Source organism: Orbicella faveolata, unplaced genomic scaffold, assembly GCF_042242905.1.
Source record: "Orbicella faveolata isolate gen_17 unplaced genomic scaffold, um_ofav_v1 contig_12, whole genome shotgun sequence".
Classification (NCBI taxonomy): domain Eukaryota; kingdom Metazoa; phylum Cnidaria; class Anthozoa; order Scleractinia; family Merulinidae; genus Orbicella; species Orbicella faveolata.
The window spans coordinates 5,531-77,619 of record NW_028301539.1 but is presented as its reverse complement, the minus strand read 5'-3'; the positions used below and the strand labels follow the sequence as shown (position 1 = coordinate 77,619).

The following is a 72,089-nucleotide window of genomic DNA, read 5'->3' as shown; positions in this document are numbered from 1 at the left end:
CTTCCTCCGTGTGATTTCCAAAATGTTGACTGTAGTTGTGCAGATAAAAAAAAATATAAACGGTACGCAAATATCGCAAGTAACACTTGATGAGAGGGAACTGTGCTTCAAACTATAAAACAGGTGCCTGGTTAAAAATCAAAATTTTGCTTGCTGTTGTAGCAATTGACACAGTTAAACATCATCAATAACACAATATAACATTGAACCTTTTTCACGAGTGATTACAACTGGTTTACTTCTACACTTCTGGTTTTGAGAGCTTTAACACTTACGGTAATTAAGGTAACGATAAAATTTTCCACTGACTTGGTTCTCTATCAGGGCGGGCGCCTTTGACCTACACTAACTTCTTCGTTTCTGTAGTTTTCCAAATGACTTCTGTTAGTATTAGGTGAGACTCCACAAGCGTGATTTGTTGGATATTTTGGACTGATTCTCCTGTTGTTCCCGGTAGCTTTCATTCTTATTTTCATCGATCGAAGAGAATACATGGAAAACAGCGCATCTTCATAGAAAGCTGCCTAATACAGAAAAGGCAAAGATTACAAAGAAAAGTTTATAAAGGAAAATAGGAGCGATAAAAGAAGCGTCAGAAATAGCAATACAGAACAGAAAACTGTCACTCACCTTCATTTGCTGCAACCAACGATGCCAGAAAGAGAGAGAGAGCACAAGATCAGACTGCGCATCTTAATTCAGCCATTCGCGCATAACCACAATTCCTTGCGCCTTTGATCTTACCGCTACCACAATTCCTTTAGGCTCGATTTGCGCCGCTCTCTCGTGTCTGGTATACATCGAGCCTACAATTCCGTTAATTTGCACTGCAGTGCGAATTGAAAATCAACGATAAATTGGCCCGCTCTCAGCCAATCACAATGAAGTAATTTTCTCATTCATATGATAAGTAATAATCTAAGTGATAACAAGTTATTATAATAACTACTTATTAACCTCGAACGTTCGGTCTTTGTTACAAACCCTCTTCATGAAACTGTTCGAGAACTTTGCCTGTGTTATTTACTTCTCCTTTTACGTGGAATGATCTGTTCTGTTTTATAAGAAGAGCAATTAGGGATTTACACCTTAAAAGTTAAACTGATGTGTCCCCAGTCCATTTCAGTTCAAGCCCTTGAATTGGAACACACTTAAAGAATACCCTTTTTTCTTGATAGGCACGTGATGGTCAGTTGACGAACCTGCAGTTGTTAGGAATGGCTAGGGGTGTGGCTTCTGGAATGGCCTATCTGTCAGGGATGAACTTTATTCATCGGGTATGTTGTTACGGATGGCACGACAAGACGCCATTTGCAATGCAACTCAACTCGTTTAATGCGTACTTCATGTAAGCTACATAGAACTAGAACGCACATGTTTACTCCAAATATGGTAAGACAAACCATATACGTAACATCTCCCTTTCTTTAAAAAAAGAAAAAACTAATAAACAAATATCTGGCAAAAACTAGCCTAAAACAAACTTACACAAATCCACTTTGTTTCTGAAAGTGTTCTATGTCAAACTAAATCAGTTTATCCGAGCTTGCTAAAACAAACTTAAAGTGTTCAAAGTCTAGCCTTTGCTTAACGCTTCATGTCAAAATCTTTAAATCTTGAAGGGGGACGAACAGTCCGGGTTCTTGTCTTCTGAGGTGCTAACAATGGAACATTAGTCTCTTCAGCAACAGTTTCATTCAAGGAATCTTTGTCAGGCCTAGTAGGTATAGCAGGTAACTCAGGTACTCTAGGTATCTCCTTGTGATTTACTCCTGACTCATGTGAGCTAACCTTGGTGCTTTGCTTTTCTGGTGTCGAGGATTCTGCTGCAGGCCTCAGAAACTGCCTGTTTCTTCGGAGGGTCTCACTGCCTGCTTGGACTACATATGACCTGTCTGACAGTTTCTCGACACAAGTGGCTGGTTTCCACGTTTGGTTCTTTCGCAGGGGTGCACTTCTGACTTCTTGTCCAATCTCTAATTCAGGTAACTGCTTCACATGACGGTCATGGTAGAACTTCGCCTTTTGCCTTTTCCGCTCTAATTTCTCTGTAGAATGTGGGCTTACTTTGGGACGGAGAAGGCTTGACGCTGTTGGTAAGAGAGTTCGTGTTCGGCGCGACATAAGCCTCTGGGCGGGGCTGTCACCTATACCTTCAGTAGGTGTGTTCCTGTAGTCTAGTAGCGATAGCCATGGATCTTTCCCATCTCGGTCCGCTTTCTTAAATAGCAGTTTAACTGTCTTCACTGAAGACTCTGCTTTCCCATTTGACTTTGGGTAGTGTGGTGATGATGTCACATGGTTAAATTCCCAGCTGAGTGAGAACTCGTGAAATTCTTGACTGCTATACTGTGGTCCGTTGTCTGAGACAACAGTGTCCGGGATTCCATGTCTACTGAATTGTTCTTTGAGTACTTGTATAACTGCACGTGAGGTGGTATCTTCAAGTTCACTAACTTCTACAAAATCTGAGTAATAGTCAACGACTGTGAGGTAATTCTTTCCACTAACAGTGAACAAATCTGTAGCCACTTTACTCCAAGGTCTGTCTGGAAGTTGATGAGACTGCATTGGCTGACTAGCATTCCTAGCCTGAAACTCGGCACAGACAGCACATCTCTCAACCAGGGCTTTGACTTCTGAATTCATTCCAGGCCAGAACACGATGTCTTTGGCCTTTCTTAGACATGATGCGACTCCTTGATGGCTTGAATGAATTCTTGAGAGCATCTCTGGCCTCATGGCTTTGGGGACAATCACTCTCTGACTCTTAAATAGAATACCATTGTGGAGTGAAATCTCTTCTCTGTAGTTCCAGTAGTCACGAACTTGTACTGGGCATTGCTCTCTTCTCTCAGGCCATCCTGTTAGAATAGTGGTCTTCAGGCTCTCTAAGACGAGGTCTTGTGCTGTGCACTTCTGCAGCTGAGTTAACCTTTCTGGAGCCACTTTGATGGAATCAAAGGGAGTAAGTGTTTCAAGTTCAAGAGCGAAAACTTGAAAGTTGTCTGTCATCTCCTTCTTGACAGCAAGCGAGGCTCGAGACAAGTGATCGGCAACATACATCTGTGCACCTGGCTTGTACTTAACCTCTAGGTTAAAGCGCTGTAGCCTCAACATCATTCTTTGTAGTCGACATGGAGCAGAGAGGATTGACTTCTGGAAAATGGACTGTAAGGGTTTGTGATCTGACTCAACTGTTATCTTTTTACGACCGGCGAGGTATTGACTGAACCTTTCGCAGGAGAAGACAATCGCTAAACACTCTTTCTCGATTTGAGCGTATTGCCTCTCAGTCTGTGATAGGGACCGTGAAGCAAAAGCAACTGGCTGGCCTTTTTGTAATAAAGCTGCTCCTAACCCGTATTCACTCGCATCACATTGCACTGTGACTTCTTCTTGAAGGTCATAATACTTGAGCACAGGGTGTTTGACCACAAGCTCTCGCACTTCCTGGAATGCTGTCTCATGATGCTGGGACCAGATGAACTTTGCATCCTTTGCTGTCATCTCTCTCAGTGGCTGGGCGACCTCTGATAACCTAGGGAGAAACTTTGCCAAGTAATTAACGAATCCTAAGAGACTCAGGAGTTCCTTCTTGGATGTAGGCCTCGGCATTTCCTGAACTGCCTTCACTTTCTCAGGATCTGGCTGTAACCCATCTTTGGTGATCAAGTGTCCCATGAATCTGACTTCAGACTTCTTGAGGTTCAACTTGCTGCTGTTTAGACGCAGATTGGCTTTTCGAGCTTGCTCTAGCAGACGAATCAAGTTCTCATCATGATTTCGATTTGCTTCTTCATCATTCTCTCCATAGCCCATGACCAATATGTCATCTCTTATCACTTCTACACCGGGAAGACTATCAAGCTTCTCATGCAATTTGCATTCGAACTCTTCTGGAGCCAGGTTGATACCAAAGGGTAGCCTCAAATACTTGTAACGCCCAAAGGGAGTCCAGAATGTTGTCTTGAGACTGCTGCTCTCATCTAATCCAACCTGGTAAAACCCATCTTTAGCATCTCAGGTACTAAACACTTTGGCATTGCTAAGCTTGGGCAACAACTCATCTAGAGTAGGCATTTGGTACTTTGGACGGATGACTGCCTTGTTAAGATCTTTAGGATCCAAACAAATCCTAATCTTATTTGGTGTTGCGACAACCACCATACTGCTAATCCAGTCGGTCGGTGCTGTGACTTTCTCCACGATTCCTTTCCTTTCCAGATCATCAAGTTTGGCCTTGACCTTATCACGCAGGGGAACTGGCACTCGGCGCGGAGAATGCTGCACTGGTTTTACGCTGGGGTCTGTGATAATGGTTGTATCACCAATATGGCCTAACCCTTCAAAAACATCTTTGTACTGAACAAGAATCTGATCTCTGGTCAGGTTACTACTGCTTTTCAGGACATGAATGGACTCTTCAGGATCTATATCCACTTTGAGAAGTCCCAACTGCTCACAAGTCTCAGCCGATAAGAGGGGTTTGTTAGAACTCTCAACAACTTGGAATCTCAGGTCCAGACGCTTGCCCCTTCTCTCTGCTGTGAGTGTGGTCTCACCTACAGGCTTCATCAAGCTACCATCAAATAGCTTTAGCTGGGCATTGGACTTAGACAAGGGGGGATCACCATTCTGCAACAGCTGAACTAAATTTCTGTGACTGATCACATTACAAGTTGCACCAGTGTCCAACTGACATACTAATTGCTCTTTGTACTGCTCTTCTATCACAAAGGTAATACTGGATGTCAACTGTTTACCACTACCATTAATTGCAGTAATTTCTTCTATCTTCAATAATGATTCCTCAGACTCGTAACCTTCTGCCACTTCAGCGACATGAACCTTCTCTTTGCCTGCCTGACACACTTTGGCGAAGTGGTTCATTCTTTTACAATTGCGACATTGTTGACCATAAGCTGGACATTCTGTCTGCTTGGCATGCTTCTTTTGTTGGCCACAATATTTACATTTCCATTTTTTGTCAGGTTTCTTTGGATTTGGTGGTTTCTTCGGATGAGAAGGCATCTTGCCTTGCATCGGTTTACGCTTCACATGAACTAAGTTCAGTTCCTCATTGTTTTGTTTCTCATCCTTTTGAATCGACTTTAGCTGCTTATTCGTTATTTCACTTGATTTACACATGTCAAGAGCTTTATCCAAAGACAAATCTTTCTCTCTGAGCAATCTAGCTTTTGTACCCTTATCTTGTATTCCAATAACTAGCCTGTCACGTATCATTTCTTCTGCAAGTGCTCCAAACTGACACGATGCTGCGAGTTTTCTTAATCTATTGACATAGCATTCAACAGTTTCTTCGGGTACTTGAATGCAAGAGTTAAAGACATACCTCTCATAGACGACATTTCTCTTTGGTAGGAAATCGTTTTCCAGCGCCTTCAATGCTGAAGTTATCGTCAGTACTTCGGTGCCAAAATTCAGATTCAGGAAAATTTGCAGACACTCCTTTCCCATAACAGAACGGAAGGTTGCTAATCGGATCGATTGACTCTTCTGATCCAAACCCGTTGCTACCTCATAATCTTGCCATTGTTGCTTAAAAAATTCCCAGTTGCTCGTGATATCTCCACGACAAACCATAGCGCTTGGTACTGGAAATTTTGAAAGAAAACTGAGGACTTGAGGCGGCGGAGTAGGCTGTGGAGCTTGCGGTGGAGCTGGTGGTGGAGGATCTTGTTCGGTGTCTGACATCGTTTCGCTGGGTTTCAACGCACGTGGTCGATGTTGAAATTCGCTGTACGTACCGTAAATCAAGGAATTGTCGCTTCGTTTCGCTTCAGTAACTGCTTTGACTGAATACCAACCAGAAGACGTAATCTTGAGCGCTGCAGCTCGCCATAAGATCAACAAAACACTTCTGACACCATGTTACGGATGGCACGACAAGACGCCATTTGCAATGCAACTCAACTCGTTTAATGCGTACTTCATGTAAGCTACATAGAACTAGAACGCACATGTTTACTCCAAATATGGTAAGACAAACCATATACGTAACATATGTAATACAACCGCTAAATATAACAAGCCGCAGAACAATGAAACACTAACTTTTCAGGCAGTATTTAATGCTTTTCATCACGTACTATATACCGTATTTGTTTATATATGTGTGCAGCTCTATTGCTAACACTGCGCTGAGTGAATAAGGTTCCGTAGCTAATAATGATACCGCCTTTAATAGAGGAGGATCCACGGAGTACGAGACCGTTGGACTCAAAACTGTTCTTTCTTTTCATTAAGGATCTTGCTGCTCGTAATGTTCTCGTTGGTGAAAACATGTCGTGCAAAGTGTCTGACTTTGGTCTTTCAAGGGAGCTGGCCGATGACAATCCGGACTCAGAGTACCAGACACAGGTACATCTTGCAGTTTTCCACTCTAAAATCAGTTCACGTTTTAATTTGTTGCGTGGGTTTGTAACACTTTAAGACCATCCCACGCGTCTGGGATAAATAATGCGTCTGGGTTTTGTGACCTTCAAAAGTGTTTAGTTTTAAGTCTGGCATTTGAAGTCGACATTTGAAGTCGTCTTATCTTCCATCTCCATCTAGTTTTATATTATGCTTTCCTTGACAAATATGATCTTTATCTAAAAGCAAATATTGGTATGCGTTTGGATGACTTGAATAATTGGATGGAAACTACTAATCCTTTTTTTTTTCTTTCACTGCCTTAAAGGCTGGTACAATCCCTGTTCGTTGAACCACTAATCCTTTTTTCTCTGCCTTGAAGTGCCCTAAATCCCTGTTCGTTGAACCTATAATCTTTTTTTTCCTCTGCCTTGAAGTGCCCTAAAAATTCCTGTTCGTTGAACCACTAATCTTTTTTTTCTCTGCCTTAAAGAGCCCTAAAATCATGTTCTTTAAACCACTAATCTTTTTTTCTCTGCCGTGAAGTGCCCTAAAATCCGTGTTCGTTCAACCACTAATCCTTTTTTTTTCTCTACCTTGAAGTGCCCTAAAATCCCCGTTCGTTGAACCACTAATCTTTTTTTCTCTCTGCCTTGAAGGGCCCTAAAATACCCGTTCGTTGAACCACTAATATTTTTTCTCTCTGCCTTGAAGGGCCCTAAGATCCCTGTTTGTTGAACCGCTAATCATTTTTTTTCCTGCCTTAAAGGGTGGTAAAATCCCCGTTCGTTGAACCACTAATATTTTTTCTCTCTGCCTTGAAGGGCCCTAAGATCCCTGTTCGTTGAACCGCTAATCATTTTTTTTTTCTGCCTTATAGGGTGGTAAAATCCCCGTTCGTTGGACCGCGCCGGAAGCGTTGCAACACAGGAAGTTTAGTTGGGCAAGTGACGTGTGGAGTTTTGGTATTCTGGTTTGGGAAATCATGTCATTTAGTGACCGACCTTACTGGGACTGGAACAACTATGACGTAAGTGATCACTGTGTAATATCGCTGTGTTAACATCATGAAACAAGATTGCATAAGTCGTCAAGTGAGCCAGCATTAGTCACTGTGGTCACTCTCCTCGCGTGTTCAAAAATTATTACTGAACCTCAAATAATCATAATCAAATCGGAATATTTCACTTGATAATGATGTTAGGCGAACGTCGAAACGGCGTCACAAAATGTTAACTTTTTTACACTTTGAACCAGAGGTTTTATAGTTAGATCGTATTGCAAACCTCTTCTTTTACGTGAATAATAGAACGAATGTTTCAACAGGACAAACCCATCAGTACTAACACAGTACTGTTATCAAAGGGGTCCTTGTAAAAACGTAAAAGAAAAAATATAGACATCCAAAAAAATCTGTCAAAAGTATCAATAAAAGTTACATATAAAAATCACATTTAAATACTTCCCATAAAAACTACAACTGAAAAAGTTCGTTGACCTTTTGTCTAAATAGAACTCAAGAATTCATATTTCTAACTATAAACTGAAGTTCCTGGTGTTGAAGTTTTGGTTTGTCCTTGTAAAATAAGTTTTAGGAAGTAGGAAGTCAAAAACACAGGCAAAATTTTCTTTCTAATAGCTGTCAACGAATGGTATACAAATGTTCACACTCTCCAGTCCTGAAGCTACCGCATGCTACGAATTAGTTGCTTTTGTGAATTTGAGTAGCTCGGTGTAGTTAAATTACAATAAGATACTTGCAAGATGGGACATACACTGGGGGCTACAAGGAATGATGTTGATGATGATGATGATGATGGTGGTGATGATGATGACGATGATGAGGATGATGATGATGAAGATGGGACATTAGCTGTACATACACCCCTTTCTCAGTCTAAGATCTTTGACGGGATTGGGAAGAATCGATATTGGTCTGTAATTATCATTCTCAGCTGAGGAGCCAGATAAACTTACGTATGCTGATGACGGTGCGGCCATCTCTTCTAATAAGTCCTACTCCTCAGGAATGGAAACACTAAAACACACAAAAATACCGAACACGATCATATTTAGCAGAAAGAGATGCCATAAAATTAGATACTAGAGCGAAATGTTATTAGTGAAATGTTAAAAGAATAACGTGTTCATTTCATTTAATGAACTGTTGTCTCACCTGGTTTCCAATCGTTCTTATTTTCGCAGGTGATTAACAGGGTGGAGACTGGTTACCGGCTGCCACCTCCAAAGGTATGGTTTTTGGGTATATTCTGTTGGTCATTACATATTAACTTAATAGTATAGGTAATGGTAATCGTATGAGTGCGATTGCAATCAAGGATTTTACTATTCCTTTTTTTTAACAACGACATTTTTGTTTTGACAATAACTACATTTCTTTTACAAAACTTACTACTTTACAATAACTACACTTGTACAATACTTACAACTTTACGATAACAACATCAATTTTACAATACTCAACAAGTAAAAGTCAATTACTTATAATACAACTAGTTTACTTTTATTTTTATTTCACTATTCATGATATTTGAGAATTCTCTCAAAATTGAACAAGACTTTATAGAATTTTCAAATAGCACGATAAGTTTAATCATTAATTGCCCGAGCGTTCATACGATTACTCATTTCGTGTATGACTGACTGTGTGCGTTAATTTGCGCCGCAGTGCAAATTAAAAATTAACGATAAATTGGTCTGCTGTCAGTCAATCACTTTAAAATATATTTCTCAGACCTTAATTGAAAGAAAAATCAATCTCGTTTCGAGAGGCCGCGATCCTCTTGGTCAGCACCAAGAACCAAGACCTCTGAGTCAGCATTAGTCACTGTGGTCACTCTCTCTAAGCATGTTCAAAAATTATTATTGAACTTTAACACGTGTGCACAATCAGACCAGAACCGGCTAGAACTGAGTGTCTTAAACATCCTAGCAAGATTTGTTGATGGCATTATAACTTTAGCATGTGACAGACTTTGATGCCTTATAGCGAGCAGTGTGACCTTGTAATAAAATGTTTGAAAATATTTGTCCTTTGACATTATTTCTTCCTCGAAGCTACAGACTTAAAAGTGTCCGCTTCTCGGCTGCGGACAAAAGTTGTAGCATATGTGTTCGCGCCAAATTGAGGATGTCAAGATTTTCCAGTACAAAATAAGACATTGTCGTCATATTATTGTCACAATTTCTCTCTAAAACAAGTAAAAGTTAAACTTGACAATTTTGTCTCCGAGAAACTTAGTTCCTGTGATCTGTTACTTTTCGTTGTCTTTCGTTGTGTCTTTTTATTTTGGTCTGTTTTTCGGCATTCCTTTCTTTCACCATTGCTGACATAATTTAAGATTGCTTTATATACGTATGAGTCTTTTCCGTTCTGTTTATTTATCCAAGGGATGTCCAAAAGTCGTTCATACTTTGATGCTGGACTGTTGGGGTGAAGACAAAAACAAAAGGCCCAAGTTCTCTGAAATCGTATATCGCCTGGACGGACTAATTCGCTCTCCAGAATGCCTGAAAGACAAGTCTTTGTCTCTTCACTCCACGTAAGTTTTAAAACGCTACATTGCACACACGTGAGGCTGCTAAGTACGTAAGCAGCGTAAAAAGTTACTCATGGAGGAGCATCTTAAGAGCTCTGTAGCCTCCTAGTTAGCTTATCGCCAAAAGGAACTTTCTTCTAAGACGAAAATAGTTGATAAAAGTACGAGCGGACAAACTTTTATGTGACGAATTATGGACTATGCATGTCCGCGTTATTGTCAGTCATTGTTAGTAATTGTCAAGTGTGTTGTATTAGTTATTTGTAATGTATAGTGAATATATTCGTACCCTGCTAGCAGAGGTTTCTTTCTAGCAAGTCTTTTAGCATTTACGAAGTCGTTCGCGTCACTTGTATTTCGCGTAGTCGCGTCTCTTGCATTTCGCGTAGTCAGGGTACCCTGGCTAAGCGAAATGCAAGAGACGCGAACGACTTCGTAAATGCTAAAATACTTGCCAGAAAGAAATCTCTGCTAGCAGGGTAATATATGCGCAGCCGGCAATCAGTATTCTGGCGTCGTAGAACTTGGATAGTCGCTCGCAATATGCTCTGTTATTAAATAATCGCTAACCAAGAAATCTCTCGTTGCACTTTAGTTAATGACATATCGTCCAAATCATTTTCAAGTTTCGAGTATTATTTTTCAGGTCTTTGGAGGGAGATATCCCAGAGTTCCATTCGGTGGATGAATGGCTGAAATACATCAACATGGCAAAGTATTCGGAAACATTCAAGGCTGCAAACATCAATACCCTCAACCAGGTTGCTAAAATGGAAGAGAACGATTTGAAAGCAATGGGAATCAAATTAATCGGCCATCGAAATAAAATGAGTAAAAGTATAAAAGCCATGAAATCACAATTTCACAACAGGGGTCTTGATGACGATGAAGCCGCGATATGATTTATTCATTCATCAGGGGAGAATTTTCTTTATGATGACTTCACAAAGTTAATCAAGTTAGCCTATACTGTTCTGAATTTTCCTTTTATATCATGAGAATTGTTATTGACTTTCTATCAAGTATTTTATCCAGAACAATTTCTCCGTTTGCAGTAATTATATCAACCAGTACTCAGACCATATTTTTTTAATAAAAAAGTAGCAAAATAACAGTAATCTCGTTAAAGAAACTCTGGATTAATGTTTAATTTCCAATGTTCTGAAGACCATTCTTTAGACTGCTTACAGCCTGTCTCTTATTGTCTAACGACTTTTTCTCCTCGTACGCAAAAAGGGCTTTAATTTATAAACGATCGACGAGAAATTTTCCCAATCTCTTCTCATCTTAAGTGAGCTTAACAGCGGCTAAATGTCGTCCTTAAGTACGTTAAAATCAAGGTGCGCGCAGCCCGCTCTCGGCGACTTTTTCAGTCAGTTTAAGTGAGTTTAACAGTGGCTATATTTCGGCCAAGCTGAGCGTTCAATTATTTTTTCCCTGTCGATTTCACTGAAAACCAAGATCCTCTCGAGTTAGTTTAGAGTTCCTGGGACTCGGCAATGTCGTCCAAGTTCTTGGAAATCGACCCTAAGTAGGACGAAATCAAGGTGCGCGTAAACCGGTCTCGGCTACTTTTTCAGTGTCAAAATTAAGTGGGGCTTTATTTCGGTCAGGAAGATCGAAACCGGGCGTGCAATTATTTCTCCCCTGTCGATTTCACTGAAAACCAGGCTACCACGAGTTAGTTTAGAGTCCCTGGAACTGGGAAATATCGCCCGTTCTTGGAAATCAAGCCTAAGATTGTCAAAATCAAGGTGCAGTAATGTTGTGTTAATAGTAACATCTGTTTACTATCACTTGCATATTATATTGTAGTTGTTATTGCAGTGTTCATCTGGGTTATATGCACATGTACAATAGTACAACTTGCCTAACCTGTAATACACAATGAATATAATAGTGACACATTTTAAAAGGGTATAAATGATTATATGCAGAAAAAATATTGTATTTCTTTAATTTGCTTTCCTTTCTATTCTCTCCCCCCTGCTGCCCCAATAAAAATAAGCTACCTACCTAACTAAGGTGTCCAAGTGATATTTCTTGCTTTTCTGGAAAGGGTTAAGAAAGAAAATGCTAGCTATAATGTCGTGCTCTCTCTAAAGAAACACTGGAGTTAAAATAATTCTTTTAACCTAGAAAAAAGGTATTGTCATGTACAGCATCTGTAAATTTTGGTAGAGTTACATGTAATTTTGAATCTCTATGAAGACTAGGAATTTAGGGACATTAATAGCACAGTAAATTCAAACCATTCTTTGTTTCTGCAAATAAATTTTCTGACTGTTTTGCTGTGTGATTTAAATAGTTGCTTGATACATTTAGACACATGTATTTCTTTGGTATGTAAAGTTTCCAAATTCAGCTAAATTATATATTAATAATGATCTCATATGATAAATACAGGGAAATATTCAAACAGCTTTCATGAAAATGTAAATAGGTTTATGATCACTGTAGTAAGACTCCAGGGTACCTGCTAATTGTACACATTGTAATACATTGGTATATACATGATCTATCTGTGTACTGTAGTCAGTAGTAAACTGGTTAATCAACTGAGTGTATCCTTTGTCTGTTATAAGATATTTTTCAGAGCCATTTGTTCTGAATTTGCCTGCATTAGATCAGTATTGAAATCCCCAAGCAGTACATTCGGAGTTTTAGATTCTGTGAATACTAAGTCATGAAGATGAGTAAGAGGATCAATCAACTGTGAAATTGTAACTAGTTTTCGATCGATAGATACCAATGACATTAATATTTGGAATTGGTTGGCTCAACACCATTACAGTGATTTCCAAATTATTAATTAAAAGTTATATCTGTGTGGAATTTCAACTAATTCCTGATGGCCTTGGTTTGCAGTGAAATGGACACAGCAAAACTTTTTGAACGCTTATCTTCGAGCTTCTGGCCTAAAATATAGCCCAACTTCACTTTAAGACTGAAAGAATAGCTGAGACCACCTTGCGCGCATCGTGATTTTGACCAACTTCGGCTCGATTTCCCGGAATTTGGGGGATATTTTCCAGTCCCGGAGACTCTAAACTAACTCCTGATCGTCTTGGTTTGCATTGAAATAGACACAGCTGAAAGAGTAGCCGGAACCGTCTTGCGCGAATCGTGATTTTGACCAACTTCGGGTCGATTTCCCGGAGCTTGGCGGATATATTCGAGTCCCGCGAGCTCTAAATTAACTCCTTCTGGCCTTGGTTTTCGCAGAAATGGACAGAGCAGAACTTTTTTAACACTCACCTTCTAGCTTGTGGGCTTAAATAGAAGCCCACTTCACTTTAACCCTGAAATAGTAGCCGAGACCGCCTTACGCGCATCGTGATTTTGACCAAGTTCAGCTCGATTTCCCGGAACTTGGGGGATATTTTCCAGTCCGGGGGACTCTAAACTAACTCCTGATGGCCTTGGTTTGCAGTGAAATGCACAGAGCATAACTTTTTTAACGATCACTTTGCAGCTTCTGGGCCGAAATATAGCCCCACTTCACTTTAAGACTGAAAGAGTAGCGGAGACCGCCTTACAGGCATCATGATTTTGACCAACTTCAGCTCGATTTCCCGGAACTTGGCGGATATTTTCCAGTCCGGGGGACTTTAAACTAACTCCTGATGGCCTTTGTTTGCAGTTAAATGCACAAAGCGTAACTTTTCAAACGGTCACTTTCGAGCTTCTGGGCCGAAATATAGCCCCACTTCACTTTAAGACTGAAACAATAGCCCAGATCGCGTTTCGCGCATCGTGATTTTGACCAACTTCGGATCGATATCCCGGAACTTGGGGGATATTTTCCAGTCCCGGGGACTCTAAACTAACTCCGGATCGCCTTGCTTTGCATTGAAACTGACAGAGCAAAACGTTGTGAAGACTCACCTTCAAGCTTCTGAGCCGAAATATAGCCCCACTTCTTTTTAAGAGTAACAGTAGCCGAGTCTGTCGTACGCAAATCGTGATTTTGACTAACTTCGGCTCGATTTCCCGGAACCTGGGGGATATATTCCAGTCCCGGGAACACTAAACTAATTCCTGATGGCATTGGTTTCAGTTGAAATGGACACAGCAAATTTTTTTGAACCTTTACTTTGGAGCTTCTGGGCCGAAATAGAGCCCCACTTTATTTTAACACTAAAAGAGTAGCCGAAACGGCCTTACGCGCTTATTTATTTTGCCAAACTTTGTCTCGATTTTTCGGCACTTACGGGATATTTTCCAGTCCCTGGGACTCTAAACTAACTCTTGATGGCTTTGGTTCGAAGTGAAATTGACACAGGAAAACTTTTTGAACGCTCACTTTCGAGCTTCTGGGGCGAAATATAGCCCCACTTCACTTTAAGACTGAAAGATTAGCCAAGACCGCCTTACGCCCTGGTGATTTTGACAAACTTCGGCTCAATCTCCCGGAATTTGGAGGATATTTTCCACTCCCTGGGTCTCTAAACTAACTCCCGATGGCCTTGGTTTGCAGTGAAATTGACACAGCAAAACTTTTTAAATACTCAGTTTCGAGCTTCTGGGCCGAAATATTGCCCCACTTCACTTTAAGACTGAAAGAGTAGCCGAGACCGCCGTACACGCGTCGTGATTTTGACCAGCTTTGGCTAAACTTCCCGGAACTTGGGGGATATTTTCCATTCCCGGGGACTCTAAACTGGCCCCCGACGTCCTTGGTCTGCAGTAAAATGGACACAGCAAAACTTTTTGAACGCTCACTTTCGAGCTTCTGGGCCGAAATATAGCTCCACTTTACTTTAAGATTGAAAGAGTAGCCGAGACCGGCTTACGCGCATCGTAATTTTGACCAACTTCGGCTCGATTTCCCGGAACTTGGGGGATATTTTACAGTCCCGCGGACTCTAACGAACCTCCTGATGGCCTTGCTTTGGAGTGAAATGGACACAGCAAAACTTTCTGAACGCTCACTTTCAAGCTTCTGGGCGGAAATATTGCCCCAGTTCACTTTACGCTTATCGTGATTGTGACCAACTTTGGCTCGATTTCCCGGGAAATGGGGGATATTTTCCGGTACCGGGGACTCTAAAGTAACTCCTGATTGCCTTGGTTTGCATTGAAATGGAGAGAGCAAAACTTTTTGAACGCTCCCCTTCGAGCTTCTGAGCCGAAATATAGCCCCACTTCACTTTGAGACTGAAAGAGTAGCCGAGACCGTCTTACGCGCATCGTGGTTTTGACCAACTTCGGCTAGATTTCCCGAAACTTCGGGGATATATTCCAGTCCTAAGGACTCTAAAGTAATTCCTGATAGCCTTGGTTTGCAGTGAAATGGACACAGGCAATTTTTTTGAACGCATACTTTCGAAATTCTGGGGAGAAATATAGCCCCACTTCACTTTAAAACTGAAAGAGTAGCTGAGATTGCCTTACGCGCATCGTGATTTTGGGTTACTTCGGCTCGATTTCCCGGAACTTGGGAAATAATTCCCAGTCCCGGGCACTCTAAACTAATTCCTGATGGCCTTGGTTTTCAGTGAAATGGACACAGCCAAACTTTTTGGTTTTCAGTTAAATTGAGAGAGCAAAACTTTTTGAACGCTCACTTTCGAGCTTCTGGACCGAAATATAGCCCTACTTCACTTTAAGACAGAAAGAGTAGCCGAGACCGCCTTACGCGCATCGTGATTTTGACCAACTTCGTCTCGATTTCGCGGAACTTGGGGAATATTTTCCAGTTCCGGGCACTCTAAACTAACTCCTGATGGCTTTGATTTGCATTGAAATGGACACAGGATAACTTTTTGAACGCTCACTTTCGAGCTTCTGGGCCGAAGCATAGCCCTACTTCACTTTAAGACTGAAAGAGTAGCTGAGATTGCCTTACGCGCATCGTGATTTTGGGTTACTTCGGCTCGATTTCCCGGAACTTGGGAAATAATTCCCAGTCCCGGGCACTCTAAACTAATTCCTGATGGCCTTGGTTTTCAGTGAAATGGACACAGCCAAACTTTTTGAACGTTGACTTTCGAGCTTCTGGGCCGAAATATAGCCCCACTTCACTTTAAGACTGAAAGAGTAGCCGAGACCGCCTTACGCGCATGGTAAATTTGTCCAACTTCGGCTTGATTTCTCGGGGTTTGGGGGATACTTTCCAGTCCCGGAAGCTCTAAACTAACTCCTGATTGCCTTGGTTTTCAGTGAAATGGACACAGGTAAAAGGAGCGCACGCTAGGTTTCCAGGTTGTAGGCCGAAATCTAGCCCCACTTTATTTTAAGACTGAAAGGGTAGACGAAACCGCCTTAAGCGCATCGAAAGTTTTAGCCACTATGGCTCGATCTGCCAAAACTTGGGGGATATTTTCCAGTCCCGGGGACTCTCAGCTAACTCCTGATAACCTTAGTTTTCAGTAAAATGGTCCCAGGTAACAGGAGCGCACGCTCCCTGTCGAGCTTCTAGGTCGAAATAAAGCCCCACTTCATTTTAAGACTGAAAGAGTAAACGAAACTGCCGTACGCTTATCGTAATTTTAAGAAACTATGGCTCAATTTGACGAAACTTGGAAAATAGTTTCCAGTCTCGAGGACTCTAAACTATCTCCTGATGGACTTAGTTCTTAGTGAAAAGGACACAGGTAAAAGGAGCGCACGCTCGGTGTCAAGCTTGTAGAACCGAAATATGGCCCCACTTCATTTTCAGAGTGAAAGAGTAGCCGAGACCGCCTTACTCGCATCTTGATTTAGAGCATCTTTGGCTCGATTTGCCGGAATTCGGGGAATATTTTCCAGTCTCGAGGACTCTATGCTAACTCATGATGAACTTAGTTTTCAGTGATATGTACACAGGCAAAAGGAGCGCACGCTGGGTGTCGAGCTTCTCGGCCGAAATATAGCCCCACTTCATTTTAAGACTGAAAGAGTAGCCGAGACCGCCTTACGCGCATCGTGATTTTGAGCAACTTTGGCTCGATCTGCCAGAATTTGGGAAATATTTTCCAGTCCCAAGGACTCTAAACTAACACCTGATCGCCTAAGATGTCAGTGAAATGGACACAGCTAAAATTAGCGCACGCCCGGTCTCGAGCTTCTAGGCCGAGATATAGCCCCCCTTAATTTTAAGACTGAAAGAGTAGCTGAGACCGCCTTACGCGCATCGTGATTTTGGGCCACGTTTGCTCGATTTCCCGGAAGTTGGCGAATAATTTAAAGTCCCGGGGACGCTAAACTAACTCCCGATGACCTTGGTTTCCAATTTAATGAACACAGCAAAACATTCTGAACGCTCACCTTCGAGCTTCAGGGCCGAAATATAGCCCTACTTAAATTTAAGACTGAAAGAATAGCCGAGAGCCCGTTACGCGCATGGTGATTTTGATCAACTTCGGTGCGATTTCCTGGAACTTGGAGAATATTTTCCACTCCCGGGGACTCTAAACTAACTCCTGACGGCCTTGGTTTCCAGTGAAAGGGACAGAGCAAAACTTTTTGAACGCGCACTTTCGAGCTTCTTGGCCGAACTATAGCCCAACTTCACTTTAAGACTGAAAGACTAACCGAGAGCGCCTTACGCGCATCGTGACTTTGACCAACTTCGGCTCGATCTGGCGGAACTTGGGAAATATTTTCTAGTCCCAAGGACTCTAAACTAACTCCTGATGGCCTTGCTTTAAAGTGAAATGAACACAGCAAAACTTTTCGCATGCGCACTTTCGAGCCTCTGGGCCGAAATATAGCGCAACTTCACTTTAAGACTGAAAGAGTAGCCGGGACCGCCTTGCGCGTATCGTGATTTTGACCAACTTGGGCTCGATTTCCCGGAACTGGGGGGATATTTTCTACTTCCGCGTACTCTAAACTAACGCCTGATGGCCTTGGTGTTAAGTGAAATGGACACAGCAAAACTTTTTGAACGCTGACTTTCGAGCTTGTGGGCCGAAATACAGCCACACTTCACTTTAAGACTGAAACAGTAGCCGAGACCGCGTTACGCGCATCGTGATTTTGATCAACTTCTGCTCGATTTCCCGGAACTTGGGGAATATTTTCCAGTCCCGGGGACTCTAAACTAACTCCTGATGGCCATGGTTTGCAGTGAAATTTACACAGCACAAGTTTTTGAACGGACACTTTCGAGGTTCTGGAGCGAAATAGAGCCCCACTTCGCTTGAAGACTGAAAGAGTAGCCGAGACCGACTTACGCGCATCCTGATTTTGAGCAACTTCGGCTCGATTTGCCGGAACTTAGGCGATATATTCCAGTTCTGAGGACTGTAAACTAATTCCTGATGGCCTTGGTTTGCAGTAAAATGGACACAGCAAAACTTTTTGAACGCTCAATTTCGAGCTTCTGGGTCAAAATATAGCCCCACTTTACTTTAACACTAAAAGGGTAGCCGAGACCGCCTTACGCGCATCGTGATTTTGACAAACTTCGGGTTGATTTCCCGGAACTTGAGGGATATTTTCCAGTCCCGGGGACTCTAAACTAACTCCTGCTTGTCTTGGTTTGGAGTGAAATGGAAACAGCAAAACTTTTTGAACGGTGACTTTCCAGCTTCTGGGCCCAAAAGTTTAGCCCCACTTAATTTTAAGATTGAAAGAGTAGCCGAGGCCGCCTTACGCGCATCGTAATTTTGATTAACTTAAGCTCGATTTTCGGAAACTTGGGGGATATTTTCCAGTCCCGGGGACTCTAAACTAACTCCTGCTTGTCTTGGTTTGGAGTGAAATTGAAACAGCAAAACGTTTTGAACGCTTACTTTCCAGCTTCTGGGCCCAAAAGTTTAGCCCCACTTCACTTTAAGGCTGAAAGAGTAGCCGAGACTGCCTTATGCGAATCGTGATTTTGACAAACTACGCCTCGATTTCCCGGAACTTGGGGGGATATTTTCCAGACCCGGGAACTTTAAACTAACTCCTGATTGCCTTGGTTTGCAGTAAAATGGAAACGGCAAAACGTTTTCAACGCTCACTTTAAAGCTTCTGGGCCAACACATAGCCCCACTTCACTTTAAGACTTAAAGAGTAGCCGAGACCGTCTTAAGCGCATCGTGATTTTGACCAAGTTCGGCTCCATTTCCCGGAACTTGGGGGATATTTTACAGTCCCGGGGACTCGAACGTATTTCCTCTTGGCCTTGGTTTGCAGTGAAATGGACACAGGAAAACGTTTTGAACGCTCACTTTCGAGCCTTTGGGCCGAAATATAGCCCATTTCATTTTAAGGCTGAAAGATTAGACGAGACCGCCTTACGCGCATCGTGATTTTGGGCCTCTATGGCTCGATTTCCCGGAACTTGGGGGATAGTTTCCAGCTTTGAGAGCTCTAAACTAACTGCTGATTGCTTTAGTTTTCAGTGAAATCGACACAGATTAAATTAGCGCACGCTCGGTGCCGAGCTTCTAGGTCGAAATATAGCGCCACTTCATTTTAAGACTGAAAAAATAGACTAAAGGGCCTTACGCGCATCGTGATTTTGAGCAACTTTGGCTCAATTTGCCGGAACTTCTGGGATATTTTTCAGTCCCAGGGACTGTAAACTAACTCCCGATCGCCTTGGTTTGCATTGAAATGGACAGAGCAAAACATTTTAAACGCTCAGCTTCAAGCTTCTGAGGCGAATATAGCCGCACTTCACTTTAAGCCTGAAAGAGTAGCCGAGACCGTCTAACACGCATCGTGATTTTGACCAACTTTGGCTTGATTTTCCGGAACTTGGGGGATATTTTCCAGTCCCGGGGACTCTAAACTAACTACTAATGGCCTTGCTTTGCAGTGAAATGGACACAGCAAAACTTTTTGAACGTTCAGTTTGGACCTTCTGCGCCGAAATATAACCCCACTTGACTTTAAGACTTAAAGAGTTGCCGAGACCGCTTTACGCGCATCGTGATTTTGACCATCTTCGGCTTGATTTCCCGGGACTTGGGGGATATTTTTTAGTCCCGGGGACTATAAACTAAGTCCTGATGACCTTGTTTTGCAGTGAAATTGAAACAGCAAAAGTTTTTGAAAGTTTCGAGCTTCTGGGCCGAAATATAGCTCCACTTCACTTGAGGAGTGAAAGATGAGCCGAGACGGCGTACGCGCGTCGTGATTTTGACCAACTTCGGCTAAATTTCCCGGAACTTGGGGGATATTTTCCATTCCCGGGGACTCTAAACTGACCCCCGACGTCCTTGGTCTGCAGTAAACTGGACACAGCAAGGCTTTTTGAACGCTCATTTTCGAGCTTCTGGGACGAGATATAGCCCCACTTTACTTTAAGACTAAAAGAGTAGCCGAGCCCGCCTTACGCGCATTGTGATTTTGACCAACTTCGGCTCGGTTTCCCGGAACTTGGGGAATACTTTTTAGTCCCGCGGACTCTAAAGTAACTCCTGATGGCCTTGGTTCGCATTGAAATGGACACAGCAAAACTTTTTGAACGTTCACTTTCGAGCTTCTTGGCCCAAATATATCCCCAATTCACTTAAAGACAGGAAGAGTAAGCGAGAGCGCCTTACGCGCATCGTGATTTTGACCAACTTCGGCTCGATTTCCCGCAACTTGGGGCAGATTTTTTTAGTCCTGGGGACTCTAAACTAACTTCTGATGGCCTTGGTTTGCATTGAAATGGACATGGGAAAACATTTTGAACGCTCACCTTCGAGCTTCTGGGCCCAAATATAGCCCCACTTCACTTTAAGACTTTAAGAGTAGCCGAGACCGCCTTACGCGCATCGTGATTTTGACCAGCCTAGGCTCGATTTCCCGAAACTTGGGGAATATTTTCAAATCCGGCGGACTGTAAACTAACACCTGATTGCCTTGCTTTAGAGTGAATTGGGCACAGCATAACATTTTCAACGCTCACTTTCCACCTTCTTTGCCGAAATATAGCCACACTTCACTTTAAGACTGAAAGAGTAGCCGAGACGGCCTGACGCGCATCGTCATTTTGACCAACTTCGGATCGATTTCTACGAACTTGGGGGGTATTTTCCAGTCCCGAGGACTCTAAACTAACCACTGATCACCTTGGTTTGTATTGAAATGGACAGAGGAAAACATTTTGAACGCTCACCGTCGAGCTTCTGGGCCGAAATATAGCCCCACTCTACTTTAAGATTGAAAGAGTAGCCGAGTCCGTCTTACGCGCATCGTGAGTTTGACAAACTTTGGCTCGATTTCCCGGAACTTAGGGGATATATTCAAGTCTCGGGGATTCGAAACTATCTCCTGATTGCCTTGGTTTGCAGTGAAATGGACACAGCAATTTTTTTTGAACGCTCACTTTGGACCTTCTGGGCCGAAGTAGAGCCTCACTTCACTTTAAGACTGAACGAATAGCCGAGACGGCCTTACGCGTATCTTCATTTTGACAACCTTTGTCCCCATTTTCCCGCACTTACAGGATATTTTCCAGTCCCTGGGATTCTAACCTAACTTCTGCTCGCCTTTGTTTGCAGTGAAATTGACACAGGAAGACCTTTTGAACGGTCACTTTCGAGCGTCTAAGCAGAAATATAGCCCCACTTCACTTTAAGACTGAAAGATTAGCCGAGACCGCCTTACGCACATGGTAATTTTGACCAACTTCGGCTAAATTTCCCGGAATTTGGGGGATATTTTCCACTCCCTGGGTCTCTAAACCAATTCCTGATGGCTTTGGTTTGCAATGAAATTGACACAGCAAAACCTTTTTAAACACTCACTTTAGAGCTTCTGGGACGAAATATTGCCCCACTTCACTTTAAGACTGAAAGAGTAGCCGAGACCGCCTTACGGGCATGGTGATTTTAACCAACCTCGGCTCGATTGCCAGGAAGGTGGAGGATATTTTCTACTCCCGGAGAGTCTAAATTAACTCCTGATAGCCTTCGTTTGCAGTGAAACATGAGAAGACGCACACGGCTTGTACTGTAAGTATCCCGGAGAGCTCCATACAATTCCTTATACTTTTAGTACAAGAAATTGTTGAGCATTATCTTAGGGCGTTCCAGGTTTCTTCACCCTATGATACCAACTGAGACAGAGCAAAACTTTTTAAACGCTCACTTTCAAGCTCTTGGGCAGCAATGTAGCCCCACTTCACTTCAAGACTGAAAGAGTAGCCGAGACCGCCTTACGCGCATCGTGATTTTGATCAACTTCGCCCCCATTTTCCGGAAATTGGGGGATATTTTCCAGTGCCGGAATCTCTAAACTAAACCCTGATGTCTTTATTTTTTGCTGAAATGGACACAGGTTAAAGAAGCGCAAGCTAGGTGTCGAGCTTCTAGGCCGAAATATAGCCCCACTTCATTTTAAGACTAAAAGAGTAGCCGAGACCGCCTTACGCGAACGGTGATTTTTGAGCATCTTTGGCTAAATTTGCGGGGACTAGGGGCATATTTTTCAGTCCCGGGGACTCTAAACTAACTCCTGATTGCCGTATTATTAAGTGAAAAGGACAGAGGTAAACGAAGCGGACGCTAGGTGTGGAGCTTCCAGGCCGAAATATAGCCCCACTTTAATTTAAAACGGTAAGAGTACCATAAACTCTTACGCACATCGTGATTTTCAGCAACTTTGGTTGATTTGCCGGATTTTGGTGGATATTTTACAGTCCCGGGGACTCTAAACTAACTTCTGATGGCCTTAATTTTTACTAAAATGGACACAGATAAAAGGAGCGCTCGCTCGGTGTCGAGATTCTAGGCCGAAATATAGCCCCACTTCACTTTAAGACGGAAAGAGTAGCAAAGAACGCCTTCCGCGCATCGTGATTTTCACCAACTTCGGCTCGATTTCCCGCAACTTCGAGGATATTTTCCAGTCCCGGGATTTCTAAACTAACTCCTCATTGTCGTGGTTTGCAGTGAAGTGGACTTAGCAGAACTTTTTAAACGCTCACTTGTGAGTTTCTGGAACAAAATAGAGCCCAACTTTACTTTAAGACTGATAGAGTAGCCGAGACCGGCTTACGCGCATGGTGATTTTGACCAAATTTGGCTCGATTTCCCGGAACTTGGGGGATATATTCCAGTCCCGGGGACTCTAAACTAACTCCTGATGGCCTGGGTTTGCAGTGAAATGAACACAGGAAAACTTTTTGAACGCTTCCTTTCGAGCTTCTGGGCCGAAACATAGCCCCACTTCACTTTAAGACTTAAAGAGTAGCCGAGACCGCCTTACGCGCATCGTGATTTTGACCATCTTCGGCTTGATTTCGCGGGACTTGGGTGATATTTTCTAGTCCCGGGGACTCTAAACTAAGTCGGGATGGCCTTGTTTTGCAGTGAAATTGAAACAGCCAAACTTTTTGAAAGCAAAGTTTCGAGCTTCTACGCCGAAATATAGCCCCACTTCACTTGAAGAGTGAAAGATGAGCCGAGTCCGCCTTACGCGCATCGTGATTTTGACCAACTTCGGCTCGATTTGCCGGAAATTAGGGAATATTTCCCAGTTCTGTGGACTCTAAACTTATTCCTGATGGCCTTGGTTTGCAGTGAAATGGACACAGGAAAACTTTTTGAACGCTTATCTTCGAGCTTCTGGCCTAAAATATACCCCCACTTCACTTTAAGACTGAAAGAAAAGCTGAGACAGCCTTGCGCGCATCGTGATTTTGACCACCTTCGGCTCGACTTCCCGGAATTTGGGGGATAGTTTCCAGTCCCGGAGACTCTAAACTAACTCCTGATCGTCTTGGTTTGCATTGAAATAGACACAGCGAAACTTTTTGAACGCTCACTTTCGAGCTTCTGGCCCGAAATATAGCCCACTTTACTTTAAGACTGAAAGAGTAGCCGAAACCGTCTTGCGCGAATCGTGATTTTGACCAACTTCGGGTCGATTTCCCAAAGATTGGCGGATATATTCGAGTCCCGCGAGCTCTAAATTAACTCCTTACGGCCTTGGTTTTCGGAGAAATGGACAGAGCAGAACTTTTTTAACACTCACCTTCTAGCTTGTGGGCTTAAATAGAAGCCCACTTCACTTTAACCCTGAAATAGTAGCCGAGACCGCCTTACGCGCATCGTGATTTTGACCAAGTCCAGCTCGATTTCCCGGAACTCTGGGGATATTTTCCAGTCCGGGGGACTCTAAGCTAACTCCTGATGGCCTTGGTTTGCAGTGAAATGCACAGAGCATAACTTTTTTAACGATCACTTTGCAGCTTCTGGGCCGAAATATAGCCCCACTTCACTTTAAGACTGAAAGAGTAGCGGAGACCGCCTTCCAGGCATCATGATTTTGACCAACTTCAGCTCGATTTTCCGGAACTTGGCGGATATTTTCCAGTCCGGGGGACTTTAAACTAACTCCTGATGGCCTTTGTTTGCAGTTAAATGCACGAAGGGTAACTTTTTAAACGGTCACTTTCGAGCTTCTGGGCCGAAATATAGCCCCACTTCACTTTAAGACTGAAACAATAGCCGAGATCGCGTTTCGCGCATCGTGATTTTGACCAACTTCGGATCGATATCCCGGAACTTGGGGGATATTTTCCAGTCCCGGGGACTCTAAACTAACTCCGGATCGCCTTGCTTTGCATTGAAACTGACAGAGCAAAACGTTGTGAAGACTCACCTTCGAGCTTCTGAGCCGAAATATAGCCCCACTTCTTTTTAAGAGTAAGAGTAGCCGAGTCTGTCTTACGCAAATTGTGATTTTGACTAACTTCGGCTCGATTTCCCGGAGCCTGTGGGATATATTCCAGTCCCGGGAACACTAAACTAACTCCTGATGGCCTTGGTTTCCAGTGAAATGGACACAGCAAATTTTTTTGAACCCTTACTTTGGAGCTTCTGGGCCGAAATAGAGCCCCACTTTATTTTAACACTAAAAGAGTAGCCGAGACGGCCTTACGCGCTTATTTATTTTGCCAAACTTTGTCTCGATTTTTCGGCACTTACGGGATATTTTATAGTCCCTGGGACTCTAAAATAACTTTTGATGGCTTTGGTTCGAAGTGAAATTGACACAGGAAAACTTTTTGAACCCTCACTTTCGAGCTTCTGGGGCGAAATATAGCCCCACTTCACTTTAAGACTGAAAGAGTACCCAAGACCGCCGTACGCGCGTCGTGATTTTGACCAGCTTTGGCTAAATTTCCCGGAACTTGGGGGATATTTTCCATTCCCGGGGACTCTAAACTGGCCGCCGACGTCCTTGGTCTGCAGTAAAATGGACACAGCAAAACTTTTTGAACGCTCACTTTCGAGCTTCTGGGCCGAAATATAGCTCCACTTTACTTTAAGATTGAAAGAGTAGCCGAGACCGGCTTACGCGCATCGTAATTTTAACCAACTTCGGCTCGATTTCCCGGAACTTGGGGGATATTTTACAGTCCCGCGGACTCTAACGTACCTCCTGATGGCCTTGCTTTGGAGTGAAATGGACACAGCAAAACTTTCTGAACGCTCACTTTCAAGCTTCTGGGCGGAAATATTGCCCCAGTTCACTTTAAGAATGAAAGAGTGGCCGAGACCGCCTTACGCTTATCGTGATTGTGACGAACTTCGGCTCGATTTCCCGGGAAATGGGGGATATTTTCCGGTACCGGGGACTCTAAAGTAACTCCTGATATCCTTGGTTTGCATTGAAATGAAGAGAGCAAAACTTTTTGAATGCTCACTTTTGAGCTTTTGGGCCGAAGCATAGCCCTACTTCACTTTAAGACTGAAAGAGTAGCCGAGACCGCCTTACGCGCATCGTGATTTTGACCAACTTTGGCTCGATTTCCCGGGAAATGGGGGATATTTTCCGGTACCGGGGACTCTAAAGTAACTCCTGATTGCCTTGGTTTCCATTGAAATGGAGACAGCAAAACTTTTTGAACGCTCCCCTTCGAGCTTCTGAGCCGAAATATAGCCCCACTTCACTTTAAGACTGAAAGAGTAGCCGAGACCGTCTTACGCGCATCGTGGTTTTGACCAACTTCGGCTAGATTTCCCGAAACTTCGGGGATATATTCCAGTCCCAAGGAGTCTAAAGTAATTCCTGATGACCTTGGTTTGAAGTGAAATGGACACAGGCAATTTTTTTGAACGCATACTTTCGAAATTCTGGGGAGAAATATAGCCCCACTTCACTTTAAAACTGAAAGAGTAGCCGAGACCGCCTTAGGCGCATCGTGATTTTGACCAACTTCGGCTCGAGTTTCCGGAACTTAAGGGATATTTTTCAGTCCCGGGGACTCTAAACTAACTCACGATAGCCTTGGTTTTCAGTTAAATTGAGAGAGCAAAACTTTTTGAACGCTCACTTTCGAGCTTCCTTGCCGAAGCATAGCCCTACTTCACTTTAAGACTGAAAGAGTAGCTGAGATTGCTTTACGCGCATCGTGATTTTGGGTTACTTGGGCTCGATTTCCCGGAACTTGGGAAATAATTCCCAGTCCCGGGCACTCTAAACTAACTCCTGATGGCCTTGGTTTTCAGTTAAATGGACACAGCCAAACTTTTTGAACGTTGACTTTCGAGCTTCTGGGCCGAAATATAGCTCCACTTTACTTTAAGACTGAAAGAGTAGCCGAGACCGGCTTACGCGCATCGTAATTTTGACCAACTTCGGGTCGATTTCCCGGAACTTGGGGGATATTTTACAGTCCCGCGGACTCTAAAGTAACTCCTGATAGCCTTGGTTTCCAGTGAAATGGCCACAGCCAATTTTTTTGAACGCATACTTTCGGAATTCTGGGGAGAAATATAGCCCCACTTCACTTTAAAACTGCAAGAGTAGCCGAGACCGCCTTAGGCGCATCGTGATTTTGACCAACTTCGGCTTGAGTTTCCGGAACTTAAGGGATATTTTTCAGTCCCGGGGACTCTAAACTAACTCACGATGGCCTTGGTTTTCAGTTAAATTGAGAGAGCAAAACTTTTTGAACGCTCACTTTCGAGCTTCTGGACCGAAATATAGCCCTACTTCACTTTAAGACAAAGAGTAGCCGAGACCGCCTTACGCGCATCGTGATTTTGACCAACTTCGTCTCGATTTCGCGGAACTTGGGGGATATTTTCCAGTTCCGGGGACTCTAAACTAACTCCTGATGGCTTTGGTTTGCAGTGAAATGGACACAGGATAACTTTTTGAACGCTCACTTTCGAGCTTCTGGGCCGAAGCATAGCCCTACTTCACTTTAAGACTGAAAGAGTAGCTGAGATTGCCTTACGCGCATCGTGATTTTGGGTTACTTCGGCTCGATTTCCCGGAACTTGGGAAATAATTCCCAGTCCCGGGCACTCTAAACTAATTCCTGATTGCCTTGGTTTTCAGTGAAATGGACACAGCCAAACTTTTTGAACGTTGACTTTCGAGCTTCTGGGCCGAAATATAGCCCCACTTCACTTTAAGACTGAAAGAGTAGCCGAGACCGCCTTACGCGCATGGTAAATTTGTCCAACTTCGGCTTGATTTCTCGGGGCTTGGGGGATACTTTCCAGTCCCGCAAGCTCTAAACTAACTCCTGATTGCCTTGGTTTTCAGTGAAATGGACACAGGTAAAAGGAGCGCACGCTAGGTTTCCAGGTTGTAGGCCGAAATCTAGCCCCACTTTATTTTAAGACTGAAAGGGTAGACGAAACCGCCTTAAGCGCATCGAAAGTTTTAGCCACTATGGCTCGATCTGCCAAAACTTGGGGGATATTTTCCAGTCCCGGGGACTCTCAGCTAACTCCTGATAACCTTAGTAAAATGGTCACAGGTAACAGGAGCGCACGCTCCCTGTCGAGCTTCTAGGTCGAAATAAAGCCCCACTTCATTTTAAGACTGAAAGAGTAAACGAAACTGCCGTACGCTTATCGTAATTTTAAGAAACTATGGCTCAATTTGCCGAAACTTGGAAAATAGTTTCTAGTCTCGAGGACTCTAAACTATCTCCTGATGGACTTAGTTCTTAGTGAAAGGGACACAGGCAAAAGGAGCGCACGCTCGGTGTCAAGCTTGTAGAACCGAAATATGGCCTCACTTCATTTTCAGAGTGCAAGAATAGCCGAGACCGCCTTACTCGCATCTTGATTTTGAGCATCTTTGGCTCGATTTGCCGGAATTCGGGGAATATTTTCCAGTCCCGAGGACTCTATGCTAACTCATGATGAACTTAGTTTTCAGTGATATGTACACAGGCAAAAGGAGCGCACGCTCGGTGTCGAGCTTCTCGGCCAAAATATAGCCCCACTTCATTTTAAGACTGAAAGTGTAGCCGAGACCGCCTGACGCGCACCGTGATTTTGAGCAACTTTGGCTCGATCTGCCAGAATTTGGGAAATATTTTCCAGTCCCAAGGACTCTAAACTAACACCTGATCGCCTAAGATGTCAGTGAAATGGACACAGCTAAAATTAGCGCACGCCCGGTCTCGAGCTTCTAGCTCGAAATGTAGCCCCCCTTAATTTTAAGACTGAAAGAGTGCCGAGACCGCCTTACGCGCATCGTGATTTTGGGCCACTTTTGCTCGATTTCCCGGAAGTTGGCGAATAATTTAAAGTCCCGGGGACGCTAAACTAACTCCCGATGACCTTGGTTTCCAATTTAATGAACACAGCAAAACATTCTGAACGCTCACCTTCGAGCTTCAGAGCCGAAATATAGCCCTACTTAAATTTAAGACTGAAAGAATAGCCGAGAGCCCGTTACGCGCATGGTAATTTTGATCAACTTCGGCGCGATTTCCTGGAACTTGGAGAAAATTTTCCACTCCCGGGGAGTCTAAACTAACTCCTGACGGCCTTGGTTTCCAGTGAAAGAGACAGAGCAAAACCTTTTGAACGCGCACTTTCGAGCTTCTTGGCCGAACTATAGCGCAACTTCACTTTAGGACTGAAAGAGTAGCCGGGACCGCCTTGCGCGTATCGTGATTTTGACCAACTTGGGCTCGATTTCCCGGAACTGGGGGGATATTTTTTACTTCTGCGTACTCTAAACTAACGCCTGATGGCCTTGGTTTGCAGTGAAATGGACACAGCAAAACTTTTTGAACGCTCACTTTCGAGCTTGTAGGCCGAAATACAGCCACACTTCACTTTAAGACTGAAACAGTAGCCGAGACCGCGTTACGCGCATCGTGATTTTGATCAACTTCTGCTCGAGTTCCCGGAACTTGGGGAATATTTTCCAGTCCCGGGGACTCTAAACTAACTCCTGATGGCCATGGTTTGCAGTGAAATTTACACAGCACAAGTTTTTGAACGGACACTTTCGAGGTTCTGGAGCGAAATAGAGCCCCACTTCACTTGAAGACTGAAAGAGTAGCCGAGACCGACTTACGCGCATCCTGATTTTGAGCAACTTCGGCTCGATTTGCCGGAACTTAGGGGATATATTCCAGTTCTGAGGACTGTAAACTAATTCCTGATGGCCTTGGTTTGCAGTAAAATGGACACAGCAAAACTTTTTGAACGCTCAATTTCGAGCTTCTGGGCCAAAGTATAGCCCCACTTTACTTTAACACTAAAAGGGTAGCCGAGACCGCCTTACGCGCATCGTGATTTTGACAAACTTCGGGTTGATTTCCCGGAACTTGGGGGATATTTTCCAGTCCCGGGGACTCTAAACTAACTCCTGCTTGTCTTGGTTTGGAGTGAAATGGAAACAGCAAAACTTTTTGAACGGTGACTTTCCAGCTTCTGGGCCCAAAAGTTTAGCCCCACTTAATTTTAAGATTGAAAGAGTGGCCGAGGCCGCCTTACGCGCATCGTAATTTTGACTAAGTTAAGCTCAATTTTCGGAAACTTGGGGGATATTTTCCAGTCCCGGGGACTCTAAACTAACTCCTGCTTGGCTTGGTTTGGAGTGAAATGGAAATAGCAAAACTTTTTCAACGCTCACTTTAAAGCTTCTGGGCCAACACATAGCCCCACTTCACTTTAAGACTTAAAGAGTAGCCGAGACCGTCTTAAGCGCATCGTGATTTTGACCAAGTTCGGCTCCATTTCCCGGAACTGGGGGGATATTTTCCAGTCCCTGGGACTCTAAACTAACTCCTGATTACCTTGGTTGGCCGAGCAATGGACACAGGAAAACTTTTTGAACGCTCACTTTCGAGCTGCTGGGTCGAAATATAGCCCCACTTCACTTTAAAACTGGAAGAGTAGCCGAGACCGCCTTGCGCGCAACGTGATTTTGACCAACTTCCGCTTGATTTCCCGGAACTTGGGGGATATTTTACAGTCCCGGGGACTCGAACGTATTTCCTCTTGGCCTTGGTTTGCAGTGAAATGGACACAGGAAAACGTTTTGAACGCTCACTTTCGAGCCTTTGGGCCGAAATATAGCCCATTTCATTTTAAGGCTGAAAGAGTAGACGAGACCGCCTTACGCGCATCGTGATTTTGAGCCTCTATGGCTCGATTTCCCGGAACTTGGGGGATAGTTTCCAGCTTTGGGAGCTCTAAACTAACTGCTGATTGCTTTAGTTTTCAGTGAAATTGACACAGATTAACTTAGCGCACGCTCGGTGCCGAGCTTCTAGGTCGAAATATAGCGCCACTTCATTTTAAGACTGAAAAAATAGACGAAACGGCCTTACGCGCATCGTGATTTTGAGCAACCTTGGCTCAATTTGCCGGAACTACTGGGATATTTTTCAGTCCCAGGGACTGTAAACTAACTCCCGATCGCCTTGGTTTGCATTGAAATGGACAGAGCAAAACATTTTAAACGCTCACCTTCAAGCTTCTGAGCCGAATATAGCCCCACTTCACTTTAAGCCTGAAAGAGTAGCCGAGACCGTCTTACGCGCATCGTAATTTTGACCAACTTTGCCTTGATTTTCCGGAACTTGGGGGATATTTTCCAGTCCCGGGGACTCCAAACTAACTCCTGATGGCCTTGCTTTGCAGTGAAATGGACACAGCAAAACTTTTTGAACGCTCACTTTGGACCTTCTGGGCCGAAATATAACCCCACTTCACTTTAAGACTTAAAGAGTTGCCGAGAACGCTTTACCCGCATCTTCGGCTTGATTTCCTGGCACTTGGGGGATATTTTCTAGTCCCGGGGACTATAAACTAAGTCCTGATGACCTTGTTTTGCAGTGAAATTGAAACAGCAAAAGTTTTTGAAAGCAGAGTTTCGAGCTTCTGGGCCGAAATATAGCCCCACTTTACTTGAGCAGTGAAAGATGAGCCGAGTCCGCCTTACGCGCATCGTGATTTTGACCAACTTCGGCTCTATTGGCCGGAACTTACGGAATATTTTCCAGTTCTGTGGACTCTAAACTAATTCCTGATGGCCTTGGTTTGCAATGAAATGGACACAGCAACACTTTTTCAACGCTCATCTTCGAGCTTCTGCGCCAAAATATAGCCCCACTTCACTTGAAGACTGAAAGAATAGCCGAGACCGCCTTACAGACATCGTGATTTTGATCAAGTTCAGCTCGATTTCCCGGAACTTGGGGGATATTTTCCAGTCTGGGGGACTTTAAAATAACTCCTGATGGCCTTTTTTTGCAGTTAAATGCGCGAAGCGTAACTTTTTAAACGGTCACTTTCGAGCTTCTGGGCTGAAATATAGCCCCACTTCACTTTAAGACTGCAACAATAGCCGACCCGCTTTTCGCGAATCGTGATTTTGACCAACTTCGGATCGATATCCCGGAACTTGGGGGATATTTTCCAGTCCTGGGGACCCTAAACTAACTCCTGATCACCTTGCTTTGAAGTGAACTTGACAAGGGAAAACTTTTTGAACGCTCACTTTCGAGCTTCTGGGGCGAAATATAGCCCCACTTCACTTTAAGACTGAAAGATTAGCCAAAACCGTCTTACGCCCATGGTGATTTTGAGAAACTTAGGCTAAATTTCCCGGAATTCGGGGGATATTTTCCACTCCCTGGGTCTCTATACTAACTCCTGATGGCCTTGATTCGCATTGAAATGGACACAGCAAAACTTTTTGAACGTTCACTTTCGAGCTTCTTGGCCCAAATATAGCCCCACTTCACTTAGATGGAAAGAGTAAGCGAGAGCGCCTTACGCGCATCGTGATTTTTACCAACTTCGGCTCGATTCCCCGCAACTTGGTGCATATCTTTTTAGTCCCGGGGACTCTAAACTAACTCCTGATGGCCTTGGTTTGCATTGAAATGGACACAGCAAAACTTTTTGAACGCTTATCTTCGAGCTTCTGGCCTAAAATATAGCCCAGCTTTACTTTAAGACTGAAAGAATAGCTGAGACAGCCTTGCGCGCATCGTGATTTTGACCACCTTCGGCTCGATTTCCCGGAATTTGGGGGATATTTTCCAGTCCCGGAGACTCTAAACTAACTCCTGATCGTCTTGGTTTGCATTGAAATGGACACAGCGAAACTTTTTGAACGCTCACTTTCGAGCTTCTGGCCCGAAATATAGCCCAGATTACTTTAAGACTGAAAGAGTAGCCGAAACCGTCTTGCGCGAATCGTGATTTTGACCAAGTTCGGGTCGATTTCCCGGAGCTTGGCGGATATATTCCCGTCCCGCGAGCTCTAAATTAACTCATTATGGCCTTGGTTTTCGGAGAAATGGACAGAGCAGAACTTTTTTAACACTCACCTTCTAGCTTGTGGGCTTAAATAGAAGCCCACTTCACTTTAACCCTGAAATAGTAGCCGAGACCGCCTTACGCGCATCGTGATTTTGACCAAGTTCAGCTCGATTTCCCGGAGCTTGGGGGATATTTTCAAGTCCCGGGGACTCTAAACTAACTCCTGATGGCCCTGGTTTCCAGTGAAATGGCCACAGCCAATTTTTTGAACGCATACTTTCGAAATTCTGGGGAGAAATATAGCCCCACTTCACTTTAAAACTGAAAGAGTAGCCGAGACCGCCTTAGGCGCATCGTGATTTTGACCAACTTCGGCTCGAGTTTCCGGAGCTTAAGGGATAATTTTCAGTCCCGGAGACTCTAAACTAACTCACGATGGCCTTGGTTTTCAGTTAAATTGAGAGAGCAAAACTTTTTGAACGTTCACTTTCGAGCTTCTGGACCGAAATATAGCCCTACTTCACTTTAAGACTGAAAGAGTAGCCGAGAGCGCCTTACGCGCATCGTGATTTTGACCAACTTCGTCTCGATTTCGCGGAACTTGGGGGATATTTTCCAGTTCCGGGGGCTCTAAGCTAACTCCTGATGGCTTTGGTTTGCAGTGAAATGGACACAGGATAACTTTTTGAACGCTCACTTTCGAGCTTCTGGGCCGAAGCATAGCCCTACTTCACTTTAAGACTGAAAGAGTAGCCGAGACCGCCTTACGCGCATCGTGATTTTGACCAACTTCGGCTCGATTTCCCGAAATTTTGGGATATCTTGCAGTCCCAAGGACTGTAAAGTAATTCCTGATGGCCTTGGTTTGCAGTGAAATGGACACAGCCAATTTTTAGAACGCATACTTTCGAAATTCTGGGGAGAAATATAGCCCCACTTCACTTTAAAACTGCAAGAGTAGCCGAGACCGCCTTAGGCGCATCGTGATTTTGACCAACTTCGGCTCGAGTTTCCGGAACTTAAGGGATATTTTTCAGTCCCGGGGACTCTAAACTAACTCACGATAGCCTTGGTTTTCAGTTAAATTGAGAGAGCAAAACTTTTTGAACGCTCACTTTCGAGCCTTTGGGCCGAAATATAGCCCATTTCATTTTAAGGCTGAAAGAGTAGACGAGACCGCCTTACGCGCATCGTGATTTTGAGCCTCTATGGCTCGATTTTCCGGAACTTGGGGGATAGTTTCCAGCTTTGAGAGCTCTAAACTAACTCCTGATTGCCTTAGTTTTCAGTGAAAGCGACACAGATTAAATTAGCGCACGGTCGGTGCCGAGCTTCTAGGTCGAAATATAGCGCCACTTCGTTTTAAGACTGAAAAAATAGACGAAACGGCCTTACGCGCATCGTGATTTTGAGCAACTTTGGCTCAATTTGCCGGAAATTGTGGGATATTTTTCAGTCCCGGGGACTGTAGACTAACTCCCGATCGCCTTGGTTTGCATTGAAATGGACAGAGCAAAACATTTTAAGCGCTCACCTTCAAGCTTCTGAGGCGAATATAGCCCCACTTCACTTTAAGCCTGAAAGAGTACCCGAGACCGTCTCCGCACATCGTGATTTTGACCAACTTTGGCTTGATTTTCCGGAACTTGGGGGATATTTTCCAGTCCCGGGGACTGTAAGCTATCTCCTGATGGCCTTGCTTTGCAGTGAAATGGACACAGCAATTTTTTTGAACGCTCACTTTGGACCTTCTGGGCCGAAGTAGAGCCTCATTCACTTTAAGACTGAACGAATAGCCGAGACGGCCTTACGCGTATCTTCATTTTGACAACCTTTGTCCCCCTTTTCCCGCACTTACAGGATATTTTCCAGTCCCTGGAACTCTAACTTAACTTCTGCTAGCCTTTGTTTGCAGTGAAATTGACACAGGAAGACCTTTTGAACGGTCACTTTCGAGCTTCTAGGAAGAAATATAGCCTCACTTCATTTTAAGACTGCAAGATTAGCCGAGACCGCCTTACGCACATGGTGATTTTGACCAACTTCGGCTAAATTTCCCGGAATTTTGGGGGATATTTTCCACTCCCTGGGTCTCTAAACTTATTCCTGATGGCCTTGGTTTGCATTGAAATGGACACAGCAAAACTTTTTGGACGCTTATCTTCGAGCTTCTGGCCTAAAATATAGCCCAACTTCACTTTAAGACTGAAAGAATAGCTGAGACAGCCTTGCGCGCATCGTGATTTTGACCACCTTCGGCTCGATTTCCCGGAATTTGGGGGATATTTTCCAGTCCCGGAGACTCTAAACTAACTCCTGATCGTCTTGGTTTGCATTGAAATGGACACAGCGAAACTTTTTGAACGCTCACTTTCGAGCCTCTGGCCCGAAATATAGCCCACTTTACTTTAAGACTGAAAGAGTAGCCGAAACCGTCTTGCGCGAATCGTGATTTTGACCAAGTTCGGGTCGATTTCCCGGAGCTTGGCGGATATATTCGAGTCCCGCGAGCTCTAAATTAACTCCTTATGGCCTTGGTTTTCGGAGAAATGGACAGAGCAGAACTTTTTTAACACTCACCTTCTAGCTTGTGGGCTTAAATAGAAGCCCACTTCACTTTAACCCTGAAATAGTAGCCGAGACCGCCTTACGCGCATCGTGATTTTGACCAAGTTCAGCTCGATTTCCCGGGACTTGGGGGATATTTTCCAGTCCGGGGGACTCTAAACTAACTCCTGATGGCCTTGGTTTGCAGTGAAATGCATAGAGCATAACTTTTTTAACGATCACTTTGCAGGTTCTGGGCCGAAATATAGCCCCACTTCACTTTAAGACTGAAAAAATAGCCGAGATCGCGTTTCGCGCATCGTGATTTTGACCAACTTCGGATCGATATCCCGGGACTTGGGGGATATTTTCCAGTCCCGGGGACTCTAAACTAACTCCTGATCGCCTTGCTTTGCATTGAAACTGACAGAGCAAAACATTGTGAAGACTCACCTTCGAGCTTCTGGGACGAAATATAGCCCCATTTCTTTTTCACAGCAAAACTTTTTAAACACTCAGTTTCGAGCTTCTGGGCCGAAATATTGCCCTACTTCACTTTAAGACTGAAAGAGTAGCCGAGACCGCCGTACGCGCGTCGTGATTTTGACCAACTTTGGCTAAATTTTCCGGAACTTGGGGGATATTTTCCATTCCCGGGGACTCTAAACTAGCCCCCGACGTCCTTGGTCTGCAGTAAAATGGAGACAGCAAAACTTTTTGAACGCTCACTTTCGAGCTTCTGGGGCGAAATATAGCCCCACTTCACTTTAAGACTGAAAGATTAGCCAAGACCGCCCTACGCCCTGGTGATTTTGACAAACTTCGGCTAAATTTGCCCGAATTTGGGGGATATTTTCCACTCCCTGGGTCTCTATACTAACTCCTGATGGCCTTGGTTTGCAGTGAAATTGACACAGCAAAACATGTTAAGAGTCCCTGTCCATAAAAATGGAAAATAACTCGGCAAGGGTCGAAAATTCGATTTCGCTCATATTTTTATGGTAGATAGGCTAGGGCATGACAAAAACTACTGGACGGTTTTTTTTGGCAAAATATCCTTTTATTTCAAAGAAATATGCAAATTACCAAATTCCGTTAAAATCGTCATTTGACGCACCATTTTATTAAACAAGTTTGAGAGCCTCGCATGCAAAACCACATCATTCTTCCGTCTTTAAAACACTCAAATATTTTTGTGCAATGTTTAAATGTGTACTGGGTTGATTTTAGGGAATGTGGCGTTGTCTTTTTGGGTGCACAATAATTAAATTTCGAAGACATGTATTTCATTTACTTAAAAGTACTTCGTGAATATAATTAATTTTCACCATGTGCGAAACCTTCAAATGGACCAAGCTTCTGGTGGTTGAATCGCAGAAGGATGGTCTACAGATTCCTGTAAAAATTTCTTTGGGCAAATGATTGTGAGCGACGCGAGAGCTTTTCAAAGTACGTCAAAAATGCAAATATTTGACCATCCGTCGTCAAATTTCAATTTACGAGTTAGACGTATATTTTAGCATGCGCCACATGACTTGACCCATGTTAAGCTGAAATAGACACAGAGCTGATAATTTCGAAATGTTCTAACCTTATTTGATGTAAAAGGCAGGTCCAAAGCCGATTTGACGTGTTTCTAGTCGATCTCTCACCATTCGTCGCACGTAAAGCAGATGTTTGCTTTTGTTTACACAAGGTTAACGTCCGATGTACATCGCCTACTGTCGACCTATTATTGGTCGAATACTATGAATCTGTGACCATCTTTCTGCGCATATGAACATCACTGCATCTAGGTCTAAAACGGCTGAGTCATTTGTAGATAGTTGCTTGCTTTGCGCTGCGCCAAAATATTGCGTTTGATCGATTGCTGACCATTGCTGATAAGCGTGTCGGCGCAGCACAATCTTACAGCCGTTATTGTTCGTCACGCAATGCTGTCACGGCATATGCTGCACATTTTGATCTATTTTGTATAGAGGACTCTCAGGATAAGTGAAACAATTTAATCATTGTTCATCTGTTTTTTCATATATATAATAATATATGTGTATATTTATATAATCATATTCTATAGTGTACGTGGCCTCGGTCCAAATCACGTTTGTTGTACGTTCTGATGTTTCAGACAACAGCTGATAAAGCTGGTACCTGTACTTACTAGAATTTTAAGAAAAGCGCCATAAAAAAATTATAGATTAATGAAGCAAGAACTAGCTGAGATAAAAATAGGAAATCACAACGTGTCTAATTCGTGAGAAAAACAGACTAAATTTAATTAGTAATTACGTGAGTAAATAGCCCTGGCCATGCCATTTTATTTGGCGTATTTTGTTTGCTTAGTGGCGAGGCATTGGTATATAACAGAAAATAGAGGACTGTTTTCAATACAGTCCAAAATTATCGTCAGTGAAATATTGTAAATAAAACACCTGTTGACCGGTTACCTCCGCGGCCATCATTTGGTCATTCCGACAAGGGTTTCATTATTGTCTTTACCCCTATTAAGCGGCCACCCAAAATTTAAGAACTTTGTTTTGGAAAGGGCGATGGCAGATAAGAGTCTGAAATTGAAGGTGCATGACGAGTGATAATTCAAACACACGTCTATCATGATTGTATTGAATTGACTCCATGTTCACCAAGAAATTTATAGCCCGATAGTGCAAAATTAAATATTCAAGGTACACCAACCTCTATTTAAGCGGCTAGCCCCATTAAGCGGTCGCCACCCATTTCCCCGAGGGTAGCCCACTGTATTACATGTAAACCAAAAATAATTGCATAGCGCGAAAAGACCTAGGTATGAGTTTAACGTTACAGTATTACGCAGGGGCATAGTAGGTAGCGGTGGTCGAGTAAAAGATAACAACAGGGGCAATGGTAAATTATTCATTCTTTTCATTTCTCAATTTAATCTCCTCCTACTCAACACGATTGTGTGCTCCCAGTGATTCCAAGCCTTACGGAGCCTTACGTATTAGGATAGAAATTGTCCCACCCCTACCCCCTAAAATGGGATGACAGAATTGCGTGACGAACAAGGAACCGCTGCAAGCAAGGATTCAAGCCATCAAACCACGATGATCAAACGTAATATTTTGGTGTAGTGCAAAGCAAGCAACTATCTACGAATGACTTAGCCGTTTTTGACTTAGATGCAGTGGTGATCATGTGTGTCGAACGAGGGTCACAGATTCATCGTATTCGACCGTTAAATAAGTTGACAGTTGGCGATGTACATCGGACGTTATGTAAACAAAAGCAAACTTCTGCTTTTTGTGCGACGAATGGTGAAAGAAACACGTCAAATCGGCTTTGGACCTGCCTTTTACGGCAAATAAGGTTAGAACATTTCGAAATTATCAGCTCTGTGTCTATTTCAACTTAACATAGGTCAAGTCATGTGGCGCATGCTAAAATATACGTCTAACTCGTAAATTGAAATTTGACGACGGATGGTCAAATATTTGCATTTTTGACGTACTTTGAAAAGCTCTCGCGTCGCTCACAATCATTTGCCCAAAGAAATTTTTACAGGAATCTGTAGACCATCCTTCTGCGATTCAACCACCAGAAGCTTGGTCCATTTGAAGGTTTCGCACATGGTGAAAATTAATTATATTCACGAAGTACTTTTAAGTAAATGAAATACATGTCTTCGAAATTTAATTATTGTGCACCCAAAAAGACAACGCCACATTCCCTAAAATCAACCCAGTACACATTTAAACATTGCACAAAAATATTTGAGTGTTTTAAAGACGGAAGAATGATGTGGTTTTGCATGCGAGGCTCTCAAACTTGTTTAATAAAATGGTGCGTCAAATGACGATTTTAACGGAATTTGGTAATTTGCATATTTCTTTGAAATAAAAGGATATTTTGCCAAAAAAAACCGTCCAGTAGTTTTTTTCATGCCCTAGCCTACCTACCATAAGAATATGAGCGAAATCGAATTTTCGACCCTTGCCGCGAAATTAAGAATTTGTCTGATTTTTACAGGCAGGCACTCTTAAACAGTCAGTTTCGAGCTTCTGGGCCGAAATATTGCCCCACTTCACTTTAAGACTGAAACAGTAGCCGAGACCGCCGTACGCGCGTCGTGATTTTGACCAACTTTGGCTAAATTTCCCGGAACTTGGGGGATATTTTCCATTCCCGGGGACTCTAAACTGGCCCCCGACGTCCTTGGTCTGCAGTAAAATGGACACACCAAAACTTTTTGAACGCTGACTTTCGAGCTTCCGGGCCGAAATATACCTCCACTTTACTTTAAGATTGAAAGAGTAGCCGAGACCGGCTTATCCGCATCGTAATTTTGACCAACTTCGGCTCGATTTCCCGGAACTTGGGGGATATTTTACAGTCCCGCGGACTCTAAAGTAACTCCTGATTGCCTTGCTTTGGAGTGAAATGGACACAGCAAAACTTTCTGAACGCTCACTTTCAAGCTTCTGGGCGGAAATATTGCCCCAGTTCCCTTTAAGAATGAAAGAGTAGCCGAGACCGTCTTACGCGCATCGTAATTTTGACAAACTTCGGCTCGATTTCCCGAAACTTCGGGGATATATTCCAGTCCCAAGGACTCTGAAGTAATTCCTGATGGCCTTGGTTTGCAGTGAAATGGACACAGCCATTTTTTTTGAACGCATACTTTCGAAATTCTGGGGAGAAATATAGCCCCACTTCACTTTAAAACTGCAAGAGTAGCCGAGACCGCCTTAGGCGCATCGTGATTTTGACCAACTTCGGCTCGAGTTTCCGGAGCTTAAGGGATATTTTTCAGTCCCGGGGACTCTAAACTAACTCACGATACCCTTGGTTTTCAGTTAAATTGAGAGAGCAAAACTTTTTGAACGCTCACTTTCGAGCTTCTGGACCGAAATATAGCCCTACTTCACTTTAAGACTGAAAGAGTAGCCGAGAGCGCCTTACGCGCATCGTGATTTTGACCAACTTCGTCTCGATTTCGCGGAACTTGGGGAATATTTTCCAGTTCCGGGAACTCTAAACTAACTCCTGATGGCTTTGGTTTCCAGTGAAATGGACACAGGATAACCTTTTGAACGCTCACTTTCGAGCTTCTGGGCCGAAGCATAGCCCTACTTCACTTTAAGACTGAAAGAGTAGCTGAGATTGCCTTACGCGCATCGTGATTTTGGGTTACTTCGGCTCGATTTCCCGGAACTTGGGAAATAATTCCCAGTCCCGGGCACTCTAAACTAATTCCTGATTGCCTTGGTTTTCAGTGAAATGGACACAGCCAAACTTTTTGAACGTTGACTTTCGAGCTTCTGGGCCGAAATATAGCCCCACTTCACTTTAAGACTGAAAGAGTAGCCGAGACCGCCTTACGCGCATGGTAAATTTGTCCAACTTCGGCTTGATTTCTCGGGGTTTGGGGGATACTTTCCAGTCCCGGAAGCTTTAAACTAACTCCTGATTACCTTGGTTTTCAGTGAAATGGACACAGGTAAAAGGAGCGCACGCTAGGTTGCCAGGTTGTAACCCGAAATCTAGCCCCACTTTATTTTAAGACTGAAAGGGTAGACCAAAACGCCTTAAGCGCATCGAAAGTTTTAGCCACTATGGCTCGATCTGCCAAAACTTCGGGGATATTTTCCAGTCCCAGGGACTCTAAGCTAACTCCTGATAACCTTAGTTTTCAGTAAAATGGTCACAGGTAACAGGAGCGCACGCTCCCTGTCGAGCTTCTAGGTCAAAATAAAGCCTTACTTCATTTTAAGACTGAAAGAGTAAACGAAACTGCCGTACGCTTATCGTAATTTTAAGAAACTATGGCTCAATTTGCCGAAACTTGCAGGATAGTTTCCAGTCTCGAGGACTCTAAACTATCTCCTGATGGACTTAGTTCTTAGTGAAAAAGACAAAGGCAAAAGGAGCGCACGCTCGGTGTCAGGCTTGTAGAACCGCAATATGGCCCCACTTCATTTTCAGAGTGAAAGAGTAGCCGAGACCGCCTTACTCGCATCTTGATTTTGAGCATCTTTGGCTCGATTTGCCGGAATTCGGGGAATATTTTCCAGTCCCGAGGACTCTATGCTAACTCATGATGAACTTAGTTTTCAGTGATATGTACACAGGCAAAACGAGCGCACGCTCGGTGTCGAGCTTCTCCGCCGAAATATAGCCCCACTTCATTTTAAGACTGAAAGTGTAGCCGAGACCGCCTGACGCGCATCGTGATTGTGAGGAACTTTGGCTCGATCTGCCAGAATTTGGGAAATATTTTCCAGTCCCAAGGACTCTAAACTAACACCTGATCGCCTAAGATGTCAGTGAAATGGACACAGCTAAAATTAGCGCACGCCCGGTCTCGAGCTTCTCGGTCGAAATATAGCCCTCCTTAATTTTAAGACTGAAAAAGTAGCCGAGACCGCCTTACGCGCATCGTGATTTTGGGCCACTTTTGCTCGATTTCCCGGAAGTTGGCGAATAATTTAAAGTCCCGGGGACGCTAAACTAACTCCCGATGACCTTGGTTTCCAATTTAATGAACACAGCAAAACATTCTGAACGCTCACCTTCGAGCTTCAGGGCCGAAATATAGCCCTACTTAAATTTAAGAATGAAAGAATAGCCGAGAGCCCGTTACGCGCATGGTGATTTTGATCAACTTCGGCGCGATTTCCTGGAACTTGGAGAATATTTTCCACTCCCGGGGACTCTAAACTAACTCCTGACGACCTTGGTTTCCAGCGAAAGGGACAGAGCAAAACCTTTTGAACGCGCACTTTCGAGCTTCTTGGCCGAACTATAGCCCAATTTCACTTTAAGACTGAAAGACTAACCGAGAGCGCCTTACGCGCATCGTGACTTTGACCAACTTCGGCTCGATCTGGCGGAACTTGGGAAATATTTTCTAGTCCCAAGGACTCTAAACTAACTCCTGATGGCCTTGCTTTGCAGTGAAATGGACACAGCAAAACCTTTCGAATGCGCACTTTTGAGCCTCTGGGCCGAAATATAGCGCAACTTCACTTTAAGACGGAAAGAGTAGCCGGGACCGCATTGCGCGCATCGTGATTTTGACCAACTTGGGCTCGATTTCCCGGAACTGGGGGGATATTTTCTACTTCCGCGTACTCTAAACTAACGCCTGATGGCCTTGGTTTCCAGTGAAATGGATACAACAAAACTTTTTGAACGCTGACTTTCGAGCTTGTGGGCCGAAATACAGCCACACTTCACTTTAAGACTGAAACAGTAGCCGAGACCGCGTTACGCGCATCGTGATTTTGATCAACTTCTGCTCGATTTCCCGGAACTTGGGGAATATTTTCCAGTCCCGGGGACTCTAAACTAACTCCTGATGGCCATGGTTTTCAGTGAAATTTACACAGCACAAGTTTTTGAACTGACACTTTCGAGGTTCTGGACCGAAATAGAGCCCCACTTCACTTGAAGACTGAAAGAGTAGCCGAGACCGACTTACGCGCATCCTGATTTTGAGCAACTTCGGCTCGATTTGCCGGAACTTAGGGGATATATTCCAGTTCTGAGGACTGTAAACTAATTCCTGATGGCCTTGGTTTGCAGTAAAATGGACACAGCTAAACTTCGAGCTTCTGGGCCAAAATATAGCCTGACTTTACTTTAACACTAAAAGGGTAGCCGAGACCGCCTTACGCGCATCGTGATTTTGACAAACTTCGGGTTGATTTCCCGGAACTTGGGGGATATTTTCCAGTCCCGGGGACTCTAAACTAACTCCTGCTTGTCTTGGTTTGGAGTGAAATGGAAACAGCAAAACTTTTTGAACGGTGACTTTCCAGCTTCTGGGCCCAAAAGTTTAGCCGCACTTCATTTTAAGATTGAAAGAGTAGCCGAGGCCGCCTTATGCGCATCGTAATTTTGACTAACTTAAGCTCGATTTTGGGAAACTTGGGGGATATTTTCCAGTCCCGGGGACTCTAAACTAACTCCTGATGGCCTTGCTTTGCAGTGAAATGGACACAGGAAAACTTTTTTAACGCTCTTGTGCGAGCTTCTGGGCCAAAATATAGCCACACTTCACTTTAAGACTGAAAGAGTAGCCGAGACCGCCTTATGCGAATCGTGATTTTGACAAAGTTCGGGTTGATTTCCCGGACTTGGGGGATATTTTCCACTTCAAGGAACTCTAAAGTAACTCCTGATGGCCTTATTTTCCATTGAAACGGACAGAGGTAAAAGGAGCGCACGCTCGGTGTCGAGCTTATAGGCCGAAATATAGGCCAGCTTTATTTTAAGACTGAAAGAGTAGCCGAGACATTCTCACGCGCATCGTGATTTTGAGCATCCCTGATACGATTTGCCGAGACTTGGGGGATATTTTCCAGTCCTGGGGACTTCAAACTAACTCCTGATGGCCTTAGTTTTTCGTGAAATGGACACAGGTAAATAGAGCGCACGCTCGGTGTCGAGCTTTGAGGCCGAAATATACCCCCACTACATTTTAAGCCTGAAAGAGTAGACGAAACCGCCTCACGCGCATAATTATTTTCACTAACTTTGGCTCTAGTTGCCCAAAATTGGGGGATATTTTCCAGTACCGGGGACTCTAAACTGACTCCTGATGCCCTTGGTTTTCAGTAAAATGGACACAGGTAAGAGGGGCACACGCTCGGTGTCGAGCTTCTAGGTCGAAATATAGCCCCTCTTCATTTTAAGACTGAAGGAGTAGCCGGAAGCGCCTTACGCACATCGCGATTTTATGGAACTTTGGCTCGATTTGCCTTAATTTAGGGAATATTTTTCAGTCCTGGGGACTCTAAACTAACTCCTGATTGCCTTGGTTGCCCGAGCAATGGACACAGAAACACGTTTTGAACGCTCACTTTCGAGCTGCTGGGTCGAAATATAGCCCCACTTCACTTTAAAACTGAAAGAGTAGCCGAGACCGCCTTGCGCGCAACGTGATTTTGACCAACTTCCGCTTGATTTCCCGGAACTTGGGGGATATTTTACAGTCCCGGGGACTCGAACGTATTTCCTCTCGGCCTTGGTTTGATGTGAAATGGACACAGGAAAACTTTTTGAACGCTCACTTTCGAGCCTTTGGGCCGAAATATAGCCCATTTCATTTTAAGGCTGAAAGAGTAGACGAGACCGCCTTACGCGCATCGTGATTTTGAGCCTCTATGGCTCGATTTCCCGGAACTTGGGGGATAGTTTCCAGCTTTGGGAGCTCTAAACTAACTCCTGATTGCCTTAGTTTTCAGTGAAATCGACACAGATTAAATTAGCGCACGCTCGGTGCCGCGCTTCTAGGTCGAAGTATAGCCCCACTTCATTTTAAGACTGAAAAAATAGACGAAACGCCCTTACGCGCATCGTGATTTTGAGCAACTTTGGCTCAATTTGCCGCAACTTGTGGATATTTTTCAGTCCCAGGGACTGTAAACTAACTCCCATGGCCTTGGTTTGCATTGAAATGGACAGAGCAAAACATTTTAAACGCTCACCTTCAAGCTTCTGAGCCGAATATAGCCCCACTTCACTTTAAGTCTGAAAGAGTAGCCGAGGCCGTCTTACGCGCATCGTGATTTTGACCAACTTTGGCTTAATTTTCCGGAACTTGGGGGATATTTTCCAGTCCCGGGGACTCTAAACTAACTCCTGATGGCCTTGCTTTGCAGTGAAATGGACACAGCAAAACTTTTTGAACGCTCACTTTGGACCTTCTGGGCCGAAATATAACCCCACTTCACTTTAAGACATAAGGAGTTGCCGAGACCGCTTTACGCGCATCGTGATTTTGACCATCTTCGGCTTGATTTCCCGGCACTTGGGGGATATTTTCTAGTCCCGGGGACTATAAACTAAGTCCTGATGACCTTGTTTTGCAGTCAAATTGAAACAGCAAGTTTTTGGAAGCAGAGTTTCGAGCTTCTGGGCCGAAATATAGCCCCACTTCACTTGAGCAGTGAAAGATGAGCCGAGTCCGCCTTACGCGCATCGTGATTTTGACCAACTTCGGCTCGATTGGCCGGAACTTACGGAATATTTTCCAGTTCTGTGGACTCTAAACTAATTCCTGATGGTCTTGGTTTGCAATGAAATGGACACAGCAACACTTTTTCAACGCTCATCTTCGAGCTTCTGCGCCAAAATATAGCCCCACTTCACTTGAAGACTGAAAGAATAGCCGAGACCGCCTTACAGACATCGTGATTTTGACCAAGTTCAACTCGATTTCCCGGAACTTGGGGGATATTTTCCAGTCCGGGGGACTTTAAAATAACTCCTGATGGCCTTTTTTTGCAGTTAAATGCGCGAAGCGTAACTTTTTAAACGGTCACTTTCGAGCTTCTGGGCTGAAATATAGCCCCACTTCACTTTAAGACTGCAACAATAGCCGACCCGCTTTTCGCGAATCGTGATTTTGACCAACTTCGGATCGATATCCCGGAGCTTGGGGGATATTTTCCAGTCCTGGGGACCCTAAACTAACTCCTGATCACCTTGCTTTGAAGTGAACTTGACAAGGGAAAACTTTTTGAACGCTCACTTTCGAGCTTCTGGGGCGAGATATAGCCCCACTTCACTTTAAGACTGAAAGATTAGCCAAGACCGTCTTACGCCCATGGTTATTTTGAGAAACTTAGACTAAATTTCCCGGAATTTGGGGGATATTTTCCACTGCCTGGGTCTCTAAACTAACTCCTGATGGCCTTGGTATGCAGTGAAATTGACACAGCAAAACATTTTAAACACTCAGTTTCGAGCTTTTGGGGCGAAATATTGCCCCACTTCACTTTAAGACTGAAAGAGTAGCGGAGACCGCGTACGCGCGTCGTGATTTTGACCAACTTCGGCTAAATTTCCCGGAACTTGGGGGATATTTTCCACTGCCTGGGTCTCTAAACTAACTCCTGATGGCCTTGGTATGCAGTGAAATTGACACAGCAAAACATTTTAAACACTCAGTTTCGAGCTTTTGGGGCGAAATATTGCCCCACTTCACTTTAAGACTGAAAGAGTAGCGGAGACCGCGTACGCGCGTCGTGATTTTGACCAACTTCGGCTAAATTTCCCGGAACTTGGGGGATATTTTCCATACCCGGGGACTCTAAACTGACCCCCGACGTCCTTGGTGTGCAGTAGACTTGACACAGCAAGGCTTTTTGAACGCTCATTTTCGAGCTTCTGGGACGAGATATAGCCCCACTTTACTTTAACACTAAACGAGTAGCCGAGCCCCCCTTACGCGCATCGTGATTTTGACCAACTTCGGCTCGATTTCCCGCCACTTGGCGCAGATTTTTATAGTCCCGGGGACTCTAAACTAACTCCTGATGGCCTTGGTTTGCATTGAAATGGACATAGGAAATCATTTTGAACGCTCACCTTCGAGCTTCTGGGCCCAAATATAGCCCCACTTCACTTTCAGACTTTAAGAGTAGCCGAGACCGCCTTAGGCGCATCGTGAGTTTGACCAGCTTAGGCTCGATTTCCCGGAACTTCGGGGATATGTTCACATCCGGCGGACTCTAAACTAACACCTGATTACCTTGCTTTGCAGTGAATTGGACACAGCATAACTTTTTCAACGCTCACTTTCGACCTTCTTTGCCGAAATATAGCCACACTTCACTTTAAGACTGAAAGAGTAGCCGAGACCGCCTTACGCGCATCGTGATTTTGACCACTTTCGGATCGATTTCTAGGAACTTGGGGGGTATTTTCCACTCCCGAAGACTCTAAAATAACCCCTGATCGCCTTGGTTTGTATTGAAATGGACAGAGGAAAACATTTTGAACGCTCACCTTCGAGCTTCTGGACCGAAATATAGCCCCACTCTACTTTAAGATTGAAAGAGTAGCTGAGTCCGTCTTACGCGCATCGTGAGTTTGACAAACTTTGGCTCGATTTCCCGGAACTTAGAAGATATATTCAAGTCTCGGGGACTCTAATCTATCTCCTGATTGCCTTGGTTTGCAGTGAAATGGACACAGCAATTTTTTTTGAACGCTCACTTTGGACCTTCTGGGCCGAAGTAGAGCCTCACTTCACTTTAAGACTGAACGAATAGCCGAGACGGCCTTACGCGTATCTTCATTTTGACAACCTTTGTCCCCATTTTTCCAAACTTACAGGATATTTTCCAGTCCCTGGGACTCTAAGCTAACTTCTGCTCGCCTTTGTTTGCAGTGAAATTGACACAGGAAGACCTTTTGAACGGTCACTTTCGAGCTTCTGGGCAGAAATATAGCCCCACTTCACTTTAAGACTGAAAGATTAGCCGAGACCGCCTTACGCACATGGTGATTTTGACCAACTTCGGCTAAATTTCCCGGAATTTTGGGGGATATTTTCCACTCCCTGGGTCTCTAAACTAATTACTGATGGCCTTGGTTTGCAGTGAAATGCACACAGCAAACCTTTTTGAACGCTTATCTTCGAGCTTCTGGCCTAAAATATAGCCCAACTTCACTTTAAGACTGAAAGAATAGCTGAGACCGCCTTGCGCGCATCGTGATTTTGACCAACTTCGGCTCGATTTCCCGGAATTTGGGGGATATTTTCCAGTCCCGTAGTCTCTAAACTAACTCCTGATTGTCTTGGTTTGCATTGAAATAGACACAGCGAAACTTTTTGAACGCTCACTTTCGAGCTTCTGGCCCGAAATATAGCCCACTTTACTTTAAGACTGAAAGAGTAGCCGAAACCGTCTTGCGCGAATCGTGATTTTGACCAACTTCGGGTCGATTTCCCGGAGCTTGGCGGATATATTCGAGCCCCGCGAGCTCTAAATTAACTCCTTCTGGCCTTGGTTTTCGGAGAAATGGACAGAGCAGAACTTTTTTAACACTCACCTTCTAGCTTGTGGGCTTAAATAGAAGCCCACTTCACTTTAACCCTGAAATAGTAGCCGAGACCGCCTTACGCGCATCGTGATTTTGACCAAGTTCAGCTCGATTTCCCGGAAGTTGGGGTATATTTTCAAGTCCGTGGGACCCTAAACTAACTCCTCATTGCCTTGGTTTGCAGTGAAATGAACAGAGCATAAGTTTTTTAACGATCACTTTGCAGCTTCTGGGCCGAAATATAGCCCCACTTCACTTTAAGACTGAAACAGTAGCGGAGACTGCCTTACAGGCATCCTGATTTTGACCAACTTCAGCTCGATTTCCCGGAACTTGGCGGATACTTTCCAGTCCCGGGGGACTTTAAACTAACTCCCGAAGGCCTTTGTTTGCAGTTAAATGCACAAAGCGTAACTTTTTAAATGGTCACTTTCGAGCTTCTGGGCCGAAATATAGCCCCACTTCTTTTTAACAGTAAGGGTAGCGGAGTCTGTCTTACGCAAATCGTGATTTTGACTAACTTCGGCTCGATTTCCCGGAGCCTGGGGGATATATTCCAGTCCCGGGAACACTAAACTAACTCCTGATGGCCTTGGTTTCCAGTGAAATGGAAACAGCAAATTTTTTTGAACCCTTACTTTGGAGCTTCTGGGCCGAAATAGAGCCCCACTTTAATTTAACACTAAAAGAGTAGCCGAGACGGCCTTACGCGCTTATTTATTTTGCCAAACTTTGTCTCGATTTTTCGGTACTTACGGGATATTTTCCAGTCCCGGGGACTCTAAGCTAACTCTTGATGGCTTTGCTTCGAAGTGAAATTGATACAGGAAAACTTTTTGAACGCTCACTTTCGAGCTTCTGGGGCGAAATATAGCCCCACTTCACTTTAAGACTGAAAGATTAGCCAAGACCGCCTTACACCCTGCTGATTTTGACAAACTTCGGCTAAATTTGCCGGAATTAGGGGGATATTTTCCACTCCCTGGGTCTCTAAACTAACTCCTGATGGCCTTGGTTTGCAGTGAAATTGACACAGCAAAACTTTTTAAACACTTAGTTTCGAACTTCTGGGGCGAAATATTGCCCCACTTCACTTTAAGACTGAAAGAGTAGCCGAGACCGCGTACGCGCGTCGTGATTTTGACCAACTTCGGCTAAATTTCCCGGAACTTGGGGGATATTTTCCATTCGCAGGGACTCTAAACTGACCCCCGACGTCCTTGGTCTGCAGTAAACTGGACACAGCAAGGCTTTTCGAACGCTCATTTTCGAGCTTCTGGGACGAGATATAGCCCCACTTTACTTTAAGACTAAAAGAGTAGCCGAGCCCGCCTTACGCGCAGCGTGATTTTGACAACTTCGGCTCGGGTTCCCGGAACTTGGGGAATATTTTTCAGTCCCGCGGACTCTAAAGTAACTCCTGATGGCCTTGGTTCGCATTGAAAGGGACACAGCAAAACTTTTTCAACGTTCACTTTCGAGCTTCTTGGCCCAAATGTAGCCCCACTTCACTTAAACACTGAAAGAATAAGCGAGAGCGCCTTATGCGCATCGTAATTTTGACCATCTTCGGCTTGATTTCGCGGGACTTGGGGGATATTTTCTAGTGTCGGGGATTCTAAACTAAGTCCGGAAGGCCTTGTTTTGCAGTGAAATTGAAACAGCCAAACTTTTTGAAAGCAAAGTTTCGAGCTTCTAGGCTGAAATATAGCCCCACTTCACTTGAACAGTGAAAGATGAGCCGAGTCCGCCTTACGCGCATCGTGATTTTCACCAACTTCGGCTCGATTTGCCGCAAATTAGAGGATATTTTCCAGTGCTGTGGACTCTAAACTTATTCCTGATGGCCTTGGTTTGCAGTGAAATGGACACAGCAAAACTTTTTGAACGCTTATCTTCGAGCTTCTGGCCTAAACTATAGCCCAACTTCACTTTAAGACTGAAAGAATAGCTGAGACCGCCTTGCGCGCATCGTGATTTTGACCAACTTCGGCTCGATTTCCCGGAATTCGGGGGATATTTTCCAGTCTCGGACACTCTAAACTAACTCCTGATCGTCTTGGTTTGCATTGAAATAGACACAGCGAAACTTTTGTAACGCTCACTTTCGAGCTTCTGGCCCGAAATATAGCCCACTTTACTTTAAGACTGAAAGAGTAGCCGAAACCGTCTTGCGCGAATCGTGATTTTGACCAACTTCGGGTCGATTTCCCGGAGCTTGGCGGATATATTCGAGTCCCACGAGCTCTAAATTAACTCCTTATGGCCTTGGTTTTCGGAGAAATGGACAGAGCAGAACTTTTTTAACACTCACCTTCTAGCTTGTGGGCTTAAATAGAAACCCACTTCACTTTAAACCTGAAATAGTAGCCGAGACCGCCTTACGCGCATCGTGATTTTGACCAAGTTCAGCTCGATTTCCCGGAGCTTGGGGGATATTTTCCGGTCCGGGGCACTCTAAACTAACTCCTAATGGCCGTGGCTTGCAGTGAAATGCACAGAGCATAACTTTTTTAACGATCACTTTGCAGCTTCTGGGCCGAAATATAGCCCCACTTCACTTTAAGACTGAAAGAGTACCGGAGACCGCCTTACAGGCATCCTGATTTTGACCAACTTCAGCTTGATTTCCCGGAACTTGGCGGATATTTTCCAGTCCGGGGGACTTTAAACTAACTCCTGATGGCCTTTGTTTGCAGTTAAATGCACAAAGCGTAACTTTTTAAACGGTCACTTTCGAGCTTCCGGCCCGAAAAATAGCCCCACTTCACTTTAAGACTGAAACAATAGCCGAGATCGCGTTTCGCGCATACTGATTTTTACCAACTTTGGATCGATATCTCGGAACTTGGGGGATATTTTCCAGTCCCGGGGACTCTAAACTAACTCCTGATCGCCTTGCTTTGCATTGAAACTGACAGAGGAAAACGTTGTGAAGACTCACCTTCGAGCTTCTGGGCCGAAATATAGCCCCACTTCTTTTTAAGAGTAAGAGTAGCCGAGTCTGTCTTACGCAAATCGTGATTTTGACTAACTTCGGCTCGATTTTCCGGAACGTGGAGGATATATTCCAGTCCCGGGAACACTAAACTAACTCCTGATGGCCTTGGTTTGCAGTGAAATCGACACAGCAAATTGTTTTGAACCCTTACTTTGGAGCTTCTGGGCCGAAATAGAGCCCCACTTTATTTTAACACTAAAAGAGTAGCCGAGACCGCCTTACGCGCTTATTTATTTTGCCAAACTTTGTCTCGATTTTTCGGCACTTACGGGATATTTTCCAGTCCCTGGGACTCTAAACTAACTCTTGATGGCTTTGGTTCGAAGTGAAATTGACACAGGAAAACTTTTTGAACGCTCACTTTCGAGCTTCTGGGGCGAAATATAGCCCCACTTCACTTTAAGACTGAAAGATTAGCCAAGGTCGCCTTACGCCCTGGTGATTTTGACAAACTTCGGCTAAATTTCCCGGAATTTGGGGAATATTTTCCACTCCCTGGGTCTCTAAACTAACTCCTGATGGCCTTGGTTTGCAGTGAAATTGCACAGCAAAACTTTTTAAACACTCAGTTTCGAGCTTCTGGGCCGAAATATTGCCCCACTTCACTTTAAGACTGAAAGAGTAGCCGAGACCGCCGTACGCGCGTCGTGATTTTGACCAACTTTGGCTAAATTTCCCGGAACTTGGGGGATATTTTCCATTCCCGGGGACTCTAAACTGGCCCCCGACGTCCTTGGTCTCCAGTAAAATGGACGCAGGAAAACTTTTTGAACGCTGACTTTCGAGCTTCTGGGCCGAAATATAGCTCCACTTTACTTTAAGATTGAAAGAGTAGCCGAGACCGGCTTACGCGCATCGTGGTTTTGACCAACTTCGGCTAGATTTCCCGAAACTTCGGGGATATATTGCAGTCCCAAGGACTCTAAAGTAACTCCTGATGGCCTTGGTTTGCAGTGAAATGGACACAGCCAATTTTTTTGCACGCATACTTTCGAAATTCTGGGGAGAAATATAGCCCCACTTCACTTTAAGAAAGAAAGAGTAGCCGAGACGGCCTTACAATTATCGTGATTGTCACCAGCTTTGGCTCGATTTCCCGGGAAATGGGGGATATTTTCCGGTACCGGGCACTCTAAAGTAACCCCTGATTGCCTGGGCTTGCAGTGAAATGGACACAGCATAACTTTTTGAACGTTCATTTTTGAGCTTCTGGGCCGAAGCATAGCCCTACTTCACTTTAAGACTGAAAGAGTAGCCGAGACCGCCTTACGCGCATCGTGATTTTGACCAATTTCGTCTCGATTTCGCGGAACTTGGGGGATATTTTCCAGTTCCGGGGACTCTAAACTAACTCCTGATGGCTTTGGTTTGCAGTGAAATGGACACAGGATAACCTTTTGAACGCTCACTTTCGAGCTTCTGGGCCGAAACATAGCCCTACTTCACTTTAAGACTGAAAGAGTAGCTGAGATTGCCTTACGCGTCTCGTGATTTTGGGTTACTGCGCCTCGATTTCCCGGAACTTGGGAAATAATATCCAGTCCCGCGCACTCTAAACTAATTGCTGATGGCCTTGGTTTTCAGTGAAATGGACACAGCCAAACTTTTTGAACGTTGACTTTCGAGCTTCTGGGCCGAAATATAGCCCCACTTCACTTTAAGACTGAAAGAGTAGCCGAGACCGCCTTACGCGCATGGTAAATTTGTCCAACTTAGGCTTGATTTCTCGGGGATTGGGGGATATTTTCCAGTCCCGGAAGCTCTTAACTAACTCCTGATTGCCTTGGTTTTCAGTGAAATGGACACAGGCAAAACGAGCGCACGCTCGGTGTCGAGCTTCTCTGCCGAAATATAGCCCCACTTCATTTTAAGACTGAAAGAGTAGCCGAGACCGCCTTACGCGCATCGTGATTTTGAGCAACTTTGGCTCGATCTGCCAGAATTTGGGAAATATTTTCCAGTCCCAGGGACTCTAAACTAACACCTGATCGCCTAAGATGTCAGTGAAATGGACACAGCTAAAATTAGCGCACGCCTGGTCTCGAGCTTCTCGGTCGACATATAGCCCTCCTTAATTTTAAGACTGAAAAAGTAGCCGAGACCGCCTTACGCGCATCGTGATTTTGGGCCACTTTTGCTCGATTTCCCGGAAGTTGGCGAATAATTTAAAGTCCCGGGGACGCGAAACTGACTCCCGATGACCTTGGTTTCCAATTTAATGAACACAGCAAAACATTCTGAACGCTCACCTTCGAGCTTCAGGGCCGAAATATAGCCCTACTTAAATTTAAGAATGAAAGAATAGCCGAGAGCCCGTTACGCGCATGGTGATTTTGATCAACTTCGGCGCGATTTCCTGGAACTTAGAGAATATTTTCCACTCCCGGGGACTCTAAACTAACTACTGATGGCCTTGGTTTCAAGTGAAAGGGACAGAGCAAAACTTTTTGAACGCGCACTTTCGAGCTTCTTGGCTGAACTATAGCCCAATTTCACTTTAAGACTGAAAGACTAACCGAGAGCGCCTTACGCGCATCGTGACTTTGACCAACTTCGGCTCGATCTGCGGAACTTGGGAAATATTTTCTAGTCCCAAGGACTCTAAACTAACTCCTGATGGCCTTGCTTTGCAGTGAAATGGACACAGCAAAACCTTTCGAATGCGCACTTTCGAGCCTCTGGGCCGAAATATAGCTCAACTTCACTTTAAGACTGAAAGAGTAGCCAAGGCCGCCTTGGGCGAGTCGTGATTTTGACCTACTTGGGCTCGATTTCCCGGAACTAGGGGGATATTCTCTACTTCCGCGTACTCTAAACTAACGCCTGATGACCTTGGTTTGCAGTGAAATGGACACAACAAAACTTTTTGAACGCTGACTTTCGAGCTTCTGGGCCGAAATACAGCCACACTTCACTTTAAGACTGAAACAGTAGCCGAGACCGCCTTACGCGCATCGTGATTTTGATCAACCTCTGCTCGATTTCCCGGAACTTGGGGAATATTTTCCAGTCCCCGGGACTCTACACTAACTCCTGATGGCCATGGTTTGCAGTGAAATTTACACAGCAAAAGTTTTTGAACGCACACTTTCGAGCTTCTGGTGCGAAATAGAGCCCCACTTCACTTGAAGACTGAAAGAGTAGCCGAGACCGACTTACGCGCATCCTGATTTTGAGCAACTTCGGCTCGATTTGCGGAAACTTAGGGGATATATTCCAGTTCTGAGGACTGTAAACTAATTCCTGATGGCCTTGGTTTGCAGTAAAATGGACACAGCAAAACTTTTTGAACGCTCAATTTCGAGCTTCTGAGCCAAAATATAACCCCACTTTACTTTAACACTAAAAGGGTAGCCGAGACCGCCTTACGCGCATCGTGATTTTGACAAACTTCGGGTTGATTTCCCGGAACTTGGGGGATATTTTCCAGTCCCGGGGACTCTAAACTAACTCCTGCTTGTCTTGGTTTGGAGTGAAATGGAAACAGCAAAACTTTTTGAACGGTGACTTTCCAGCTTCTGGGCCCAAAAGTTTAGCCCCACTTCATTTTAAGATTGAAAGAGTAGCCGAGGCCGCCTTACACGCATCGTTATTTTGACTAACTTAAGCTCGATTTTGGGAAACTTGGGGGATATTTTCCAGTCCCGGGGACTCTAAACTAACTCCTGATTGCCTTGCTTTGCAGTGAAATGGACACAGGAAAACTTGTTGAACGCTCTTGTGCGAGCTTCTGGGCCAAAATATAGCCACACTTCACTTTAAGACTGAAAGAGTAGCCGAGACCGCCTTATGCGAGTCGTGATTTTGACAAACTACGCTTCGATTTCCCGGAACTTTGGGGATATTTTCCAGACCCGGGAACTTTAAACTAACTCCTGATTGCCTTGGTTTGCAGTAAAATGGACACGGCAAAACTTTTTAAACGCTCACTTTAAAGCTTCTGGGCCAACACATAGCCCCACTTCACTTTAAGACTTAAAGAGTAGCCGAGACCGTCTTAAGCGCATCGTGATTTTGACCAAGTTCGGCTCCATTTCCCGGAACTGCGGGGATATTTTCCAGTCCCGGGGACTCTAAACTAACTCCTGATAGCCTTGGTTGGCCGAGCAATGGACACAGGAAAACTTTTTGAACGCTCACCTTCGAGCTGCTGGGTCGAAATATAGCCCCACTTCACTTTAAAACTGGAAGAGTAGCCGAGACGGCCTCGCGCGCATCGTGATTTTGACCAACTTCGGCTCGATTTCCCGCAACTTGGGGGATATTTTCCAGTCCCGGGGACTCTAAACTAACTCCTGATAGCCTTGGTTTGCAGTGAAATGGACACAGGAAAACTTTTTGAACGCTCACTTTCGAGCCTTTGGGCCGAAATATAGCCCATTTCATTTTAAGGCTGAAAGAGTAGACGAGACCGCCTTACGCGCATCGTGATTTTGAGCCTCTATGGCTCGATTTCCCGGAACTTGGGGGGTATTTTCCAGCTTTGGGAGCTCTAAACTAACTCCTGATTGCCTTAGTTTTCAGTGAAATGGACACAGGTAAAAGGAGCGCACGCTCGGAGTCAAGTTTCTAGCCCGAAATGTAGCCTTGCCTCATTTTAAGACTGAAAGAGTAGCCTAGACCACCTTACGCGCATCGTGATTTTGAGAAACTTTGGCTCGATTTGCCGGAAGTTGGGGGATATTTTCCACTTCAAGGAACTCTAAAGTAACTCCTGATGGCCTTAGTTTCCATTGAAACGACAGAGGTAAAAGGAGCGCACGCTCGGTGTCGAGCTTATAGGCCGAAATATAGGGCAGCTTTATTTTAAGACTGAAAGAGTAGCCGAGACATTCTCACGCGCATCGTGATTTTGAGCATCCCTGATACGATTTGCCGAGACTTGGGGGATATTTTCCAGTCCTGGGAACTCCAAACTAACCCCTGATGGCCTTAGTTTTCCGTGAAATGGACACAGGTAAATAGAGCGCACGCTCGGTGTCAAGCTTCTAGGCCGAAATATAGCCCCACTACATTTTAAGCCTGAAAGAGTAGACGAAACCGCCTCACCCGCATAATTATTTTCACATACTTTGGCTCTAGTTGCCCAAATTTGGGGGATATTTTCCAGTACAGGGGACTCTAAACTGACTCCTGATGGCCTTGGTTTTCAGTAAAATGGACACAGGTAAGAGGGGCACACGCTCGGTGTCGAGCTTCTAGGTCGAAATATAGCCCCACTCCATTTTAAGACTGAAGGAGTAGCCGGAAGCGCCTTACGCACATCGTGATTTTATGTAACTTTGACTCGATTTGCCTTAATTTAGGGAATATTCTTAAGTCCCGGGGACTCTAAACTAACTCCTGATTGCCTTAGTTTTCAGTGAAACCGACAAATATTAAATTAGCGCACGCTCGGTGCCGAGCTTCTACGTCGAAATATAGCCCCACTTCATTTTAAGACTGCCAAAATGGACGAAACGGCCTTACGCGCATCGTGATTTTGAGCAACTTTGGCTCAATTTGCCGCAACTTGGGGATATTTTTCAGTCCCGGGGACTGTAAACTACCTCCGATCGCCTTGGTTTTCATTGAAATGGACAGAGCAAAACATTTTAAACGCTCACCTTCAAGCTTCTGAGCCGAATATAGCCCCACCTCACTTTAAGCCTGAAAGAGTAGCCGAGACCGTCTTACGCGCGTCGTGATTTTGACCAACTTTGGCTTGATATTCCGGAACTTGGGGGATATTTTCCAGTCCCGGGGACTCTAAACTAACTCCTGATGGCCTTGCTTTGGACTGAAATGGACACAGCAAAACTTCCTGAACGCTCACTTTGAAGCATCTGGGCGGAAATATTGCCCCAGTTCACTTTAAGAATGAAAGAGTAGCCGAGACCGCCTTGCGCTTATCGTGATTGTGCCCAACTTTGGCTCGATTTCCCGGGAAATGGGGGATATTTTCCGGTACCGGGGACTCTAAAGTAACTCCTGATTGCCTTGGTTTCCATTGAAATGGAGACAGCAAAACTTTTTCAACGCTCCCCTTCGAGCTTCTGAGGCGAAATATAGCCCCACTTCACTTTAAGACTGAAAGAGTAGCCGCGGCCGTCTTACGCGCATCGTGGTTTTGACCAACTTCGGCTAGATTTCCCGAAACTTCGGGGATATATTGCAGTCCCAAGGACTCTAAAGTAATTCCTGATGGCCTTGGTTTCCAGTGAAATGGACACAGCCAATTTTTTTGAACGCATACTTTCGAAATTCTGGGGAGAAATATAGCCCCACTTCACTTTAAGAAAGAAAGAGTAGCCGAGACCGCCTTAGGCGCATCGTGATTTTGACCAACTTCGGCTCGAGTTTCCGGAACTTAAGGGATATTTTTCATTCCCGGGGACTCTAAACTAACTCACGATGGCCTTGGTTTTCAGTTAAATTGAGAGAGCAAAGCTTTTTGAACGCTCACTTTCGAGCTTCTGGACCGAAATATAGCCCTTTTTCACTTTAAGACTGAAAGAGTAGCCGAGACCGCCTTACGCGCATCGTGATTTTGACCAACTTTGTCTCGATTTCGCGGAACTTGGGGGATATTTTCCAGTTCCGGGGACTCTAAACTAACTCCTGATGGCTTTGGTTTGCAGTGAAATGCACACAGGATAACTTTTTGAACGCTCACTTTCGAGCTTCTGGGCCGAAGCATAGCCCTACTTCAATTTAAGACTGAAAGAGTAGCTGAGATTGCCTTACGCGCATCGTTATTTTGGGTTACTTCGGCTCGATTTCCCGGAACTTGGGAAATAATTCCCAGTCCCGGGCACTCGAAATATAGCCCTTTTTCACTTTAAGACTGAAAGAGTAGCCGAGACCGCCTTACGCGCATCGTGATTTTGACCAACTTTGTCTCGATTTCGCGGAACTTGGGGGATATTTTCCAGTTCCGGGGACTCTAAACTAACTCCTGATGGCTTTGGTTTGCAGTGAAATGGACACAGCCAAACTTTTTGAACGTTGACTTTCGAGCTTCTGGGCCGAAATATAGCCCCACTTCACTTTAAGACTGAAAGAGTAGCCGAGACCGCCTTACGCGCATGGTAAATTTGTCCAACTTAGGCTTGATTTCTCGGGGCTTGCGGGATATTTTCCAGTCCCGGAAGCTCTAAACTAACTCCTGATTGCCTTGGTTTTCAGTGAAATGGACACAGGTAAAAGGAGCCCACGCTAGGTTTCAGGTTGTAACCCGAAATCTAGCCCCACTTTATTTTAAGACTGAAAGGGTAGACGAAACCGCCTTTAGCGCATCGAAATTTTTAGCCACTATGGCTCGATCTGCCAAAACTTGGGGGATATTTTCCAGTGCCGGGGACTCTAAGCTAACTCCTGATAACCTTAGTTTTCAGTAAAATGGTCACAGGTAACAGGAGCGCATGCTCCCTGTCGACCTTCTCGGTGGAAATAAAGCCCCACTTCATTTTAAGACTGAAAGAGTAAACGAAACTGCCGTACGCTTATCGTAATTTTAAGAAACTATGGCTCAATTTGCCGAAACTTGCAGGATAGTTTCCAGTCTCGAGGACTCTAAACTATCTCCTGATGGACTTAGTTCTTAGTGAAAAGGACACAGGCAAAAGGAGCGCACGCTCGGTGTCAAGCTTGCAGAACCGAAATATGGCCCCACTTCATTTTCAGAGTGAAAGAGTAGCCGAGACCGCCTTACTCGCATCTTGATTTTGAGCATCTTTGGCTCGATTTGCCGGAATTCGGGGAATATTTTCCAGTCCCGAGGACTCTATGCTAACTCATCATGAACTTAGTTTTCAGTGATATGTACACAGGCAAAACGAGCGCACGCTCGGTGTCGAGCTTCTCTGCCGAAATATAGCCCCACTTCATTTTAAGACTGAAAGAGTAGCCGAGACCGCCTTACGCGCATCGTGATTTTGAGCAACTTTGGCTCGATCTGCCAGAATTTGGGAAAAATTTTCCAGTCCCAAGGACTCTAAACTAACACCTGATCGCCTAAGATGTCAGTGAAATGGACACAGCTAAAATTAGCGCACGCCTGGTCTCGAGCTTCTCGGTCGAAATATAGCCCTCCTTAATTTTAAGACTGAAAAAGTAGCCGAGACGGCCTTACGCGCATCGTGATTTTGGGCCACTTTTGCTCGATTTCCCGGAAGTTGGCGAATAATTTAAAGTCCCGGGGACGCTAAACTAACTCCCGATGACCTTGGTTTCCAATTTAATGAACACAGCAAAACATTCTGAATGCTCACCTTCGAGCTTCAGGGCCGAAATATAGCCCTACTTAAATTTTAGACTATAAGAATAGCCGAGAGCCCGTTACACGCATGGTGATTTTGATCAACCTCGGCGCGATTTCTTGGAACTTGGAGAATATTTTCCACTCCCGGGGACTCTAAACTAACTCCCGACGGCCTTGGTTTCCAGTGAGAGGGACAGAGCAAAACTTTTTGAACGCGCACTTTCGAGCTTCTTGGCCGAACTATAGCCCAACTTCACTTTAAGACTCAAAGAGTAACCGAGAGCGCCTTACGCGCATCGTGACTTTGACCAACTTCGGCTCGATCTGGCGGAACTTGGGAAATATTTTCTAGTCCCAAGGGCTCTAAACTAACGCCTGATGGCCTTGCTTTGCAGTGAAATGGACACAGCAAAACGTTTCGAATGCGCACTTTCGAGCCTCTGGGCCGAAATATAGCGCAACCTCACTTTAAGACTGAAACAGTAGCCGGGACCGCGTTACGCGCATCGTGATTTTGATCAACTTCTGCTCGATTTCCAGGAACTTGGGGAATATTTTCCAGGCCCGTCGACTCTAAACTAACTCCTGATGGCCATGGTTTGCAGTGAAATTTACACAGCACAAGTTTTTGAACGCACACTTTCGAGCTTCTGGACCGAAATAGAGCCCCACTTCACTTGAAGACTGAAAGAGTAGCCGAGACCGACTTACGCGCATCCTGATTTGGAGCAACTTCGGCTCGATTTGCGGGAACTTTGGGGATATATTCCAGTTCTGAGGACTCTAAACTAATTCCTGATGGCCTTGGTTTGCAGTAAAATGGACACAGGAAAACTTTATGAACGCTCAATTTCGAGCTTCTGGGCCAAAATGTAGCCCCACTTTACTTTAACACTAAAAGGGTAGCCGAGACTGCCTTACGCGCATCGTGATTTTGACAAACTTTGGGTTGATTTCCCGGAACTTGGGGGATATTTTCCAGTCCCGGGGACTCTAAACTAACTCCTGCTTGTCTTGGTTTGGAGTGAAATGGAAACAGCAAAACTTTTTGAACGCTGACTTTCCAGCTTCTCGGCCCAAAAGTTTAGCCCCACTTCACTTTAAGACTGAAAGAGTAGCCGAGACCGCCTTATGCGAATCGTGATTTTGACAATCTACGCCTCGATTTCCCGGAACTTGGGGGATATTTTCCAGACCCGGGAGCTTTAAACTAACTCCTGATTGCCTTGGTTTGCAGTAAAATGGAAACGGCAAAACTTTTTCAACGCTCACTTTCAAGCTTCTGAGCCAACACATAGCCCCACTTCACTTTAACACTTAAAGAGTAGCCGATACCGTCTTAAGCGCATCGTGATTTTGACCAAGTTCGACTCCATTTCCCGGAACTGGAGGGATATTTTCCAGTCCCAGGGACTCTAAACTAACTCCTGATAGCCTTGGTTGGCCGAGCAATGGATACAGGAAAACTTTTTGAACGCTCACCTTCGAGCTGCTGGGTCGAAATATAGCGGAACGTCACTTTAACCCTGAAAGAGTAGCCGAGACCGTCTTACGCGCATCGTGGTTTTGACCAACTTTGGCTTGATTTTCCGGAACTTGGGGGATATTTTCCAGTCCCGGGGACTCTAAACTAACTCCTGATGGCCTTGCTTTGCAGTGAAATGGACACAGCAAAACTTTTTGAACGCTCACTTTGGACCTTCTGGGCCGAAATAGAACCCCACTTCACTTTAAGACTTAAAGAGTTGCCGAGACCGCTTGACGCGCATCGTGATTTTGACCATCTTCGGCTTGATTTCCCGGGACTTGGGGGATATTTTCTAGTCCCGGGGACTATAAACTAAGTCCTGATGACCTTGTTTTGCAGTGAAATTGAAACAGCAAAAGTTTTTGAAAGCATAGTTTCGAGCTTCTAGGCCGAAATATAGCCCCACTTCACTTGAGCAGTGAAAGATGAGCCGAGTCCGCCTTACGCGCATCGTGATTTTGACCACCTTCGGCTCGATTTGCCGGAACTTAGGGAATATTTCCAGTTCTGTGGACTCTAAACTAATTTCTGATTGCCTTGGTTTGCAATGAAATGGACACAGCAAAACTTTTTCAACGCTCATCTTCGAGCTTCTGCGCCAAAATATAGCCCCACTTCACTTGAAGACTGAAAGAATAGCCGAGACCGCTTTACAGTCATCGTGACTTTGACCAAGTTCAGCTCGATATCCCGGAACCTGGGGGATATTTTCCTGTCCTGGGGACCCTAAACTAACTCCTGATCACCTTGGTTTGAAGTGAACTTGACAAGGGAAAACTTTTTGAACGCTCACTTTCGAGCTTCTGGGGACAAATATAGCCCCACTTCACTTTAAGACTGAAAGATTAGCCAAGACCGTCTTACGCCCATGGTGATTTTGACAAACTAAAGCTAAATTTCCCGGAAATTGGGGGATATTTTCCCCTCCCTGGGTCTCTATACTAACTCCTGATGGCCTTGGTCTGCAGTGAAATTGACACAGCAAAACTTTTTAAACACTCAGTTTCGAGCTTCTGGGGCGAAATATTGCCCCACCTCACTTTAAGACTGAAAGAGTAGCCAAGACCGCGTACGCGCGTCGTGATTTTGACCAGCTTCGGCTAAATTTCCCGAAACTTGGGGGATATTTTCCATTCCCGGGCACTCTAAACTGACCCCCGACGTCCTTGGTCTGCAGTAAACTGGACACAGCAAGGTTTTTTCAAAGCTCATTTTCGAGCTTCTGGGAAGAGATATTGCCCCACTTCACTTAAAGACTGAAAGAGTAAGCGAGAGCGCCTTACGCGCATCGTGATTTTGACCAACTTCGGCTCGATTTCCCGCAACTTGGGGCATAGTTTTTAGTCCCGCGTACTCTAAACTAACACCTGATGGCCTTGGTTTGTAGTGAAATGGACACAGCAAAACTTTTTGAACGCTCACTTTCGAGCTTGTGCACCGAAATACAGCCACACTTCACTTTAAGACTGAAACAGTAGCCGAGACCGCGTTACGCGCATCGTGATTTTGATCAACTTCTGCTCGATTTCCCGGAACTTGGAGAATATTTTCCAGTCCCGGCGACTCTAAACTAACTCCTGATGGCCATGGTTTGCAGTGAAATTTACACAACACAAGTTTTTGAACGCACTCTTTCCAGCTTCTGGACCGAAATAGAGCCCCACTTCACTTGAAGACTGAAAGAGTAGCCGAGACCGACTTACGCGCATCCTGATTTTGAGCAACTTCGGCTCGATTTGCCGGAACTTAGGGGATATATTCCAGTTCTGAGGACTGTAAACTAATTCCTGATGGCCTTGGTTTGCAGTAAAATGGACACAGCAAAGCTTTTGGAACGCTCAATTTCGAGCTTCTGGGCCAAAATATAACCCCACTTTACTTTAACACTAAAAGGGTAGCCGAGACTGCCTTACGCGCATCGTGATTTTGACAAACTTCGGGTTGATTTCCCGGAACTTGGGGGATATTTTCCAGTCCCGGGGACTCTAAACTAACTCCTGCTTGTCTTGGTTTGGAGTGAAATGGAAACAGCAAAACTTTTTGAACGCCGACTTTCCGGCTTCTGGGCCCAAAAGTTTAGCCCCACTTCATTTTAAGATTGAAAGAGTAGCCGAGGCCGCCTTGCGCGCGTCGTAATTTTGACTAACTTAAGCTCGATTTTGGGAAACTTGGGGGATATTTTCCAGTCCCGGGGACTCTAAACTAACTCCTGATTGCGTTGCTTTGCAGTGAAATGGACACAGGAAAACTTTTTGAACGCTCTTGTGCGCGCTTCTGGGCCAAAATATAGCCACACTTCACTTTAAGACTGAAAGAGTAGCCGAGACCGCCTTATGCGAATCGTGATTTTGACAAACTACTTCTCGATTTCCCGGAACTTGGGGGGATATTTTCCAGACCCGGGAGCTTTAAACTAACTCCTGATTGCCTTGGTTTGCAGTAAAATGGAAACGGCAAAACTTTTTCAACGCTCACTTTAAAGCTTCTGGGCCAACACATAGCCCCACTTCACTTTAAGACTTAAAGAGTAGCCGAGACCGTCTTAAGCGCATCGTGATTTTGACCAAGTTCGACTCCATTTCCCGGAACTGGGCGGATATTTTCCAGTCCCGGGGACTCTAAACTAACTCCTGATTGCCTTGGTTGGCCGAGCAATGGAGACAGAAAAACTTTTTGAACGCTCACTTTCGAGCTGCTGGGTCGAAATATAGCCCCACTTCACTTTAAGACTTTAAGAGTAGCCGAGACCGCCTTACGCGCATCGTGATTTTGACCAGCTTAGGCTCGATTTCCCGGAACTTGGGGGATATTTTCAAATCCCCGGGACTAGAAAATATCGCCCAAGTCCCGCGAAATCAAGCCGAAGATGGTCAAAACACCATGCGCGTAAGCCAGTCTCGGCTACTCTATCAGTCTTAAAGTAAAGTTGGGCTATATTTTGTTCCAGAAACTCACAAGTGAGCGTTTAAAAAGTTCTGCTAAGTCCACTTCACTGCAAACCACGACAATGAGGAGTTAGTTTAGAAATCCCGGGACTGGAAAATATCCTCGAAGTTGCGGGAAATCGAGCCGAAGTTGGTGAAAATCACGATGCGCGGAAGGCGTTCTTTGCTACTCTTTCCGTCTTAAAGTGAAGTGGGGCTATATTTCGGCCTAGAAGCTCGACACCGAGCGAGCGCTCCTTTTATCTGTGTCCATTTTAGTAAAAATTAAGGCCATCAGAAGTTAGTTTAGAGTCCCCGGGACTGTAAAATATCAACCAAAATCCGGCAAATCAACCAAAGTTGCTGAAAATCACGATGTGCGTAAGAGTTTATGGTACTCTTACCGTTTTAAATTAAAGTGGGGCTATATTTCGGCCTGGAAGCTCCACACCTAGCGTCCGCTTCGTTTACCTCTGTCCTATTCACTTAATAATACGGCAATCAGGAGTTAGTTTAGAGTCCCCGGGACTGAAAAATATCCCCCTAGTCCCCGCAAATCCAGCCAAAGATGCTCAAAAATCACCATTCGCGTGAGGCGGTCTCGACTACTCTTTTAGTCTTAAAATGAAGTGGGGCTATATTTCGGCCTAGAAGCTCGACACCTAGCTTGCGCTTCTTTAACCTGTGTCCATTTCAGCAAAAAATAAAGACATCAGGGTTTAGTTTAGAGATTCCGGCACTGGAAAATATCCTCCAATTTCCGGAAAATCGAGCCGAAGTTGATCAAAATCACGATGCGCGTAAGGCGGTCTCGGCTACTCTTTCAGTCTTGAGGTGAAGTGGGGCTACCTTGTTGCCCAAGAGCTTGAAAGTGAGCGTTTAAAAAGTTTTGCTCGGTCTATTTCACTGCAAACGAAGGCCATCAGGAGTTAATTTAGAGTTTCCGGGAGTAGAAAATATCCCCCAACTTCCTGGCAATCGAGCCGAGGTTGGTTAAAATCACCATGCCCGTAAAGCGGTCTCGACTACCCTTTCAGTCTTAAAGTGAGGTGGGGCAATATTTCGCCCCAGAAGCTCGAAACTGAGTGTTTAAAAAAGTTTTGCTGTGTCAATTTCACTGCAAACCAAAGCCATGAGGAATTAGTTTAGAGACCCAGGGAGTGGAAAATATCCCCCAAATTCCGGAAAATGTAGCTTAGGTTTGTCAAAATCACCATGGGCGTAAGACGGTCTTGGCTAATCTTTCAGTCTTAAAGTGAAGTGGGGCTATATTTCGCCCGAGGAGCTCGAAAGTGAGCGTTCAAAAGGTTTTCCCTTGTCACGTTCACTTCAAACCAAGGTGATCAGGAGTTAGTTTAGGGTCCCCAGGACTGGAAAATATCCCCCAAGTTCCGGGATATCGATCCGAAGTTGGTCAAAATCACGATTCGCGAAACGCGGGTCGGCTATTGTTGCAGTCTTAAAGTGAAGTGGGGCTATATTTCAGCCCAGAAGCTCGAAAGTGACCGTTTAAAAAGTTACGCTTCGCGCATTTAACTGCAAAAAAAGGCCATCAGGAGTTATTTTAAAGTCCCCCAGACTGGAAAATATCCCCCAAGTTCCGGGAAATCGAGCTGAACTTGGTCAAAATCACGATGTCTGTAAGGCGGTCTCGGCTATTCTTTCAGTGTTCAAGTGAAGTGGGGCTATATTTTGGCGCAGAAGCTCGAAGATGAGCGTTGAAAAAGTTTTGCTGTGTCCATTTCATTGCAAACCAAGGCCATCAGGAATTAGTGTAGAGTCCACAGAACTGGAAAATATTTCCTAAGTTCCGGCCAATCGAGCCGAAGTTGGTCAAAATCACGATGCGCGTAAGGCGGACTCGGCTCATCTTTCACTGCTCAAGTGAAGTGGGGCTATATTTCCGCCTAGAAGCTCGAAACTATGCTTTCAAAAACTTTTGCTGTTTCAATTTCACTGCAAAACAAGGTCATCAGGACTTAGTTTATAGTCCCCGGGACTAGAAAATATCCCCCAAGTCCCGGGAAATCAAGCCGAAGATGGTCAAAATCACGATGCGCGTCAAGCGGTCTCGGCAACTCTTTAAGTCTTAAAGTGAAGTGGGGTTATATTTCGGCTCAGAAGCTTGAAGGTGAGCGTTTAAAATGTTTTGCTCTGTCCATTTCAATGCAAACCAAGGCGATCGATAGGTAAGGGTCAAGCCACTTAATGGATAGATTTTTTAGATAGATTTTTTTTCATTGTTATGTAAATCTACCACTAAATTGTAATAAATAAAGTCTGCATACAGGCCAAGTGGCCCACCAGGCTGGAGCTTATCCCGGTTTTTGTAGTGTGAAGCAACTAGGGGTATTTCTACTTCCCCCTGGATGGGATGCAGTCCATTGCAGGGTTTTCCCCAGCATTAGGTTCGCTGGTACCCATTTATACACGGGGGTAGAGAGAGGCACTGTGAGAATAAAGTGTCTCTCCCAAGAACACAACGCTATGTCCACGGTCAGGGCCTGAACCTGGACCACTTGATCCAGAGACGAGTGCACTAACCATGAGGCTACCACGCCTCCCACCCTTTAGGTGGCTGAATTTGCTCTCCGTTAAAATTACTTTGTAAATTATAAATAATTATTTATTACATAATTGAAAATAGTTTTCAACAGAGTGCAACAACAAAAATCAAGAGGAACACTGCTTTTATTAGGAGCATTTTCTTTCTTATTAAGTCCACTGAAATACTGACTACCATAATGTAGCACATAAAAGGTAAGAGGAGACATTCTAGCCAGCAGTCTCCTACTGATACAGATTTTACAATTTTTGCTGAGTTATAAATAACAATCTTTAAAGCAGCAGGACATACACGTAGTAGAAGCACAGCATGATAACCACCATTTTAAGAACTGAATGGAAATTCAAAAGGTATAAGCTGGAACAGTTAGGACAGCTTATACTTCGAATAAACATTGCAAGATTTGTATTTTATGAATAGAGACAGATTAAAACATTCAACTTTTGTGTTCCTTAATGATGGGTTCTAGGAGTTTCATTTAATTGTAGTCCTAATATTAAGACTGATTGCGATACTCTACACGTATATGTTCATGTATATGAACATGGTATAGAACTGCTAATTTTAAGCTTCTGTTATATAATTTCTGTATTTCAGTGTAAAGCTATAAGTTCATTTCTCGAGTTAAGTTTTGACACGCATAGCAAGTTCAGATGGATTTCAATTGTCAACATTCTTGACTTTAAGAAACATATATGGATAAATTTCTAAAGTGTTTCCAACTCTGTAATTATACATGCAGCCTGGAGAGCCATTTTATATGCTTGCACCCAATGTATTTTGCAAAGAGTGAGTTTCAAAAGTTCAAGTGTCAGCTGACTTAAGTCTTGAAAACATCTTATTCTTTTTGTAAGCAGGAGAATTCCACATCCATCTGTAATTCTCAGATTAATTCCATGAAGTTTAAATGGTGATTTGTGTTGTTAAAGCCAGTTTCTACTAAGTCTTTTGATATTATTTTTGACGGCTAATAAACCTGTATAGCATCAGTAATGTGGTGTTAATAGTAACATCTGCTTACTGTCACTTGCATATCATACTGTAGTTGTTATTGCAGTGTTCATCTGGGTTATATGCACATGTACAATAGTACAACTTGCCTAACCTGCAATACACAATGAATGTAATAGTGACACATTTTAAAAGGGTATAAATGATTATATGCAGAAAAAATATTGTATTTCTTTAATTTGCTTTCCTTTCTATTCTCTCCCCCCTGCTGCCCCAATAAAAATAAGCTACCTACCTAACTAAGGTGTCCAAGTGATATTTCTTGCTTTTCTGGAAAGGGTTAAGAAAGAAAATGCTAGCTATAATGCCGTGCTCTCTCTAAAGAAACACTGGAGTTAAAATAATTCTTTTAACCTAGAAAAAAGGTATTGTCATGTACAGCATCTGTAAATTTTGGTAGAGTTACATGTAATTTTGAATCTCTATGAAGACTAGGAATTTAGGGACATTAATAGCACAGTAAATTCAAACCATTCTTTGTTTCTGCAAATAAATTTTCTGACTGTTTTGCTGTGTGATTTAAATAGTTGCTTGATACATTTAGACACATGTATTTCTTTGGTATGTAAAGTTTCCAAATTCAGCTAAATTATATATTAATAATGATCTCATATGATAAATACAGGGAAATATTCAAACAGCTTTCATGAAAATGTAAATAGGTTTATGATCACTGTAGTAAGACTCCAGGGTACCTGCTAATTGTACACATTGTAATACATTGGTATATACATGATCTATCTGTGTACTGTAGTCAGTAGTAAACTGGTTAATCAACTGAGTGTATCCTTTGTCTGTTATAAGATATTTTTCAGAGCCATTTGTTCTGAATTTGCCTGCATTAGATCAGTATTGAAATCCCCAAGCAGTACATTCGGAGTTTTAGATTCTGTGAATACTAAGTCATGAAGATGAGTAAGAGGATCAATCAACTGTGAAATTGTAACTAGTTTTCGATCGATAGATACCAATGACATTAATATTTGGAATTGGTTGGCTCAACACCATTACAGTGATTTCCAAATTATTAATTAAAAGTTATATCTGTATGGAATTTTAGTACAATTCAAATCATTCTTAATGTACAAAGCAGTTCCATAGCAAGTTCTTATGTTAGACTGATTAAAGTCATTTCTGTAGAGTTAATTTACTGAGCTGATATGTATCATCTCTATCTAACAAGCAAAGTTTTGATCCAACAAAAATGTCATCAGCTTCTTGAATGTTGTAGTCACTTTGTACATCATCTAGGTGGAGGTGGAGAGATCTAACATTCTGAAACAAGACTGTTTTTGTTTGGGGTGAATCGTCAGTCCGTAACACTGCTTAAGGCACAAGGCTTACTTGTGTTCTTAGTCTGCTCATTTCACTTTTAACTTTCTCGCTAACCTTTAGTTTGTTTTCATTCAAATTAAAAATATGCATTGCAGAGCTGTTTCGTACATGGCTCAAGCCAACATAATGTATGTGCTCTCTTCTGGATACTGGAAAATCAACAACTACCTCATTTAATGTGTCGCCTTGACAACGGCGAATAGTCTTGGAAGCAGCAGGTCTAAGTGGAAATTGGCGCCGGAGAATTTGGACCTCACTTTTTTTGTTGGCTCAAAATTGTCTTGTTACTTCCAATACTGGTGTCCAATTTCTATTTATAGTTGCCTTGTATAAATGTGCATTTTCTCTAAGCTGGTTTCTGCCTATGTCAGGATGTGGAAATGACACCCAAATAATAATTGGTCTGGTATAATTTCAACTCTGTAGTCTCTGTGTTCTGTGACACACTCTGCACCATTGGTGAGTCCGTCAGTCACATCAATGTAGTTGTCAGTCATATTTTGTTGCAGTTACTACTGACATGAGCAAATATAAACCCATTGTCTTTGTTGGATCATCTAGGATTTTGTTTTTCATTTGTTTCTTGAGATCATCAGAGATGTCCCCGATTACAATGTCCAAAGCCTTAGTCTGAGCTTTATCAGCTTTAGAGAGGGCATACAATGCATTGTTGTGAGCATGTACGGATGCATTTTTAGTAAATAAATGTGCCATGTTCATATTGTAATTATCTTGTCCAGGCCTTACGTTCAGAAGTCTTTGTTGCAAAATGGTTATATCATCTTCAGAGTGCTTTCACTCTCTCAAACGATCGAGTAGCTGAGCAAATTCTTTGTCATCTCTTTGTCTCATTATCTCTGTCAATTCAACGAGGGTGAAGTACTCTGTCCAAATTTTTGTTGCAAATTCATTACAGCCAGATTGGGAATTTTCAAAGATCCACTTATCAAAAACTTGCTTAAGCTGGAAAAGATCTCCAGCAGTTACCAAGCTTATTCCACCAAATGGTTCATTAGTTCCAATAATTTGTTGTAATCTTTAAGTCAAAAAGTTGAACATGCCACTTTCAACCATAGAAATCTTATCAATGAAAATCACCCTGTTTGTTTAGTTTTGCTCTAATGGTATTCAGTCTATCACTGTCCAGTGCAAAATGCTCAAAACCTCTATTGGCAGGTATCTTAAAAGCAGCATGTAGTGTATTGCCTTTAATGCTGAATGTTGCTTTACTAGTTGGGGCAGTCTTGACATTTTTCACATTATCTGGATTTTCTCCAGTGATACTATTTAGAAATCTGATAAGACATGATAAAAAACTGTCTTTGTTTTTCATTCAAAGAGCGGTCGACCCTGTACCAGAGCTACTTTCCGAACGAAATAATCCCCCTCGTATAAAAGGCGTAGTAAAAAAAATACGACACAACAAGGAGGCTCACCTTAGGTTCCAGATGATACAGAATTCATGGCCCATTGCATTGTTTCCTCCTCCGGGTGACATTTTAAAAGACTTTTTGTCCTCGGTCGTGACATGACATCGTCGCTTTTTAACATCGTAGCTTTAAAGATTTCGAAACGAGCATCGTAGCTTTCAGGATTTCAATGTCCGTTGCCGAAGCTAGTGTTCCTTAGCTTGATAATTTTCCATTTTACCACTCCACGAAGGTCTCCTCAAAATGCCGCACAAAAATGGTATAGTATGTCCTTCTAGTCTTTCCATGTGTATTTGTCGCAGCTACTGCTGATTAGCTTAAGAACTTTCCATTTTAAAACTCCACGGATTGAACCAAAACCCATCTTCGTGCCGTCTTAACCGCCATGTATAAACTCCCCTGTATAAACTCCGTGTTATAGGACAAAATTTCGCCTTTCTTGTCCCCCCTAAAACAAGCCAAACAAACAGTACGAAGTGTCTGGGACAAAAATTGTACTTAGCAGGGGAGGGATAGGCGAAAACTATTTAATCCAGTTTTAACTGCAGACAGTACTGTTTCGGCCTTCTGGGCCTCATCAGTGCAGTGCTGAAGACTGGGATGGAGGCTAAGCTTAAAAAGCCGCCCCAAATACTACACATGTGGTAGTATCTAAGCCATTACCAGAGTGCTCAAACTAGTGCTCAAATCCAGTTTTAATGAATAAATTAATCACAATGGACTGAGTGAGTGAGTGAACGCCATCCGACTGCCTTATAAGCTCATGGATGTCTAACATCCATGAGCAAAAAGGTAACCGAGACCGCCTTACTCGCAGCGTACTTTTGACCAACTTTGGGCCGATTTCCAGGAATTTGGAAGATATTTTCCAGTTTCGGGGACTCTGAACTAAATACTGATGGCCTTGGTTTTCAGTGAAATGGGCAGAGGAAAAATATTTGAGCGCTCGATTTCGAGCTTTTAGGCCGAAATATAGCTTCACTTATTTTAAGACTAAAAGGGTAGCCGAGACCGCGTTATGCGCAGCGTAATTTTGAACAACTGCGGGTCGATTTCCAGGAGCTTGGAGGAGATTTTCCAGTCCCGGGGACTCTAAACTAACTCATAATGGCCTTGGTTTTGTGTGAAATAAGCGAACGAAAATATTTGAACGCTCTTTTTCGAGCTTCTAGGCCGAAATATAGCCCCGAAATATAGCCGAAACCCCCTTACGCGCAGCGTAATTTTGAACAACTTTGTGTAGATTTCCAGGAACTTGGGGGATGTTTTCCAGTCTCGGGGACTCTAAACTAACTCGTGATAACCTTGGTTTTAGGTTAAATTGGCAGAGGAAAAATGTTTGAACGCTCGGTTTCTAGCTTCTAGGCCGAAATATAGCTCGCCCTACGCGCATCGTAATTTTGGCTAACTTTGGCTCGATTTGCCAGAACTTAGGGGATATTTTCCAGTGGGAGGGACTCTAAACTAATTCGTGATGGCCTTGGTTTTAAGTGAAATGGACAGAGGAGAAATATTTGAACGCTCGGTTTCCAGCTTCTACGCCGAAATATAGCCCCACTTCATTTTAAGACTAAAAAAGTAGCCGAGACCGCCTTACGCGCACCGACGGTAATTTTGACCAACTTTGGCTAAATTTGTCGGAACGTCAGGGATGTTTTCCCGTCCCAGGGACTGTAAACGAGCTGGTGATGGCCTTGGTTTTCAGTGAAATGGCCAGAGGAAAAATATTCGAACGCTCGGTTTCGAGCTTCTAGGGCGAGATATAGCCTCACTTCATTTTAAGACTGATAGAGTATCCGAGACTGCCTTGCACGCATCTTGATTTTGACCAACTTTGGCTCGATTTTGCGGAACTTCGGGGATATTTTCCAGTCCCAGGGACTCTAAAGTAGCTGGTGATGGCCTTGGTTTTCAGTAGAATGGACAGAGGAAAAATATTTGAACACTCGATCTCGAGCTTCTAGGTTGAAATTTAGCCCCAGGTCACTTTATTTTAATCCTGATTGAGTAGCCGAGACCGCCTTACGGGCATAGGGATGTTGACCAACTTTGACTCGATTTGCCGGAACTTGGGGGATGTTTTCTAGTCACATGGACTCTAAACTTAACTTGTGATGGCCTTGATTTTCAGTGAAATGGACAGAGGAAAAATATTTGAACGTTTGGTTTTGAGCCTCTAGGCCGAATTATAGCCCCACTTCATTTTAAGACTGAAAGAATAGCCGAGACCGTCTTACGCGCATCGTGATTTTGACCAATTTTGGCTCGATATGCCGGAACTTTGATGATATTTTCCAGTCCCAGGGACTCTAAACTTCATCGTGATAGCCTTGGTTTTCAGTGACATG

The 72,089-nt window shown here is 44.0% G+C and overlaps 1 protein-coding gene and 1 long non-coding RNA gene across 3 annotated transcripts in view; one reads left to right on the top strand and one right to left on the bottom strand.

Annotated features, from left to right (window-relative positions):
* The window catches only part of LOC110040160 (ephrin type-A receptor 4-like), a 23,784-nt gene extending 11,550 nt beyond the window's left edge, over window positions 1-12,234 (top strand). Inside the window, exons 15-20 of the mRNA XM_089281752.1 lie at window positions 1,179-1,277; window positions 6,271-6,384; window positions 7,259-7,408; window positions 8,584-8,628; window positions 9,790-9,941; window positions 10,585-12,234. Coding sequence (XP_089137878.1) covers window positions 1,179-1,277; window positions 6,271-6,384; window positions 7,259-7,408; window positions 8,584-8,628; window positions 9,790-9,941; window positions 10,585-10,840 — 816 coding nt within the window. The 3' untranslated portion in view covers window positions 10,841-12,234. The remainder of the gene's footprint in view (window positions 1-1,178; window positions 1,278-6,270; window positions 6,385-7,258; window positions 7,409-8,583; window positions 8,629-9,789; window positions 9,942-10,584) is intronic.
* Window positions 12,235-66,072: 53,838 nt separating this feature from the next.
* LOC149116014 (uncharacterized) lies at window positions 66,073-70,221 on the bottom strand. Of its 2 annotated transcripts, none has more exons than XR_016204695.1 (2): window positions 69,748-70,221; window positions 66,073-67,070 (listed from the first exon to the last, which is right to left on the bottom strand). It is a non-coding gene; the product is annotated as an uncharacterized LOC149116014 (long non-coding RNA). The 2 variants fall into 2 exon arrangements; XR_016204694.1 differs by lacking the exon at window positions 69,748-70,221 and adding an exon at window positions 67,212-67,840.
* Between the last annotated feature and the right edge of the window lie 1,868 nt (window positions 70,222-72,089).